Source organism: Mus caroli, unplaced genomic scaffold (assembly GCF_978045245.1).
Source record: "Mus caroli unplaced genomic scaffold, Mus_caroli_1 scaffold_10, whole genome shotgun sequence".
Lineage (NCBI taxonomy): Eukaryota > Metazoa > Chordata > Mammalia > Rodentia > Muridae > Mus > Mus caroli.
Window position 1 is genome coordinate 125,939,171 of NW_028227265.1, and position 69,865 is coordinate 126,009,035.

The 69,865-nt window shown below is 47.5% G+C and overlaps 3 protein-coding genes and 1 pseudogene across 16 annotated transcripts; all 4 read right to left on the minus strand.

The window, feature by feature from the left end:
• Positions 1-3,488: 3,488 nt before the first annotated feature.
• On the minus strand, positions 3,489-3,802 carry LOC110300785 (ATP synthase F(0) complex subunit g, mitochondrial pseudogene; annotated as a pseudogene).
• Positions 3,803-16,166: 12,364 nt separating this feature from the next.
• Pnpla6 (patatin like domain 6, lysophospholipase) lies at positions 16,167-45,002 on the minus strand. Of its 13 annotated transcripts, none has more exons than XM_085844241.1 (35): positions 44,850-45,002; positions 43,834-43,896; positions 43,654-43,722; positions 43,236-43,323; positions 43,005-43,087; positions 42,755-42,852; positions 39,407-39,547; positions 39,155-39,314; positions 38,641-38,721; positions 38,417-38,545; positions 38,153-38,233; positions 37,896-38,061; positions 37,472-37,555; positions 36,933-37,042; positions 36,635-36,790; positions 36,472-36,549; positions 29,234-29,439; positions 28,840-28,971; positions 28,639-28,762; positions 28,302-28,415; positions 27,993-28,068; positions 25,977-26,117; positions 25,737-25,800; positions 25,018-25,186; positions 24,653-24,835; positions 23,996-24,114; positions 23,623-23,779; positions 23,277-23,393; positions 23,122-23,191; positions 22,761-22,877; positions 18,857-19,158; positions 18,029-18,145; positions 17,462-17,558; positions 17,220-17,329; positions 16,167-16,468 (listed from the first exon to the last, which is right to left on the minus strand). In XM_085844241.1, the coding sequence occupies exons 2-35, from the start codon at positions 43,855-43,857 to the stop codon at positions 16,394-16,396; spliced, it is 4,038 nt and encodes a 1,345-aa protein (XP_085700367.1). In that variant the 5' UTR covers positions 43,858-43,896; positions 44,850-45,002; the 3' UTR covers positions 16,167-16,393. The 13 variants fall into 13 exon arrangements, 12 of the variants coding, with proteins under 12 accessions (XP_085700367.1, XP_085700366.1, XP_021025252.1 ...); XM_085844240.1 differs by having other exon boundaries at positions 36,635-36,802; XM_021169593.3 differs by lacking the exon at positions 22,761-22,877 and adding an exon at positions 22,559-22,675 and having other exon boundaries at positions 44,850-45,001.
• A 171-nt stretch (positions 45,003-45,173) lies between these two features.
• Positions 45,174-59,871, minus strand: Mcoln1 (mucolipin TRP cation channel 1). The gene is made up of 14 exons (XM_021169601.1): positions 59,720-59,871; positions 54,484-54,689; positions 53,084-53,251; positions 52,834-52,999; positions 51,971-52,079; positions 51,618-51,714; positions 51,230-51,329; positions 50,078-50,184; positions 49,815-49,964; positions 49,589-49,690; positions 48,697-48,819; positions 47,618-47,833; positions 45,493-45,623; positions 45,174-45,392 (listed from the first exon to the last, which is right to left on the minus strand). The coding sequence occupies exons 1-14, from the start codon at positions 59,748-59,750 to the stop codon at positions 45,356-45,358; spliced, it is 1,743 nt and encodes a 580-aa protein (XP_021025260.1). The 5' UTR covers positions 59,751-59,871; the 3' UTR covers positions 45,174-45,355.
• Positions 59,872-63,204: 3,333 nt separating this feature from the next.
• Znf358 (zinc finger protein 358) lies at positions 63,205-67,342 on the minus strand. 2 transcript variants are annotated; one of them, XM_021170441.3, is made up of 2 exons: positions 67,117-67,342; positions 63,205-65,046 (listed from the first exon to the last, which is right to left on the minus strand). In XM_021170441.3, exons 1-2 carry the CDS (start codon positions 67,340-67,342, stop codon positions 63,278-63,280), a joined length of 1,995 nt encoding a protein of 664 aa, XP_021026100.2. In that variant the 3' UTR covers positions 63,205-63,277. The 2 variants fall into 2 exon arrangements, with proteins under 2 accessions (XP_021026100.2, XP_085700369.1); XM_085844243.1 differs by lacking the exon at positions 67,117-67,342 and adding an exon at positions 65,711-66,918.
• Between the last annotated feature and the right edge of the window lie 2,523 nt (positions 67,343-69,865).

Here is a 69,865-nt window from a genome sequence, read left to right on the forward strand (position 1 = left end):
ACACATGCCTGCTTCTACATACATTCCCATATATATATATATATATATATATATATATATATATATATATATATATGTACCTACATATACCTACATGTACACACACACACACGTATGCACACACAGAGAGATTTTAAAATAATTGTCATTTTCTGGCTCGATAGCTTTTTTAAAACCCAATTCTTAGTAAGGTCGGGCATGGTGATATTTTTAGCCTTTTCCCAAATGAACGAATAAGAATAAGATGTGTGAGAGCTGCTGAGGTGGGACACTCAGCTGTCTGGGAACTGCTTTTAAGACTGTAGAAGTGGGGCTCATCCAAAGCAGTATTATTCAGTGTTAAAAGTCAGAGGTTTGTCGGCAAGTGCTGAGGAGCACTCCTGCCACCCCAGCACCCAAGGGAAGAGGAAGGAAGAGGGGAGGGCAAGGCCTTAAGTTGAAGGCCAGCCTGGACTACACACATCCCCCTCTTAAGAAAGAGGAGTTGGGCCGGGCGTGGTGGCACACGCCTTTATTAGATATTGCTCTGTCTTTACAGTTGAAAACACTGCAGGCACTCTGTGTATTTATTAAGTACAATCTTAAAACACACCACCAAGCCGGCAGTGGTGGCACACGCCTTTAATCCCAGCACTCGGGAGGCAGAGGCAGGCGGATTTCTGAGTTCGAGGCCAGCCTGGTCTACAGAGTGAGTTCCAGGACAGCCAGGGCTACACAGAGAAACCCTGTCTCAAAAAACCAAAAAAAAAAAAAAAAAAAAAAAAAAAAAGAAAGAGGAGTTGGGGTGGGGGAGGGGAGTTGTGAAGATGGAGAGATGGCTCAGTAGTTAAGAGCACTGACTGCTCTTCCAGAGGTCCTGAGTTCAATTCCCAGCAAACACATGGTGGCTCACGGCCATCTGTAATGGGATCCCTCTTCTGGTGTGTTTGAAGACAGCGACATACACAAAATAAATAAATAAAACTTAAAGAAAGAAAGAAAGGAAGGAAGGAAGGAAGAGAGAAAGAAAGAAAGAGGAATAGGTCTGTGGCACAGATGTCAGAGTGTTAGACCAGCATCTATGAAGGCCTGCTTTTCATTCCTTAACACTGTATAAACTAGTGTGCAGAGAGAATCTCTTGTGTACTGTATGGATATATCACTTGCTAATCAAAAACAAAAAACAAAACAAATCAACAAACAAAACAACCTATGGTCATATAGGGAAAGGGTCGAACAGAATGTGGGTCATCCAGTAGGATTCTGGGAGAGAGTCAAGCACAAGAATTTGCCCCAGGACTTGAAAGAGGACAATGCATGAAAGCTGAGCAGAGGTAACCAGCCCCATGGCAGAATTTAAGTCAGAATTAATGGGATGTTATGTTAGTTATGAACTAGTCGGAGAACAAGCCAAAGCTTATTCTGGAAACAAGGATGTAGCTCCAGTAAACACCCCACAACACTGGTGTGGAAGCACGGAAGATGTGGAGATAGGAGGACCTGAGTTGGATGCACAGCACCCACGTGGAAAGTCAGTTGTGTTTTCCTACATCTGATATCCCCGTGCTGGCCAGGCAGAGGTAAGGAGGATTCCCTGGGAATCACTGGCTTAGCTTAATGGGGTCCCTTCATGAGATCCTGTCTCAAAAACTCAGGTAGGCCGGATGTGTTGAAGCACATTTTTAGTCCCAGGACTGTGAAGGCAGAGGCAGGAGGACCTCTGTGAGTTAGATACTTATAGAGTGAGCTATAGAACAGCCAGAACTATATAGAGACTCTGTATCAAAAAAAAAAAAAAGAAAAAAAAAAAAAAAAGGATAAGGAAATATCCAGGTGGAGAGTAGCACCTGAGATTGACCTCTGACCTCCGTACACACAGGTGAGTCTGCAAACATGAAAGGGGTTGGAGCGGGCAGAGGGAAAAGGAAACAATGTAATTATATTTTAATTTTAAAAGAGAAATACTTAGTCAGATATGGTGGTACATACCTTGATCCTCTGTGAGTTCGAGGCCAGCCTGATCTAGAAAGTGGGTTTCAGGATGGCTAGGGCTACACAGAGAAGCCCCTGTCTTGAAAAATCAAAGCCAACAAAAACAAAAACAAACAAACAAATAAAAAAATAAGAGAGAGAGAAAGAAAGAAAGTAAGTAAGAAAGAGAAAGAAAGAAAGAAAGAGAGAAAGAAAGAAAAAAGAAAAAAGAAAAAAGCTGGGTAGTGCCTTTAATCCCAGCGCACGCCTTTAATCTCAGCACTTGGGAGGCAGAGGCAGGTGGATTTCTGAGTTCCAGGCCAGCCTGGTCTACAGAGAGAGTTCCAGGATAGCCAGAGCTACACAAAGAAACCTTGTCTCAAAAAAACAAAAAAAGAAAAAAAAAGGAAAGAAGGAAGGAAGGAAGGAAGAAGGAAAGAAAGAAAGAAAGAGAGAGAGAGAGAGAGAGAGAGAGAGAGAGAGAGAGAGAGAGAGAGAAAGAAAAGGAAAGAAAGAAAGGCTCAGCGGTTAAGAGCTGATTGCTCTTCTAGAGGTCCTGAGTTCAATTTTCGGCAACTACATTGTGGCTCACAACCATCTATAGTGGGATAATGGGATCTCATGCCCTCTTTGGTGTGTCTGAAAATAGCTACAGTGCATTCATCCTATATATAAGACAAATAAATAAAATCTTTTTTTAAAAGATTTATTTATTTTATGTATATGAGTACACACATTAGTTGTACAGATAGTTGTGAGCCTTCATGTGATTGTTGGGAATTGAATTTAAGACCTCTGCTTGCTCTGGTCAACCCCACTTGCTCCAGCCAAAGATTTATTTATTAATATAAGTTCACTGTCACTGTCTTCAAACGCACCAGAAGAGGGTATCAGATCTCATTATGGGTGGTTGTGAGCCACCATATGGTTGCTGGGATTTGAACTCAGTACCTTTGGAACAGCAGTCGGTGCTTTTACCCACTGAACCATCTCACCAGCCCAAATAAATAAAATCTTAAAAAGAAAGGAAGGAAGGAAGGAAGGAAGGAAGGAAGGAAGGAAGGAAGAAGACTTTAAAATATGTAATGTTTCCAACTAACGTGTGACTCTGGGTAAGTCATTCAAGCCTCCAGACATACCTATTTCTATCTGTTAGACAGAGAACTGAGAACAACATGAACCACATAGGATGAAGACTGAGATATAGAACCATCTAAGTGCCAAACCTAAAGACAGAGCCCAAGGCCCAACTAAGAGGTACAGTCAGTCTTTGCCTGCTGTATGTAAGGTGAGGTGATTGTTCCAACACACAAAGAAATTACAATGTTTCTAAACAGGAAGACAAAGCTAAAATGATACAATGTCTTCTGACAAGTTGTGGCTTTTCTTTGTCTTTTTTTTCTCTGGTATTTTTGTTTGTTTGTTTGTTGTTTGTTTTTTGTTTTCAACACCTAGTATTTTATTCAGACAGCAGTCCCGTTACACATGGTCCAGGAACATCCAAATAAGAACTCAAATCGGAAGTGAAAGACTGGTCTTCAAACCTCATAGCCAACAATGCCACGTTTGCCTATGACCTCTCCGATATAAAACCACATCCACACCTCAGTGGCCACCAAACCAGTCAGCACAGCTTCCTTAACTGTAAGGTGTTTGAAGCTACCAGTTTTAGCACTTTGAATGATTTTTTTCAAACTCTGAATAGCTGTAGGGATTTCACCAGGGGTTGGGGGAACCAGCTCAACCTTGGCGTAGTGCCAAAATGTGGCCAATCGAGGCTTCGAGTAAGTCACGGCAGCGGCTACCATTGACGGTGCCTTCTCTGCGAAGTTACGGATGATCTTGGCCATGGTCTAAGGTCTCTGGTATGTTTTATAATCTTCCAACCAGTCTTTCCTTCCATAGGCTTGAGTTTCAGTCAAAGCAAAATCAGGATATTTAAATCAAGGGTCTGACCTCCAAATGCAAGTCATTGTATATTCATGCCCACACATCCGATACATATATATTTTTGAGATAAGGTCTCTCTATGTATCCCTTGCTGTCCTGGAACAATCTGTGTAGACCAGGATGGTCTTAAATTCACAGAGATCCACTTGCCTCTGTCTCCTGAGTGTTGGGATTAAAGGTGCCACCACCAATAAATGAGGTGGTTTTTTTGTTTGTTTGTTTGTTTGTTTGAGACAGGGTTTCTCTGTATAGCCCTGGTTGTCCTGGAACTCACTTTGTAGACCAGGCTGGTCTCAAACTCAGAAATCCATCTGCCTCTGCCTCCCGAGTGCTGGGATTAAAGGAGTGGGTCACCACACCTGCCATGAGTTTTTTTTTTTTTTAATGTGAAAAAAGAATGTTTAAATTGAAGACAGAGCAAGAGGATGATTATTTGAAAAGAGAAAAACTGTTAGCAGAACTCAAGCCCCAATCCCGACACTATGAATGATACTCTGTTGAGGTGGCAGATGGGAAATCTAACATAACTTCTGAGAGAGACTCTACCCAGCCCCTGGAACAGATGTAGAGACCTACAAGCAAACATTGGACAGAGCTCAGGGAGTCTTATGGAAGAGTTGGGGGAAGGATTGGGGGTTCTGGAGTGGTTAGGAACTTTACAGGAAGACCAATAGAGTCAACTAACCTGGAACACCATTCAAAGAGTATACACTAGCTGGATATAGGCCTTACACACAAAAGTAACAGATGTGCAGTTTAGTCTTCATGTGGGTTCCCCAACAACTGGAGCCAAGGCTGTCTCTAAAGCCCGTCTGTGGATCTCTAACTGGACTGTCTTGTCTGGCCTCAGTGGGAGAGGATGCACCTAACCCTGCAGAGACTTGATGTACCAGGGTGGGGGGAGACCCAGGGGATCCTCCACCCTCTCAGAAAAGGGGGGATGGGAAAGAGACTGTATAAGGGAGGACCAGAAAGGGGCGGCAGGGATGGCATGTAAAGTGAATAAATAAATTAATGAAGGGAAGAAAAGAAGAAAGAAAAGGACTTAGGCCAGGCAGTGAGTGGTGTGCATGCCTTTGATCCCAGCACTGGGGTGGTAGACGCAAGGAGATCTCTGAGTTTGAGGCCAGCCTGGTCTACAGAACAAGTTTTGGGACAGCAGGGCTACACAGAGGACCCTGTCTCAGAATAAAAGAGAGAGAGGATCTTACATAGCTCAAGCTGGTCTTAAACTCCCAACACAGCTGAGGATGACCTTGAACTTCTGACCTTTCTGTCCTTGCCTCCAGGTGGTGGGGCGACATTTGTGCACAGCTATGGCTAATTTCTGCGGTGCTGGGAATAGAATCCTGGATTCTACGCTAGCACTCCACCAACTGAGCCTTATCTTCAGCTTTTTGTCTATCTTTCTTTTCCTCTTGAGGCAAGGTCTTATGCTATAACTCATGATGACCCCAAACTCTCTTTTTCTTTTCTTCCTTTTTCTTCCTTTTTCTTTCTCTTTTTTCTTCTTTTTCTTTTTCTTTTTCTTTCTCTCTCTCTCTTTCTTCTTCTTCTTCTTCTTCTTCTTCTTCTTCTTCTTCTTCTTCTTCTTCTTCTTCTTCTTTTTTGACAGAGTTTTGCTGTGTAGCCCTGGATGGTCTTAAACTCACAAGAGATCCTACTGCTTCTGCCTCCTGCATGCTGAATTAGCCTCAAATCTTCAATCACTTTTCCTCAGTGTCTTAGGTGCCACCACCTGTCCTTGTATCTCCAGATGACCACCCACAGCTACTGGCTTTGTAAGCTTATTTTAATTACACAGTAGTTTTATAGTAGTTCTCCCTTTTCCTGCCTCTAACAAAATAAGTAAAAGGCAAGGAGACACCCAGTTCTTTCTTACTAATACAGTTTTCCTTTTCAGAGCTCCCAAAGGAAAGCAGCATTCTTCCCACCAGATTCCTGGATACTGCAATGGGAGCCCCCTAGTGGCAGAAGGTAAAATAAGACCTTGATTAACTTAGTCCAGATGTGAAGCCTTGGCTTCTCAACAATGATCAGCAAGGCAACAAATCTCAAAAGGTGCAATAGTGACACTTCATTTTTAAAAAAGATTTATTTATTTTATATGAGTATACTGTAGCTATCTTCAGACACACCAGAAGAGGGCATTGGATCCCATTACAGATGGTTGTGAGCCACCATGTAGTGGCTAGGAACGGAACTCAGGACTTCTGTAAGAGCAGTCAGTGTTCTTAACTGCTGAGCCATCTCTCCAGCCCCTTAAAACTTTATTTTTTTTAAAAATTCTCTGTGTAACCACCTTGGTTGTCTTAGAACTTGCTCTGTGGAGCAGGCTAGCCTCGAACTAACAAAAGTCCATCTGCCTTGGCCTCCCAAGTCCTGAGATCACAGGCATGAGCTACAATGCCAGTGACACTCATTCTTCTTGGTAAACAACAATTGTCTAATTGAACTCAAGGCCCTCTCAGTAAGAGCCAAATCACGCCTTGTACTGGTATCATACATACATAGCCAGCTTCCCAGGGTTAGTGAGGTCATGGATCTTACAGGAGAATTTATAACTGCCATTTTCCTAAACCAGCACAATTCTTAACTGCATTCTAAACACTAATCCTTACATCTACAGATAAGTGTAGCTCTCACCATTCATCAAAGAAACTTCTCTTCCCAGCAGATGGAGACTACTCTAGAAAGCCACAACTAGTCAAACACAGAGTCAACTAATCACAGGTGCCCTGCTCCACTCTACACCTACATTACAACTCCTGCTCCCAGATGGAGACTACTCTAGAAAGCCACAACTAGTCAAACACAGAAACAACTAATCACAGGTGCCCTGCTCCACAGCTACACCTACATTACAACTCCTGCTCCCAGATGGAGACTACTCTAGAAAGCCACAACTAGTCAAACACAGAAACAACTAATCACAGGTGCCCTGCTCCACAGCTACACCTACATTACAACTCCTGCTCCCAGATGGAGACTACTCTAGAAAGCCACAACTAGTCAAACACAGAGACAACTAATCACAGGTGCCCTGCTCCACTCTACACCTACATTACAATTCCTGCTCCCAGGGCTCAGGGAACATTGTGGGAAAGAGAGCAGAAAGACCGGAAGAGCCAGAGGACCAGGACGTGCACTGTGAGACGGTGTCTCCTAGCAATGGCAGGAAGTTTCACTTATAATACCCCAACAATATGGCTGTCAACACAGGAGATGAGGAACTAGAACACCAGTACACAATGCCAATATGGAGTGGGGATATCTCACCACAGGGCCACAACCCCAGACAACTGCAAGCAACTAAGGAATGCTGAGAGCAGGAGAAACAGTCTATCTAAGGGAAGAGTCCCCAGTTGGTTACCCACTGCCAAGGGATCCACCCTGAAATCACATGCATACAAGTAGCAATAAAGAACTGGGAAAGCTATGTTTGTATAGTTATGTGCATGTGCATTTCCTATTGCTTAAGTCTGTTTTGTTTTGTTTTGTTTGAGACAGGGTTTCTCTGTATAGCCATGGCTGTCCTGGAACTCACTCTGTAGACCAGGCTGGCCTCAAACTCAGAAATCTGCCTGCCTCTGCCTCCCAATTGCTGGGATTAAAGGCGTGTGCCACCATTACCCGGCAAGTCTTTTTTTTTTTTTTAATGTAACTTTTTTTAAGGTTTAATTATTTACTTTTATATATGAGTACACGGTCACTGTCCTCATACACACCAGAGGAGGGCATCTGATTTCATTACAGATGGTTGTGAGCCACGATGGGAATTGAACTCAGGACCTCTGGAAGAGCACTCAGTGCTCTTAACCGCTGAGCCATCTCTCCAACCTCTGCTGCTTAAGTCTTAAAGCAACTTCTTTTTTTTTTTTTTTTTTCTCTCTCTCTCTCTTTCAGTGTTAGAGAATCAAAACCCAGCATGGAGGCTGGAGACATAGCTCAGTGATTAAGAACACGTGCTGTTCTTGCAGGGCTTTGCAATTACACACATGGCAGTTCACAGCAGCCTGTGACTCTAGCTCCAGGGGATCTGCTGTCCCTTCTGGCCACAGGGCTCCTGCACTCACAAGTGTACACACAAACACACCCACACACGGAAAATCTGGTGGGTTTTAGTGTATTTATAGAATTGTGATACAGTGTGATGATCAACCTCAAGAATGTTTCCTAAGTGGGTGTACTGGCTAGTTTTGTGGCAACTTGACACAGCTGGAGTTATCACAGAGAAAGGAGCTTCAGTTGAGGAAATGCCTCCACGAGATCCAGCTGTGGGGCATTTTCTCAATTAGTGATCAAGGGGAAAGGGCCCCTTGTGGGTGGGACCATCTCTGGGCTGGTAGTCTTGGGTTCTATAAGAGAGCAGGCTGAGCAAGCCAGGGGAAGCAAGCCAGTAAAGAACATCTCTCCATGGTGTCTGCATCAGCCCCTGCTTTCTGACCTGCTTGAGTTCCAGCCCTGACTTCCTTAGTGATGAACAGCAGTATGGAAGTGTAAGCTGAATAAACCCTTTCCTCCCCAACTGATTCTTGGTCATGATGTTTGTGCAGGAATAGAAACCCTGACTAAGACAGTGGGGATGTTTGACTCAGTTGGTTATCCCATCACTTGGGAGGCAGAGGCAGAAGGGTCAGGAAGTCGAGGCCAGTCTCAGCTACATAAGGCCCTGACTGAAAACAAACAAATAATCAACAATAGAAGCCCAATAATTTAACGCAAAGCCTTGGATTTCATCACGACACAGCATAGTCCAGGTGTGGTGGTACACACCTGTCATTTACACACTCAGGAGATAGAGGCAGGAAGATCAGAAATGTAAGGTCATCCTTGGCTACACAGATCTGTCTTGTTACAATAAAATAAAGTGGCTGGTGGGATGGTTTAGTGGGTAAACCTCCACTTTCCCCACACCTGACACCCTGAGTTCATGCCACATGGTGAGAAGAACCAATTCTGAAGAATCTTCCTTTGACCTCTACACCTGTGTGCTCAAGTGTTTGCATGTGCATACACTCACATAAACACACACCAAACCACACACACACACACACTCACACATACTCACACACACACACACACACACTCACACACACACACACACTCAAATTTTGAGTCAAAACCAGAGGGAGTGGAGAGATTACTCAGTGGTTAGGGTACTTGGTGTTCTTCCAGAGGAACTGAGCGTTTTTCCTGGTGCTCACGTGGCAACTCCCAACCGAAACCTCAGTTCCGGGGAATCTGCTGCCACCTTCCGGTTTCTTCGGGCACTAGGCATGCATGTTGTGCATAGAGACATGTAGACAATACACCCATAAACATAAATTTAAAACACATAAAATAAAGTTTAAAAAAAAAAGAAGCTAGCCGGGCGTGGTGGCGCACGCCTTTAATCCCAGCACTCGGGAGGCAGAGGCAGGCGGATTTCTGAGTTCGAGGCCAGCCTGGTCTACAAAGTGAGTGCCAGGACAGCCAGAGCTACACAGAGAAACCCTGTCTCGAAAATCCAAAAAAAAAAAAAAAAAAAAAAGAAGCTGATGGGATTAGAATGATAAGAGAAAGAAGACAGTTATGATGGAGGCATTGACATGTGGTAGAACTTGGACTGAGTTTTCATTAAAAAAAAAAAATTTATATGTACCAGTATTTTACCATGTGTGTGTCTACCATGCCAGAGGAGTCAGCAGAGGCCAGAAGAGACATCTAATCTCCTGAGGCTTACAGAGAGTTATAGTTCGAGTCCTATGTGCGGAGAATTGAACCCAGATTCTCTGCAACAGCAAGGAATCTCTTAAGCATGGAGCCAGCTCTCTACCCCCCAACCCCACATTTGCATTTTAATCTGCTCCTTTGTCCCTGAAACGCAGTGATTCTGAGGGTTTAGGCTCCTTGGGGGCTCAGAGGCAACAGCAGAGGGGAATCTCCGTAGCAGTTCAGGAAGGACTCTTGCTGTCCCTAGCACAGATGTTTTAGGACTCCATAAGTTGGCCAGTCTGAAAGATTGTGTTGCTGTGTTTGGAGGAAATAGTTCAACACATAAGAGTCACCAGACACGGGGCTGGTGAGATGGCTCAGTGGGTAAGAGCACTGACTGCTCTTCCGAAGGTCAGGAGTTCAAATCCCAGCAACCACATGGTGGCTCACAACCATCTGTAACGAGATCTGGCGCCCTCTTCTGGAGTGTCTGAAGACAGCTACAGTGTACTTACATATAATAAATAAATAAATCTTAAAAAAAAAAAAAAAAAAAAAAAAGAGTCACCAGACACCTTTGTTCATGGTTTAAAACAAACAAAAAGTGGAAGTCACCCAAGAACCTCCAGTGGATAATGGATAAATAAGATGTCGCCCATTCACACAATGAAACATCACTCAGCTCTAAGAAGGAAGGAAAAGTGAGCCACGGAGTGAAAATGTGATGCTTGGTGAAATCAGCCAGACTCAAAAATACACACTCAGGAGGATTCTATGCACAGTAGATCCTCAGAGTTGTCAGACCCATAGACAGGAAATACAGTAGTGGGTACTGGGGTCTAGGGTGGGTGGGGAATTGGTTCTAATGCTTTGAATTAATCCAGCCCCCAAAACCAGGAATCTGCGTGTCCAAATGCTGAAGATCCTTGCCCCCAGTTGGTTTTTCATCGATCAATAAAGAGCCAACAGCAATAGTTGGCAGAAAGACTGAGGTGGGACCTTTTAGATTTGTGCTGGCCAGGGACCAGGAGAGAGGAAGGAGGAGAATTGCCATGATTTAGAGGGAGACGGACCAGATTTAGAGCTGCAGAAGGAAAATCATCTGAAATAGGTGAGAAGGAATGCGGCCCCTGGAAGGGCTGCCCAGAAGCGTCTTGGACAGCATAGACTACAGGACTGCCCAGTAGGAGCCAGGGCAACAAACACAAAATATAGAATTAGAGGGCCTTAAGCCAGGAGTACCTGAGGGAAGTGTGTGCTAACTGTGGGGAGGATTAGAACTGCCCAGCCTTTGAGCTAGTCACGGCATGTCAAAAATTAACTGAGCTGGGCGTGGTGGCGCATGCCTTTAATCCCAGCACTCAGGAGGCAGAGGCAGGTGGATTTCTGAGTTCGAGGCCAGCCTGGTCTACAGAGTGAGTTCCAGGACAGCCAGGACTACACAGAGAAACCCTTTCTTGAAAGATGGCTCAGCAGGTAAGAGCACCCGACTGCTCTTCCAGAGGTGCTTAGTTCAAATCCCAGCAACCACATGGTGGCTCACAACCATCCGTAACAAGTGACTCCCTCTTCTGGTGTGTCTGAAGACAGCTACAGTGTACTTATATGTAATAAATAAATAAATCTTAAAAAAAGCAAAAACCAAAAAAAAAAAAAAAATTAACTGACCTCTGTGTGTGTATCATTTGCTGATCTGAAGATCTCCTGGGCAGGTACAGTGAGTGCGCGTGACCCACCGGGAGCAAAGCAGTTAGCTAAAATTACCGCTGCAGGGGGACATAGGAAGTTAGTGATTAATGGAAACAGATTCAGCTTGGGAAGATGGAAAGGTTCTGGAGAGGGACAGGGGAGATGGCTGCACAACTCAAATGTTAACAAACACTGAGAAACTTTACATTTCAACAATGGTTAAGAGGCTGGAGAGGTGGCTCCGCAGCTAAAAGCCATCCTGCTTATGCTGGGTAGTTTTTGTCAACTTGACACAAACCTAGATACACCTGGGAAGAGAGAATCACAGTTGAAGAGTTCGAACTGCCTTCACTGAGTGGGCTTGTGGGCATTTTCTTGACTGTTAATGATGTAGGAGGGCCCAGCCCTGTGGTGCCTCACCTAGGCAGGTGGGCCTGGTTTGTATGAAAGCAATTCATACAATCTGAGCAATTCAGTGGCCTTTGCTTCTGTGTCTCTCTGCAGGTTCCTACCCCTGCTTCCCTAGTGATCGAGTATGACCTAAGCATTGTATGATGAAACCGCCCCTTTCTGTCTTCCCATGGCCTTTGGCCATGGTGTTTATAACAGTAAGAGAAACCCAACTAGAACATTGGTTTTTCAGGAGATCTGAGTCAGTTCCCAGTGACCATATGGTTCAGCTCACAACTGCCTGTAACTCCAGCTCAAGGGGGGATCTGACCTCTGTGGGCACTTAAATGTGCATGCACATATTCCCATGCAGACATATACACATAAGTAAACACATATATAAATCTCTTTTTCAAAGATTAAGGTAGGGGCCAGCAAAATGTCTCAGGAAGTAAAGGTGCCTGTAACCAAACCTGATGGCCTGAGTTTGAGCCCCAGGTCCCACAGGTGAAAGGAGAGAGCCAATACTTGCAAGCACTTCCACTCAACAAATCATAGCTTGTATGCACCCCTGCCACAATAAATAAAAATGCAATATATTTAAAAAAAATGATTAAGATGCTACATCTTAGGAGAGATGGCTCGCAGGTTAAGAGTGCTGTTGCGTTAGCTTATGACTTGAATTCAAATTTCCTCAAACCAAGAAAGACAGGAATGGGCAACAGAACACTTGTAACAGTGCTATGGGAAATGGAGACAGGAGGATTTCTGGGGCTTACTGCCACCAGCCTAGTTCTATGTTCCATGAAAGACTCAGTCTTATAGAAGTAAGGCAGAAAGTAATAGAGTAAGACATTGTATATCCTCCTCTGGCCTCTGTGTGTGCTCAAGTGCACATGTGCACGCACATACACATGCCAGTTCATTTGATTCAGTATGTATTTTTCCAAGGTCTCTTTCACCAGGCCCTAAAGAAATTCCTCGAACTTTCCACTGCTCCATCTGGTCCAGCCTGTGGCCAAGGCCTTGATTGGAGTCTTAAGGAACCCAGGCCCAGGCTGTAGTCCCATACAATGATATCTGATGAGGCATGTGTCATAACCAACTTACTGACCCAGAAACTTATGTGGTTTCAATGTGAAATGTCCACCTAGGCCCACATGTTTCAATACTTGTTCTCCAGCTGGTGGTGCTGTGTGCCCTTCTCCCAGCCTTGAGTTGGCTAAACAAACCTCCTCAGATACTGGAGCCAGGCATCTGGCCTTGCTACATTTACATCTTCTTGCCAGAGAACTGAGACCTGACCATCCATGTTTAGATGCTGAAGAGTCTACTTTGCAACTCAATCCAGCTGAAACAAAGAGAACCCAGCTGAAACAAAGGGATGGGTCCTTGAGTTTTCCCATATATATATTCAGTGCCATTCATTAAAATCTGAGGCTTGATCAGGAACCCAGTAACCCGTGGCTGCTGGTAGCTACAGGTGGTGCCCGAACAACTGGCTTGAATATGGAAAGAACAACTGAGGGACACTGTCTTGGTGGGGCCCCACAGAAAACAGAAGTAGATGGTATCCTGCACAGTAAGCATTAATGTTAGTGCTATAGATTTCATCTTTTGAAGGCTGTTGAGTGAAAGGGTGCAAAAGGATAGAGGCTAGACTGTCAGCATTGGCTCAACGCTGATATCAGCTAGTGGTTGACAGTGGAAAAATGGGAGTGAAAAATTCTAAACAGGCATTTGACCACAGTCAAGTACTGCATCAGGCGAGAGGAGTAGGACATAAAATAAAATAAAATAAAATAAAATAAGTAAAAAATAAAAAAAACAACTGATGCTGGGCATGGTGGCGTACGCCTTTAATCCCAGCACTCAGGAGGCAGAGGCAGGCAGATTTCTGAGTTTGAGGCCAGCCTGGTCTACAGAGTGAGTTCCAGGACAGTCAGGGCTATACAGAGAAACCTTGTCTCGAAAAACCAAAAAATAAAAAAAAAATAATAATAAATAAATAAATAATAAAAAAAAACTAATAAAGGGAGATGCTAGATATACAAGTGACATGAAAGAGAGAGATCAAGAGAGAAGGAAAATGGATTTTGGAGCTCTCCCAGGGACAGAAGGAAATCAGGAGACACCCTGCTTTCTCTCTGGCCCCTACAGGAGACATCCTTAGTTCTGGTTATATCAAGTTCTCTACCCTCTCTGTATTGTCTGTGTTTGGCGCACCAATCTGTCCACATGTCAATGTGTGTCTGTTTTTGTTTCATTGTTTGAATGACTATTGTTCTATGTTTTATGTTGAAAAGAAAAAAATGGTTAAAACTTTATCTGCTGGCTATCCATCTCTTGATTCAGTCTCAGTTTGCACAGTGGAGGCTGATTTAAGTTGTCCCATACCCTTAGCCAGGAGTCAAGCACAGCAGAAGCCCTGCTGAAAAGCTCCTTTTAAAAGAGGCCAATAGCTGCTTAGTTCTAAGACAAATAAGCTGATAGTTGTTTTTTTCCCTAGAAAAATCTCTGCAGCTGTGATTACTGGGTTTAGCAAATGACAAAGTGCTTTTTCTCTTGAAATTATAGCTAGAAAAGGTAAAATTTCTTTGATTGGTCTAAATTTATAAGATTCGTCTAGCCGCTTATTTTACTTATTGTTACTCAGTGTGCCCACAGCAATTCTTTGGCAAAGGGAGCACTAATGTGGATTCATCTTTCCTCACCTCCAGGTGAAGTTTTAACATCCTGTTATGATGCTCTTGTGGTGTTAATAAATTGTAGGATAGAATCATGAAGGTGCTTTTGGAAAGAATGTCTTAAAAACCTGACGTCTATTCCTAGTTTCAAACAGCAATTAAATTGATTATTGCAGAATATTGATATTTAGCCTATTGCATAGTAAACTTTTTAGGCAAAATTGATAATCATTATCCAAAAGACAAGTTGTTAAAATTGCTCCTATGCATGCTTTTGTATTTTCTGTAAATGTATGCATGTATACACCTATAAACAATACATCTACTATATTTAAAAACAGTCCTTCTATGGGAGAGAAGTATATGTGATTGGATCACATGTTATTCTTTTGAGATTTCTCCTGCTTCAGCACAGATAATTGAATTGCGTGCCGTAGTCAGTGTTTTGAAATGTTGAAAAATGAAGCTTTAATTTGTATACTGATATGTATATGTATATGTGTGTGTATATATATATATATATATATATATATATATATCCGGGCTTACAATTGCTTGAAATTGTTCCTTTTTTAGACACTGCTAATTCTCAAATTTTGCAATTTTTTATGCATATACAACTCAAGTTACAAGAAAATACTGTTCCTTTAAAGGACTGTCTTTGGACATTTAAAAACTCATCCTGGACTGCCTCGACAAGACCCCTTAAGGCAATGCCACCCCAGATTTATATCCCAGGCAGATTACAGGCCTTACACAAAAGCAATTGGTTATATGATCTCATTCTTTACATCATCAAAATAGTAATGGCTTGAGATAATAATTTGGTATTCTCAGAGATTCTGCATGTCAAATTGTAAAGACTTGTTCTCAGTGTCCTCAGTTTCTACCTGTACCACATAATGGTGTTAATTCTTGAGGAATTATACTTAATCAATTATTGCACAAGGATACTCATTTCTGATTTTAGAAAAATAAAATATGTACATGTGACTATTGACACCTTTTCATGCTTTCTAGTTGCAACTGCTTTAATAGGAGAAGCAACAAAAACTGTAATTAGTCATTGCTTGCATTAATTTTTTTTTATATGCTTGGTGTTCCAAATCGGATTAATACAGATAATGGAACTGGCTATTATAGTCAAGCATTTGAGATGTTTTGTCAACACTCAAGGACAAGATATTGTGGAACTTTTAAAACAATATCTTTTGGACTAAAAAGAAAGTTCTAGAAAGTCCCATGGATTCCCATGTCTTGAGCGGAGGTGGTAATCTTTTAGGACTTAGTTTGTAGTATACACTGTCACACATAGCTCCTGCACACAGTAGGACTGGCTGAGGTGCATAGGCTGTAGGAACTTTTTCATTTTGTGTAAGTGTATATGAGAGGTAGTATGCACTCAAAGAGTGTAGGAAGAGTAGGAGGCCAGAAGAGGGCACCAGATCCCCTGGAGCTGGAGTTACAGTCAGTTATGAGCTACTTGGGGTGGGAAGTAGTAGTCCAGCTCTGATCCTCTGCAAATCAGAGCACATTGTGCCCCTTCTGAGCTGTCTCTATAGTCTATGGCTGTGGGGATTTAGTAGGGAGAGTAAAAGGTACCCAAGACATTGTGGGATCACCCAAAAGCCAGGTAAGAAGAGACAAAGCATGCTCAGAGCTTGTCTGGAGCCAGGGTGCAGCGTACCCACATGGGAATTGTTACCTCAGTGGGACAAACTGTAGGCTCCTTCAGACTAAGCCCAATGTGCGAGCACAGACAGTGTGGTGAGGAGCCCCAAGAACCCAAAGACATCACCAGGCTGCTTCAAAAGGGGCAAGAGTTTATTTGGGGGAAGGTCACATAGTTATCAGTGCAGTTCTGCCCTCCCCTTAGGGACAGGGCAAGTCAGTCCAGTGTGTGGTCCTTGGAGCCAAGGGGGAAGGGCCCAGGGAGTGTCGAAGTATAGCAGCAGTGGGAATAATAGTGTGAGCTCCCCCACAAGCTCACCCATAACCCGGTCTAGGAACAGGGTTCCCTGTCAAGATCCTCAGGCATCTGCTACTGAGCTGGGAGTCTCCTGAGGCAGAAAGCGGCGTTGCCGGAGAGTGGACTTCTCTTCTTCCTATAGGGACAGGCAATATATGTGTGTTATCCAGACTGGGTGAATGTCAGCCATGGTATCCACTTTGTGACATCTACATGATAGCCACAAATAGAGCTGCCAAACCCTCACCACTCAAAACTAGTTTCATCTCAAGCCTTGCTTGATAAATGTCACTTTAGAAACAACCAGTTTGTACATTGTGACACACTTCCTGCCCCAGGGCCATTAACACACTGTGATGGTTAATTTTAATTGTCAACCTGACATAATCTGGAATACCCTAGGAGTGGAGTCCCAATGAAGTAGTGCCTAAATCAAGTTGTTCTGGGAGCATGTGGTGGTGGGTGACTTTATGCAGTTAATTGTAGTTGGAAGACCTGCCTATTGTGGGTGGCACCATTCCCTACATGGGGCTGTAGTGTCGATAAAGAGATCTGAGTAGAGGCATACGTGCACCTATTGCTATTTTCTGACTGTAGACCTAATGTCACCAGTTCTCTCAAGCTCCTGTCTCCTTGACTCCCCTGCAAAGATTGAGTGTAACCTTAAAGTATGAAATAAATAAACCCTTTCTCTCCTGAGGTGTTCTGAAGAGTATTTTGTCACAGCAACAGAAGTAAACCAATGTGGGTTTAGTTCATCAGTCCTAAGACGGGGAGACATGAATCTCCCATCTCCAAACTTGTGTTCCCCAAGACTTTATTTAGTTCCTTCCCACTGCACATGTGATCTGCTGGGGCCATGTGATCTTTGGGCTGTCCATTCTTACCACCTCTGAGGCAGTGCTAGGGCTGGCACCCTCAGGGGAGCCCCCTTCATCTCTTGAGCAGTCTGGTCCTGCATCTTCCTCATACTCTGTCAAGCAATCCGACTCCTCCCCTGGGATAGGAAGTATCAAGGTGCAGGTGAGAGACATGGGTCTGGGCTGGTATTTCCAGTCACACATGCCCCCCCACCCCCCATCTCCAGGTCCAGCAGCCGCAACTCTCAAGGGTCCCTTCAGCTTCTCACCATCAGCACAGCCATCAGAGACATAGCTTGTTGGTGGCTCGATCCGGGACACAATCTCAGCCAAGTCAGTGAAGCCAGAACTTGGGAAGGCAAGTATCTGTGGGGTGGGGTGGGGTGGGTGAGACTCTGGGAGTAGGGATGGTCTGAAGGGTTTTAAGAGCTCATAGGGAGCCGGGCGTGGTAGCACACGCCTTTAATCCCAGCACGCAGGAGGCAGAGGCAGGTGGATTTCTGAGTTTGAGGCCAGCCTGGTCTACAGAGTGAGTTCCAGGACAGCCAGGGCTATACAGAGAAACCCTGTCTCGAAAAACCAAACCAAACCAAACCAAACCAAACCAAACCAAACCAAACCAAACCAAACCAAACCAAAACAAACCAAACCAAACCAAAACAAAAAAACAAACAAACAAAAAGAGCTCATAGGGGACTCTGAGTTGGTGCTTGAGACTTGGGGGGCTAAAAAAACCCAGGGATGTATTGGATCATCTGGGGTTTCCAGAATAGAAGGGCTTGGGGTTCTGGAATCTCTGACTAAGTCTGGTCCCAGCAGAAACATCACAGGCTTACATCTGCACGGCGACTCTCATTAAGGTCTGTAGATCTCCGGTCTGTGAGCATTTTCTCAATGACTTCACCACGGGTCCAGCCTCCAAAGACAGCCTTCCCATACTGGTAACCCACATCCTGCAAGAAACAACGAGGCTGGGACTATGCCTGACACCACCACCTGCCCTTGCATTTACACACAGCTTCCTTCAATCTCCCCATTTAAATGCTTGACTTCTGGGAGAGCAGACATCTGAATTAAATCTATTTCCGAGTGATATGTAGCATAACTGCCCACAGATTTCCAGTTGTTGTCCCTGCCAGACATTACAAATCAATCTCTTCAAATCTCTTTCCCACTCAGTCCCATGAGGTATTTCAAGAACCAACTAACATAAGATGGTAATGTGCAAAATTATTTTTAAGGCCTGAAACTATGTATTATATTTGTGAATAGTGTCATGACCCATGTCTACAGTAGACATTAGTCTATTATGATACATCTTTCCGTTAATCAAAGAGGGACATCAGACATTTTAACTTGGAGCCTCTGGGCAGCAACTACTGATCAATTTCAGTTGATGTGGGCTATGACATGTTTTTCAGGGTCAGTGGCATACAACATATTGCTACATCCCGCTCCAGACCTGTGGCAGACATTACTAGTTGATCACTGCTTTCACTCTCCACTTATTAGACATGACGTTAGAAACCACTACACAGGGCTTCAGGCAATGCACACAACAAATGTAGTGCAAATGTAGAATATATACAGCCATATCCATATTGTATCTACTGCAAACATTACTGTTTGATCACCGATCTACTTCCCACAGCCTGCCTACTCACATAGATCTGGTCAAACTTTCCAAAGTCCATGGTCTTGAAGCAGTCAATGGATGGACGAAGGTACTCGCAATAGGAGCTGGACTTGACGACTTCTAGCTGCCGCACACAAGACACGTACGCCAAGCGGGACTGAATTTCAGCCATGTCTGGAACCTTTACCTTGTCTGCCCAGGGGTTTAGCCGTTTCCACAGCAACCACCAGCCAGACAGGCTGTCCCCATAGGTGCTGAGGTCTGTCTCATCCTGGCTTCCAACGTCGATGGCAATGACTGTTTTGGCTCCCATGCTTCTGGCGATATCCGCTGTGGAGCCAGGAGGTCAGCAGCCCCTCCCAGCAGGGCAGGGATGTACAACCAGTCCCACAGATACCACAATGCAAATGGGGACATGAGGGTTGGGGGGTGGGGAGCATGCAAACACCAAATGACAAGCATGCAAATGACATGGAAATTTATGCAAACAAGCCAAGATAAGATGGTCCAGTGAGAATGGCAGTTAGGTTTGTAGCTGTCTACCTGTATGTCTGTGTACTACAGAGCCAACCCCAGCCCAAGGAAATAAATACCTGACTGCCTATTCAACTTTGTGTAGTTATCCTTGAGTTTATGTTGCTGGGTATGTATGTTACCTGCACATGCCTGTGATTGTCTGTTTACATCCCTCTTCTCTGAGACCCCATGGGAAGCACTATGTCTTCTTGTGACTGCATCTCTCTCCATCAGTCAGTCTAAACGCATGCCAGGAAATATCCACCCGTATGTGTGTGTGTATGCGTGTATTTGTGTGTGTATTGTGTGCAGGCTGGAGGTTAACACTGAGTGTCTTCCTCTACCACCTGACACCTTAAAAATAAAAATAATAAAAATAAAAATTAAGTGATGTACACTTTTAATCCTAGCACTCAGGAAGCAGAGGCAGGTGGATTTCTGAGTTCAAGGCCAGCCTGGTCTACAGAATGAATTCCAGGACCTTGAGGACTACACACAGAGAAATCCTGTGCCTGCATGTGCTTATGTGCACAATGCCTGCAGTTACAGGTAGTTGTGAAGATGTAGGTGCTGAGAACAGAATTTAGGTCCTCTTCAAGAGCAGTGCACATTCTTAACTGCCTGCAGCCTGACTGCACTGTCTTTTTTTTTTTTTTTTTTTAGAAAAGGTATCCCACTGAACCTGGAGTTCATCCATTCCACTAGACTGGCTGGCCAGTGAGCCCTGGGGATCCTAAAGTCTACTCTCCCCACCCTGCCCCCCCATCCAAAGTGCTGGGCTATGGATGTCCACCGCTGTGACCATCTTTACATGGGTACTGGGATGAAGCTCAGGTTACATTTGTGACATCCATAGAGCCACTGTATGTGTCTGCATAACCAAGTATGGCGTCTATCTGTAGGTCTGTGAACACTTATGTGAATGCCATGTGAGGGATTGTGGCAGTGTTTACATGTATAGTACATTTCCAGTGCTTGCAGGACCATTAGAAAATGCTTTTAGTTCTGCTCTGAGTTTTTACCCTTGTTGTTGTTCTGCAACAGAGACAGTAGATGAGAGGTGGGTTATGGGCATGGCTATCCCAGTGAATCCTTCTTTCTTTCTTTCTTTTTTTTTTTTTTTAATATTTATTTATTTGTTTACACACTGTTAACTATAGCTGTCTTCAGACACTCCAGAAAACGGCATCAGATTTCATTACGGATGGTTGTGAGCCACCATGTGGTTGCTGGGATTTGAACTCAGGACCTTTGGAAGAGTAGTTGGCACTCTTAACCACTGAACCAGCCCCCGAATCCTTATTTCTAAGCCAGGCTCATGCCTAGAATCCCAACACTTGGGAAGTGGACAGAGGAGGACTATAAATTCAAGACCAATCTCAGCTATGTAGGAAGCTGGAGGTCAGTTCGGGTTAACAACTAACTAACTAACTAAACATGGTCATTTAGGTGACTCAGGAGGTGGAGCACTTACCAAACCATTATAACCAGAGTTCAACTGGTTATTTTAGAATGAGAAAAATAACTCCTATTATGTCCTTCAACCTCCATGTGTTGTGGTCACAAATATATATGTAAATATAAAAAAATTCTTTATTCATAAAGTCAAGCACAGGCCCAGATGCACACAGTGTGCTATAGCTGGCCAGATCCTGGTCTATGAGATCAAGCATGTGTGTCTGTAACTAACTTATGTTTCTGGAGCATACACTTCTGAGACCGAGTTCTTTTTGTTTGTTGGTTGTTTTTTGTTTTGTTTTTTTGAAACAGGGTTTCTATGTGTAGCCCTGGCTGTTCTGAAGCTCACTACGTAGACCAGGCTGGCCTCAAACTCAGAGATCTCTGGAGTGCTGACATTAAAGGTGTGGGCCGCCACAAAGAGAATGAGGTTTTCTCAGAGCTGCACTTGCATCGACCTCCCACCTATGCGTGTGACGTCAGCAGCATGCTGGGAATGTAGCAGTTAGTAGAGTGTCTGTGCAGCACAAGAGCCCTGGATTCCATCCCTAGCACCATGCAAATGGGGCATGGTGGAGCACATTTGTCATCCCAGCAGCCCAGATGTGGAGGCAGGAGGATCAGAAATTCAAGATCATCTCTGATTACCTATCAAGTTTGAGGCTACCATGAACTACACGAGATCCTGTCTAAAAAACAAACAAAAAAGAACCTTTAAGTTGGTGGGTGTGAAAAAATGCTTATCTTGGTCACATAGGCACCTTATTCAATCTTCAGGTCTATACAGGCATATTCCATAGACTGTGCAGGGAAGGTGTGGTCAGTGTGGTTAATTCCATCTCAAGTATGTGTCTATTAACACATGTTCATGTGTTCTGCCTATGTAAGCACCGGAGAGAACAGGTGTGTATAGGGAGCTGGTGTGCACATGTAGAAGTGTGATCTCTATGTATGTGCACGTGTAACTAGGCACCAGCTCTTGTCCCTCATATGTCAGTCTCTCTGTGTCCACTGTGACACATGAGAATGGAAAGGCACTCATTTGTTATTTATTTACAGACAGGGTTTCCTGTAGCTCAGGCTTGTCTGGAACTTGCTCTGTAGCTTAAAATGGCCTTGGATTCCCAATCCTCCTGCTTCAATCTGAATCCTGGGATAATGGGTGTGCAGCATCATGCCTGGCTTTGTGTGAGCAGGGGATAGAGAATGTAGACCTCTGTTCATACTAGGCAAATTCTCTACCAAATGAGCATATCTTACTTTTAATTAAAAATAATATATATTTTGAGATAGGGTCTCATGCAGCCCAGGATGGCCTCAAATTCATCATGTAGCTAAAGAAAGCCTTGAACTTTTTTTCTTTTTGTTTGTTTGTTTGTTTTCCAGACAGGGTTTCTCTGTTTAGCCCCTGGGTGTTCTGGAACTCACTCTGTAGACCAAGCTGGCCTTGAACTCAATAATCCACCTGCCTCTGCCTCCCAAGAGCTGTGATCACAGTGTGTGCTACCGTGTCTGATGTTTTTACTTTTCAAATGTTCATGTTACTGTCCACATATACTCATATATCTGTATGCATGAACATATGCATGCATGCATGCGTGTGTGTCAGTCTATATCCCTGTGCAAAGCTGTCTGTGTCCTCTTGAGCTTCTCCATTCATATAGACCTGTCCCTTCCAGTCGGCATGTGCAGAAGTCAGTGTGGGCATGTGTCTGGTGACAAGTGTCCATGCAGATGTGAGTGGGCAGCCACTTGCCTGGCAGGTTGTTGATGTAGCCACCATCCATGAGCAGGTGCCCATCCTTCGGGTCGCACAGCGGGGGTAGGTAGCCCGAGAGCGTCATGCTGGCACGCACATACCGCCACAGGGAGCCTGCCCGGTGGGATACACAGACACAGACACGCACAGACACGCTCAGACACACTCGGAGGCCCGGCCAGCCTGTGGGCTCGCTGACCTGGAACGTTGTTAACGTAACACCCGTCCACCAGCAGGTGCCCGTCCTTGGGGTCGCAGAGTGGGGGCAGGTAGGGACAGTAGGAGGCACTGGCCCGGACGTAACGCCACACGCAGCCTGTGGGGGATGGCGGGAGGGGGTGAGGTGTCCGACAAGCCTCCCGGCTCCCTACCCCCGAGAGCAGACATACCTGGGGCCTTCGGGACATTAGTGGGTGATGGTTAGTGATCGGTGGACGGGCCCAGGTGGACGGTCACTTGTGTTAACAACGTCCCAGATGCTCAGCTGCCCCTCCCCCACAACCCATCCCCACACAGCTGGCCAACAGGGTCGTAACAGGGCTTGGCAGGATGGCACCCACCATCTTTATGGACACGCATGGCGGAGGCAGTGATGTCTGTGGTCACATTGAAGTAAGGCAGCCACAGGTCCTGGGAAGGGGTGAAAACTAAAGTAAAAGAGGGTGGAAAACCCAGGGGAAGAGGCAGCAGGGCCAGGTATAGGGGATGGACATACCTCAATCTGCTTATCCTGGAAGACACGGTGTATACTTCTGTTAAAGGCTGAGCCAGTAAACATGGAGGTGACAGGATATGTGAGGTCCAATACAGGCTCCAGTACAGAAGTCATGCTCTAGGAATCAAATGGTCAAAAGCAGTTGCTTAGTCACAGAGAGATCGTGGCTCCAGGAATATCCACATACACACAGGGCTGGAGAGTGTCAGTCAATACAATGATTGCTCTAGTCCAAGGTCCCAGTGCCCTACCCACACTACCGGATCAGGCTACGGCATCTTCACACATTCCCCTGCGTTTCTAGGGCCCTGCAACCCCATCTCCTCACACCCTCCACAAAACATACCTTGGCCCACTCCCGGGCTCGTTGTTTAGTTCGGCTGGCGCTGCGTTCCTCGGCATACAAGGCCCCAATGAAGGAACCTATGGATGTGCCTCCCACAAGGTCGACTGGGACCCCTGCCTCCTCTAATGCCTTCAGCACCCCAATATGTGAGCAGCCTCTGTAGAATAGAGGGGAGCCAGTGACAAGCTGGGGATCTGCAGGGACCTACCCCCAGGAATTCTCTTCTTCTCACTTTCCCTCCTGAAAAAAAAAACAACACTAACCAGGCTGTGGGGGTGTCTCCCGGGTAATAAGCTCCACCCCTTACACATCCTGGTCCTACCCCTTAGGACACAGTAAGGAAGCTGTGTCTTCCACTAAGCCTGTCCCTTACCTGGCTCCGCCCCCACCCAGCACCAGAGCAATAGTGTTTCCCGTGAGTACTCGTGCCAAGCGGGAGAAGTCGCTGTGACGGTCTGCACGCCTGGAGAAAACCTTCTCATACAGCTCATGCTGGGATCCAGGAGAGAATAAAGATGCGTTAGACTGAGGTAACAGAGAACAAGTCTAGGGGACCACTCAGGCACATACTCATCTTTGCTACCTACCCCCCACCCCAACCCCCGCAATTGGTTCAGGCTCTGTCTCAGCTCTCTGGTCCTGCCCAAGCCCTGGTCCTGCCTGACTGTGGGGCATGCTGTACCCCTAAACTACAACCTTTGGCAGATGTACCAAATGCCACTCAAGGTGGAAGAGGGCGTGACATCAAGCCACGCCAACAGGCAAAGGGGTGTGTCCCCAGACTGGAACAGGAAGCAGCAGAGGCATGCCACTCAGGGCCTTTCTTCAAGCCATGCCCAAGCCTCAGTCCCAGATGGAAGAACAGTTATTCTCTGTCCCCAACCCCCACTGGAGGAGAAGTATCCCTCAAACTATACACCTAAGCATTAGGTGTGTTTCCTAAGGCTCTTCATGTTACACCCAAACCCGACCCCTGAAGTAGAAGACGGATTGTTCCCCTGGGTTCCTTTTTTAGGTTCCCACCCCTTACAAGTTTCGCTGGGCTGCGCCGTGAGAAGAGGCGGCGAGGACAACGCAGGTGCAGGTGCCCTGAGCACCAGCTGCGCATGTTGAGCCACTCTACAGTGCGCGTGGGGCCAGGGCCTTCCTCCCGGTGCAGCAAAACCAGTTGCTTCAAGGCACGGACGGCAGTGTTCTCTAACATTTGCTCCAGCTATGGAAGACAGAGACAGGTGGAGGTCATTGATACCTTCTCTACCCACACCCGGCAAAGCTCAGCTCCCTTCCAGAACTGCAGCATGAGTGTACATGGCCTTACACAGGCACGGAAGGACAAGGGATGAGATCCTGAGGGTAAGACTGAGGTGTATATGTGGGTGCATATAGTCTCCAGACCTGGCCAACAGTGGGTTCCTGGTCCCCCAGGCCCACAATGAGGATGCAGTCGGCCTGGCGCAGACAACGGACGGTCCAAGGAGTCAGGGATGTGTCAGTTTGGTAGAGCACAATGCGATGGGCATCTTCCTGCTGGGCCAACCACCCTGACAGCCGGAATTCTTGAATGCTGAGATATAATGAGGGAGGGTCATCCTGGAGCCGGCCTGGAGTCTCACAACCTCTCCCAATATAGAGATAGTGCAATTCTACTGCTGGGAATATTTAGATAATTCCAGGTCCCAACAATTAAAATGTACGCCAAAGCAGGGAGTGGGGTTGAAATGGGGACTCAGGTGTTACAAAGGCATATATATATATTTATTTTCACATATATTTGTTTTGCATTACTTTGCCACATGAAATCAACAATGTTAACGCTCGAGAACCACATAATCAAGTTACAAAGAAAAAAAAACCCAAACAATTTTTTTTAAATCCTCATAATATTTTAAATTTGCTTTGAGCCACAGTATCTCACAACTATAAGAGCTGTATATGGCCCCTGGGTTTCCAGTTTGACACCCCTGCTACCAAAAGGGATTTGCCTCACATCGTCTCCCTATTGATCCCACAGGCAAGACTCCTCGATTCAGAAGCCTAGTTCTCCAACCCAACCTGAAAGAATGTCCAATACAGGCCTTCTGCCCTTCCAGCCCCGCTCCCCAACCCCCACACACCTATCCAGCGCTGAAGCCCCCAGGAGTGCCCGGATGACGTCACTGTTAAGGAGGAGCGTGGGACCTAGTGGGGTTGAGGAATGGAAGTTAGAAACGCCGCTCCTAGACAGAGCGCTTATCACCCATCCCCACAGCTTAGGCTCCATTTCACTCGCACCCACCACCCACTCACCCACCACTTAGTACGGATGACTGGAGTATAGACGCATGGTTCCACTGAACAGATTCCCTATCGCTCACCAATAGCTTGCAGAGCATGCTGCAGTTCCAGAGTAAAGGCCACCATGGGCACCTCAGTGCACACAGGAAGGATAGCTACAGTAGACAGATTGCTGGCTGGGTTGGTCAGCTCCGAGTGCTGTGGAACACTGAGCCCGGAGCCTGTTGAGACACCAATAACAGATCGGCTGAGCAACCTCTGTGTTTGGAGAGGTATCTTCCTTCTCCCCACCACCTCCTCTTCTACCTATCTCCCTTTCCCCCTCTTCTTCTTCCCCCACTTCTCCTCACCCCCCCCCCCCGACTTCCTTTTCATTCCCCTCTATCCCTGCCTTCTGTCGTTCCTCCCCCACCCCCCATCCTCACTGTTCTAAGCTATGATAACACCATACAGAGGCCATGGGTGTAGTGCCCCACATACAATTCCATCCTTGGGTGTTTCTTGTTAAGACATGGCCAGCACCTGGGCCTTAATCTCAGTGAGACCCATTACACAATTTTGTTGTTGCAGTTCTTTTCTGATACGTGGTCTCACATGGCTGAGAATGAAATCCTGCCTCCTGCATCCAACCTCTAAGGGCTGAGATAACAGACGTGTGCTACTATACCCAGCTACCCACCATGCAATGTTAGAACCATTCAAATCCTACTGTGCCTACGCAGAGCACATCCCATCCTGACTCAGGCTACTATGTCCCAACACCGACTAAGACAAGAATATACTTGTGACTTTTCAGTTTCTCAGCTACCAGTCTAGATGGAGTTGTCATTCCCATCTCTTGCCAAGGCCTCACTTCAGACTTCAGACTTTACTTGCTGGTTGGTTCGTCTCTCCCATATTGAGTTCACCCTGCCACTTCCCAAGGCCCTTCTTTCCCTCTCTGGTTACCCCTTGCTGTGGTTAAAAAGTACTAATCCCTGGCCTGGGGCTACAGGTCCAAAGCATGACTTAGCATGCACAAAGCTCTGGGCTCCTCCACCCACAACATAAACCATGCGGTACCATATGCTTGTCGCCTATGCACTCACAAGGTATAAACTCAAGGCCATCCTTGCGTACACAGTGGGTTCAAGGCCAGCCTGGGCAGCGTGAAACAAAGCTCCAAACCACGAAACCTTGTGTGGACCTTCCTACTTCTCTTCCACATCCAGCTTTAGGTAACCCTGGGATGGCTCAGCCCACAGTCCCCAAAGATCTTCCTTCCATCCATCCTTTTCTCCAGCTTTCTGCCTGCAGCCCTGCGTAATTACCTTGCTTCATTTCCCTCCATACTTACCAGCTCCTGACATTGGGGTCTTTATGTGTGTTTTTAAAATTATGTCTTTCCTACTTACATGACTTGGACCTTTATTTCCTGAATGTGAAGGTTATGTGGAGGAAAGGTTAGCAAAAATGTAGAAGTTCAGGTGCGTTGGGTGGCATGGCTTGAACAGACTGTAACACGATATATTCTAGCTCACAGGAAGTACTCTCCAGTATAAATAACCACATTTCCTACCAGGCCAGTTTAACTTCGGAAGCCATTTCCCAATGTGCCCCTAGTGTCGTATGCCACGCACGTGCTCATTTGTAATCGTATTCTGATTCTTTCCCAGAATGCTCATGTGATTCCACGGGGGGAACCAACCTCCCTACTGAAGAATCTACCCCATGGACTTGAGAGATGGCTCAGCAGGTAAGGTGCTGCTGTGAAGCCTGACATCCTGAGTTGATCCCCAAGATCCAAATAGAAGGGAGAAAAGGGATTCCTCTGACCTTCACACATGTGTGTGCAGTTGCACTTGTGTGTGTACTCACGATAAATAAGCCGTAAAAATGTTGCCCTTACTTAAAAAAAAAAAAAATCTGCTAAGACTTTAGACAAATTAACAAACTGCCTAGAAACAAGGACTACATTTTCCAGCAGACACTAAATCCAACTTCCGGTTCCAGTAAGATTTAGGGTTGAACTCGGTTTCCCATCATGCCATTTGATAGCTTGTTCGTGGCTGCCAGACTAAGTCCCTCACTACGCCCTGAGGCTGTCAAACTCTCACCTGGAAAGGGTCCTTGCAACTGCTGCAGATTGCCTAGAATTTTCTGGCTTAGCAGATGAATAAGGCGGGTCACAACCTAAGGCAGAGGGTTGGAGAGGTGGAAGAGAATGGTGTTCAGTGAGACTTTGTTTCCTTCACCTGGGAGGCTAGAAATCCCGTTACTTGGGCTGCACCCTGACTAGAAAAGCCAGGCGCGCACGCACACTCACAAACACACACACACACACACACACACACACACACACACAGGAGTACCTCCCCCCCTCCCCCAAGGCCCCGGCCCCTGCAGTCCCCAGCCAGAAGATGCACCTGTGGGTACCGACGTTTGATGTGGCCTAAGGTGCCCTCGGGAAGCTTGGCCAACTCGGTGTCTCGCACAGCATGCACAGTGGTGGCTCGTGGCTGCCGGGTCAGTGCCTCCACCTGGGATGCAAAATAAGAACTCACCCAAGTGATAATGGGGACCTGAAGAGTCACAGAGGGTGGAGTCCAGGCTTCTCACCCACTTTACTGATTGTTTCTGACTCACAGGAACGAGCCAGGGAAGAGGTCTGGGTTGGGTCTCCAATTCCATCAGATTTCTCCGATGACGTGCACGTGGGTGAAGGGCCAAGTATGCTTAGAGAGATATGGGGGCTGCCCTTACCACGCCAATGAGATCCCCTCGACCATACTCCCCAACTAGCTCCTTCTTGCCACTGCCTCGTTGGATGACACTACGGAGACGTCCATTGAGTACAATGTAGGTGCAGTCGGAGCGGTCTCCCTGCCTGGGATGGGTGAAAAGTGGAGAGTCAGACAGAATTGTAGCTAGGGTTTGAGCAGTGAGGCAGGACAAGGGTGGCACCTGTAGAGCGCACGACCAGCTTCCACAGCGGTCCAGTCAATGGCAAAGTCCATCTGGCGCACGAAGGGGGACATCCTAGCAGCCACCGTGTGAGCTGCACTCAGCACCACACTGGGCTGTGCACGCATGATCCTGAAAGCAAAACGGGATGTGTGTGTGTGACCAGGCCTTCTTGGAGTACATTGAAAGGAATGAAGAAAATGGGTGTTGGTTTGGGAGTGAAACAGAAAGAACTCACATCTGCCCTAGAAGGTGTTGGGGAGGTCCGATTTGGGGGCTACATCCTATCTTCTAGAATGGGGCGGGGGAGTATGTTTTGGTTTTTTGCCCTTGGAAAAAACTAACTGGGCTTTGGTCATCTAGGTACCATACCTACCCCATATCCAAGCCTTACTCATAGAAGTGGGATTTGGAGATCCTCAGGAAGGTGCAGTCTCTCTGGGCACGTAGTGTGAAGATGAGGGGCTCCCCAGTGAGCACCGCCAGTTGCCCCACCAGCTCCCCTGGCTGTGCCACAAATAGGCACACTTCCTCAGCCTTGTCAATCATGCGCTGGTACACGTGCAGGCAGCCCCAGAGCACAAAGTGCAGGCTCACATCCTGTGGGAGACAGAGGTTGGGAAATGAGATGAGCCAGCCACATCATTTCTCCCCTAGATTCAGGCTAGTGCACCCCACAAGAAAGCTTTTAAAAGGGTTAAGAAGAAAAGGCTATGAATATAGCTCCTATGGTAAAGAGCTGGCCTAGGGTTCAAGAAGCCCTAGCTTGCTTGCTTGGCTTTCAAGATTTATTCATTCATTCATTTATTTATTTTTAAAGATTCATTTATTTTATGTGAGTATACTGTCATTGTCTTCAGACACATCAGAAGAGGAACTCTGAAGAACAGTCAGTGCACTTAACCACTGAGCCATCTCTCCAGCCCAAGCCCTGGCCTTCATCCCCACCACCACATACAGAGACATGGTGTTGCACGCGATAATCCAGATACTTAGCATTCTGAAAGCTGAGGTAGAAATGCATGTGAAAGAAGGTTCAAGGTCACCCTTGACTACTTAGCAAGTTTGAGACCACCCTGAGCTTTTTGAGACCCTGTTTCAACAACATGAGTAAAAGAAAGAGAAATAGTAAAAACCAAGCAAGCAGCCAAGTGTGGTGTCACACCTACAATTCTAGCACTTGTGAGGCTGAGGACACAAGTGAGTTTGAAGCCAGCCAGATCCACATAGTAAGACCTTGTCTCAGAAATAAGACGGAGTAAAACAAAAGAGTAGCACAGTTGATGGAGTGCTTTCTTGGCATGTCAGAGGCCCCAGATTCAATTCCTACCACCATTTAATCAGGTGATTCATGACTCCAGTCCCAAAAACTCAAGGTCATCCTCAGCTACAAACCCAGTTCAAGATCAGCCTGGGATATGTGAAACCCTGCCATAATTTATAATGTAGCTCATTAGAGTGATTTCATAACAATGAAGCCTAGAGTTCCATCCCAGCATCAAATATGCAGGTGCCTTGGTGCATATCAGTAATCCCCATGACCAGAGAATGCAAAAGTGGGAAAAGGGAAAGACCGGATGTTATGAGCAATCACCCTGTGTTTGTTGTCCAACATAATTGTTCCCAGGGACACCTGTTGGGTTCCAAAATTCTCAAAGCTCAATTCACCTGGACAAAATGGTGCCAGATTTGTATAGAACCTGTTTACATCACACAGGAGACTCCTGCAGTCTCCTGTGGACTTTAAACTCTTTCTGGGCAAAGATTTATACTTTAATACCATGTAAAAATTGCTACACTGTATTGCTTAGAAAATGTTGGAAGTGCTATGTAGACCTAGTTGGCCTTGAACTCTAGAAATCCACCTATCTCTGCCCCTAGAGTGCTGAGATTAAAGTCATGTGCTACCATGCCCAGCCTTTTTTTTTTTTTTAAGATGTATTTTTGTTTTATGTGTAAGAGTGTTTGCTTGTGTGCATATATGCACACCATGTGTCTGCCTGGTGCCTTCACAGTCCAGAAGAGAGAGGGCAATGGATCCCTTAGATCCAGAATTACAAGAAGGTGTAAGTTATATGGGAGCTGGGAGTTGAATCTGTGTCCTTTGGAAGAGCAGCAAGTGCTCCTGAGTCATCTTTCCAGCCACACTAAATCATTTTCAGTCCTTGTTGGTTGAAGTCTGCAGACAGGATAATCCCATCTATGTACTGACACCAGAATCCGAACCTAGGACAGATAGATTGATGGGGATCACTGAACTCTTAGCCTATGAATTCTTTTGAAAAGAAACCCAACTGGAGGCTGCAAAAGCATACACAGAGCCAGTCCTGGGGCAGATGCCTGTATTCCCAGCACTTTAGAGGCAGAGAAAGGAGGATGAGAAAGGCCACTGTTAGCCACATAGAGAGTTCAATGCTACACTCAGTCACATGAAAGAGCTCAAGGCCAGGCTTACAATGTGAGATCCCATCTCGCAAAAATAAAACAGATGCATTTATGGAGACAGACAGATTAGTGATTGCCTGGCCTGTGGTGAGAGGTTGGTAGCTAAAGGAATGAGATCTTTTCAAGGTGATCAAATGTTTTGAAACTGATCCCACAACTCATTGAATGTACAAGAACTCAGAAGAGTGTACACTTTAAATAGGCAAACTATATGAGTTATGAAGTACTATTCAATAATGGAATCCCCTTTGAAAAGATCCTCTTTGGGGCTTCTGCCATGACTCAGAGTAAAGGCCCTTGCTTGTTGCCAAGCTTGACAGCCAAATTCAATCCCAACACAGTGGAAGGAGAGAACTGACTTTCAAAGGTTGTCTTCTGATCAGCACATATATGGTGTGGCATATATGTCCACATATATAATCACATACCAAAAAAAGGAATAAAAATCCTTAAAGCAATAAGTTTCTGTTGCTCTTGTGTAAGTATTCCATTTGATCCCTTCTGTTTTCTACATGGAGCATATTTCTTTCCATCCCAAGATACTTTAAAATATTTTTCTTCTTTCACCTCCCCTCCCACCCACTGCCTGAGCTACTTGGGGCCTCAGCAGGGATGGGCAAGATGGCTCATGTGGTAAAGGTACTTGCTGCCAAGCCTGACAACTTGATTTCAGTCCCAGATCTCACATGGTGAAAGGAAAGAATAGGTTCCCCCAAGTTGTCCTCTGTCTTACACACATACACACACACTAAATATGTGGAAAGATTAAAAGATTCCTGGACATTCAAAAGCTAGGCAGTGTCACCCCAGAACCTTTGCACAATTTGCTTTCTACCTAGACTGAACTTTGCTCCATGTATACATAACTAATTTCCTCACCCTATCTCCACTGTCAGTCACATCCTTAGAGGCACTTCCCTGCTTAATCCAGTCTTCGTGGTGCCAAGAATGTGCTTCTTGAAGCTCCAAGTCCTCTGAGTTTACAAGGATTTATATGCACCTTTGAGTGATGTCCATCAGAACTGCTGACTAATTGTATACCAAAGACATACAAGTTTTTCTTGACTCTGTCTAGCAAGTAGGACAGGATCTTCGACATGGCATCTGCTCAGTAAATGTGTCTCTCTTTTGTGGCTAGCCTGGCCATCAAGACGCACCCTAGCCCCACCCCTTTATAAATGAGAAAGCTCTTTCTCTGTCAACCACACCAACCTGTCTGATGCCAAAGAACCAACAGTGCCGAGGGAGCAAAGCGAAATATACATACATGCATATGCATACACACACACATGCATATAACTTTCTAAGACAATTTCCAGGCAGTGTGTGGATGACATGAGCATTACTCATACCAGTAGTAATACTCGTTACTAAATTGGGAGCATGTGTGTGCACAGGTGTATGTGTGCATATGAAAGCCAACGGAATAGCCTTAGGTGTTATTCCTCAGGTGCTGTTCATCTTTTTGTTGTTTTTCTGTTTAAGACAGGGTCTCATTATCTGTTCTTGGCTATTCTAGAACTCACTGTGAAGGCCAGGTTGTCCTCAAACTCACAGAGATCTATTGCCTTTGCCTCCAGAATGCTGGGATTAAAGGCATGTGCTTCTGCACCTGGCTCACTTTGTCTTTTGGTTTTTGAGATAAGGTTTAACGCTGGGACCCAGTGCTTGCTTAGGTTAGGCAAATGACTAGCAAGTCTCATGTCTGCTGCTCTCTCAGGTTACTTACAAACATTACCCTGGTTTTTCATGTGGGTGCTAGGGATTCGAACTCCAGTCCTTGGGATTATATATCAAGTGCTTTACCAATGAGCTGCCATTGATTGCCAGCCCTAGATTAGTAACATTTCAGTGCAGAACTTCTTGGGGGACTTGAACAAGTTAATGAATTCACTCAGAATGTCCAAGAAAGGATAAAACAGCCTTTTTCAAAACTTGTTTCACCAGATTGCTTGTTATAATACAGCCAAGTGCTTGGGACTAGAAGTGTTTTGTATTTTGAATTTTTCCCCTGGATTTTGGAATATTCGCAGAAGAAAAATGAGGTATCTTGGTGACAGGATACAGGTCTAAACAGGTGTTATTTTTGTCTCATATACACCTTATATGCATAACCTTAGGATAAATCTTTTTTTTTTTTTATTTTATTTTCGAGACAGGGTTTCTCTGTGTAGCCCTGGCTGTCCTGGAACTCACTTTGTAGACCATGCTGGCCTCAAACTCAGAAATCCGCCTGCCTCTGCCTCCCAAGTGCTGGGATTAAAGGCATGTGCCACCACGCCCAGCTAGGATAATTCTTTTTAGCTTACTTTTTAGAGACATTGTCTTTTATAGCCCAAGCTGGCCTCACTCTTGCTACATAGTTGAATAGGACCTTGAGCTCTCCCAATCCTCCTGCCTCTACCTTCCTAGAGCTGGGATTATAGGCAAATACTATAGCAGGCCTTGCATTTTAATGTGGGAATGTGGTTCTAGGTATCAAACGAATACCCCTGTGCTTACAAAGCACACACCTTACCAACTAAGCCATCCTCCCATCCCCCTTAAATATCATTTCTTTTCTTTTTTTTTTTATTTTTTATTTATTTATTTATTTATTTATTTATTTTTTTCCGAGACAGGGTTTCTCTGTGTAGCCCTGGCTGTCCTGGCACTCACTTTGTAGACCAGGCTGGCCTAGAACTCAGAAATCCGCCTGCCTCTGCCTCCCGAGTGCTGGGATTAAAGGCGTGCGCCACCACGCCCGGCTTCTTTTTTTTTTTTAAAGATTTATTTATTTTATGTATGAGTACACTGAGCTGTACTCAGACACACCATAAAAGGGCATCAGATCCCATTACAGATGGTTGTGAGCCACCATGTGGTTGCTGGGAATTGAACTCAGGACCTCTGGAAGAGCAGCCAGTGCTCTTAACTGCTGAGCCATCTCTCCAGCTCCAGGTAATTTCATACACTATGGTTACTGCTTCTGTTTGACTATAGTCAAACAGGTCAGGTGTGGACTGTCGATGTTATGTCGGCACAAGGTTTTAGATCTGGGAGCACTGTGGATTTGAAATTTTCCATTACGGATGCTGAGCCTTAGAGATGGTACAGAAACCTCAGTTGGGAAGATTCTTGTGTGCACACTGTACTGCCTCATTTTGTGTCATGATCACACAAGCTAAAGTCATCAGGGAAAAAAGAGCCTCCCTTGAAGAAATGCCTCCATGAGATCCAGCTGTAAGGCATTTTTTCAATTAGTGATCAGTGGCGGAGGGCTTGGTTCATTGTGGGTGGAGCCATCCTTGGGCTGGTGATCCAGGGTTCTATAAGAAAGGGTGAGCTGGGTGTGGTGGCACACGCCTTTAATCCCAGCACTCGGGAGGCAGAGGCAGGCAGATTTCTGAGTTTGAGGCCAGCCTGGTCTACGAAGTGAGTTCCAGGACAGCCAGGGATACACAGAGAAACCCTGTCTCGAAAAAAACCAAAACCAAAAAAAAAAAAAAAAAAGAAGACAGGGTGAGCAAAATCGAGCCAGTAAGCAGCACCCTTTCATGGCCTCTACATTAGCTCCTGCCTTCAGAATCCTGCCCTGTTTGAGTTCCTGTCCTGACTTCCTTCAGTGATGAACAGCAAATAGGTTAGTGTAAGCCAAAAAGTGTAAGTGTTTTATATATATATACACACACACACACACATACACACACACACACACACACACACTTTATACACACACATATACGTATATATATGAAAAAAAAAATGTAGATTTCAAGTCTCACCCATTTACCTGATTTCCCTCTTCCACATCTGAAAGTGAGATCCTAGCCTCACAGTTTCTTCCCTTACTGGGCCTCAGATTCCTCATAAAGAGAATGGAGGGATGGGGGACACACTGCCACACCCCAGATGCTATCAGGAGGCTCCAAAATGGTGCCTCAGGACTACACAGAACCATCCTACAAGTATGCGAATGGATGCAGACAACAGAAACAATACAAATGGAGTTGGAGTATAGTTCAGTGGCAAAGCACTTGCCTAGCATGTGTGAAGTGCTGGGTTCCATCCCAGTGCCAAAATTACTAGAAGTAGCAATCCTAATTATAAAGATGAAAGACCAACCTAACTCCATGCCAAGTGCCACAAGCAAGGCAGACACAATTAATTGATGACTACTGTACCCTTCCTCTGTTTTCTTAACACAGGTGAGAATTTATAGTTTCTGGGTCAACTTTACACACACACACTCACACACACACACACACAATCTCTAATTTTTTTTTAAAGATTTATTTATTTTATGTATATGAGTACACTATAGCTCTCTTCAGACACACCAGAAGAGGGCATCTGATCCCATTACAGATGGTTGTGAACCACCATGTGGTTGCTGGGAATTGAACCTTTAGAGGAGCAGTCAGTGCTCTTAACCACTGAGCCATCTCTCCAGTCCTTGATCTCTATTTTTATATAAAAATATATAAGCAGATTTTTCCTTGGGTCATGGAGCTCAGACTGAGTATGGTGAACTTATTAGACAGCTGAGGACGACTGAATCAGGATCCTCCTGCTTCTACCTCCCAAGTGCTAGGATGACAAGCATGCACCATGACACTTAGCTTATGTTGTGCTGGGGGTGAGACCCAAAGTTTCATGCATGCTAGGAGATCACTCTTCCAGTTGGACCCTAGTCCTAGCCCTATTCCTACCTATTTCATGCATACATATCCAAGCACACAGGCACCAAGGTCAGAACATGGAGGTACACCACAGGATCATGGAAGCCACAGGAGAGAGTTAGAGGTTGGGAATGTAAAGAGAGAAAATTCATGGTTGAGTGGTGAAGGCTTAGTAGCCCAATAGCACTTGAGGTAAAGGTAGATGGTAAAGATAATAGAACCCTGTATGGATAGACCATACATAGTGGTGCACACTTTCAATCCTAGCAGTCAGGGCCAGAGGCAGGTAGATCTCTGTGAGTCCAAGGCTAGCTTGGCCTATAGAGTGAGTTCCAGGCAAGCCAAGGATACCCAGTGAGACCCTGTTTCAAAACAACACATCATAACCTCCCAGGGTAAGAGGCTAAAAACTATGTGGATGATAAGTTGATCACTGGTGAAGAAAAGCAGCAATCACTACATAAAGGTCAGGGATCAGAGGTCAGAGGATAAGATCTGGGTACCACAGTTCAAGGGTCAGCCTTACCTGGTCCCCTTGGCGGGCTATGATGGTGCCAGCTTTGGCATGATGTAGCAAGACTCTGCTGTTCAGTAGAGAGGGGTCCTGGGGAGAGAGAGGAGCTGAGATGGGCCCAGCCAGGCCTTCCACTGTCTCCCTTATACCCTGCATCCCTCCACAGTCTGCTCACCTCAATCCGCATTAGCTTGGCTAGCTCTCTCTTCGCAGCCTCAAAGATGCTGCTTGTCTGGCGGCCCTGGTAGGGCCCAAAGGGACATCCGCCTGTGGCTGACTCATCCTCACAGTAGCTATATTCACAGGCACCCGCTGGCTGCTCCCGGAGCTCCTGAGTGGGGGTCTGGGTAAGGCAGGACTAGTGATTTCCCATGTGCCCTCCCAACTGACCTTTTCAAGTGACTTGACACCTGGCCAAGGCCAGAGTTCTGAAAGGGGGGCTGTGGTAAGACTGGAGAAGAGAGAAGGCTCACCCTAGGGGATGCTGTCTGAGGTCCCCCAGATGCCTCTTCTTGAAGAGAAACAGATATCCGTCCACGCTCATAGGCCATATCAAAATCAGAACGAGGGCCACCTTGCAAGCCTATGCGTGGAGGAGAGGCAATAAAGACGTGGCTGGGGTGGAGATCAACGATGAAGTCTTTGGCTAGAACATGTCCTGGGCTCTACCCCCAGCTCCAAAGTAAATAAGTAAAAAAGATAGGATAGTAACCACAGCTATACCAATATTAACTCCATGTTAATGCTGCGACCATGACAGACATGACTAGCCAATGACTGCACTTTACCTCTGCATCTTTCTTAACACAGTTGGGAGGAGAACAATTGCAGAGCATATCCACAAAAAAAAAAAAAAAACCAAGAACCAAGGAAGTAGGATCTATACACTCATTTTGTAGGTAAGGATACAAAATCAGGACTGAAAACAGCACGTCCCAGATTCAAATCTAGACCCTTGATCGTCCTTCCCGTACTATCCACCCTTTCCTTCCCGCCCACCAGGGCTCCAAACCTGAGATGTCTACTGGCATGGAGATGCAGCGGCTCAGTAACGGGGCTGGGGGGGCTTCTAAGGATGTGGGCTTCACGGGATCCCCTGGGGAGAGACGAATGCTCAGGATCCTGCCCACAAATTCCTAGGCCTCAAGCTAGGACTAGGAGAGTGAGGAACAGAAGGAATCTGGGGATCTAGGATCAACTTAAGTCTGCAAAACTAGACTCGGCGAGTAAACATGCTGACCGAGTTCTAGCTCTGAGACCCCCAGGGTAGGGACAGAAAACTTCAAGTTGCCATCTGACCCTCACTGCTTTCTACGGCCGTGAAATAAATAAATGTTAGGAAAAATGCACCAAACTGAGGAACTAGAGAGCACAGAGGCCAAGACTGGGCTAAGCGGGCTGCAAGTTCCTGGCAGAGTGGCAGTCACCTCACATACCTGCAGGTCCAGGCAGAGGAGCTCCAATGGAGTCCAGGGGCCGGCCAGAGGTCTCCTTTGAGGTGTCCTCGGTACCTGAGGTGCTGACTACCCGTTTAGAGCCACGGACAGGGCTGGTTCGGGTCGGGAGGCCAGGGCTGGGGAAAAGGCGTAGGGGCTGGATCTCCTGCGGTGGAGTGGAGGCAGAGAGTCCTTTATAGCATATCTAAATGCCCCTCATTGAGTCTCCACATTCTCTATGTTTGTGTCCAACTCACATGACTGAAGAGTTCATTGGTCAGACCCAGGTAATTGTGAAGCGCCAGGAAGGTGACTCTCTGCAGCCTCACCATGATGATCTGCAGGAGCAAGGGCAGGACCAGGAGAGAGGTGTGGTCAGGCGAGTGAGCAGTCACTGCCAGCAGCCTCCACAGAGGTCTGGCTGCTCAGAGGTGATAAGCAATAAGAACTGCCTGGACCACCACTGCGCTGATACCAGGGATAAGCTTTGCCACCATGGTGAAGGTGAAAGGCCAGCTGACCTGTACCACTCGCACCAAACTCTCAGGGTACTTGGTGAAGACAGCGGAGAAGGCTTCTACTGGGAGTCTCAGCACTGTGGAGTCCCGTGCAGCCCTGGCTGACACAGTCCGCTGGGGATGCTGGTGACCCTGGGAGACGTACGTTCAGGAGGAAGAGATGAGTTCAAGTGACAAGAACAGCATCAGGGCCCTGCCCTTCTACCCAGCTTAAAACTGTCACTCACGGTGATGACATCAAGGATGCTCAGAAGGCTGTTGACGCTGTCTCCGGGAACCACCTCCTTCACCACACACTCCTTCCCATCCTGAGACAAGGGGCCACAGACCAATGCCAGCCTCCTCTGGGTGGCTGCCACTGGACCTCACCTCCGACTCATACCAGTAATAACCGAATTCACAAACCTCCTAACCAGTTGCTGTTTCCTGCACACCGCTCTCTGCCCATCTGTTGGATCTTCCCAAATGGCCACTCAGTCCTCTGATATTTCTATAGTATTAGAATTAGAACCCAGAGCCCTACACATAACAGGGAAGTACTCGACAGTAAGCACTTTGATGGGGGATTCTAGACAGAGGCCCTACCACTGAGCCCCACCTGCTGTCCCTCACTAGGCAAAGGCTCTACCACTAGGCTCCACATTAAGCCATCATTAACCAGACTTCTGAGTACACATACCTAAAAGCAGTATCTAACTCCAGTGCCCAGCCTCCCACAGTGGCCCTGCAAGGTCCACTCACAGGCCCTGGTAGGCAGAGCTCCAGCAGCCCATCTTGAACCACGTAGATGCTGGCATCTGGTTGACCGGGCCGAAAAACGTAGTCCCCCTGCCCAAGACGCTGGAAGACCATGTGCCGGCAGAGCTCAAGGAAGAGCGGCTTCTCAAAGTGACCCAGCACCCTAGAAGATGGGCAGTGGGAAAGGGACAGAGGAGGTCAAAGCAGTCCCAGGCTCTGAAGGAATCCTGAAAACACCCAGTCCCCGACACTTACCGAACATTCTTAAGCATGTAGAGTACCTCAGAAGGTAGGTGGGAATTGGCCAGGTCTCCCTCTGTGAGGTCAGCCTCCAGCACTGAAGGTGGGGGCTCCTTCCGTTGTAGGGTCGGAGTCTCCTTTTGGATACGCAAGATCCTGACGGGAGGAGGTTAGAACAGTGGTTCTCAACCTTCCTAATGGTGCGACCCTTTCATACATACAGTTTCTCATGCTATGGTGACCCCTAACCACAAAATTATCTCCATTGCTACTTCACAACTGTCATTTTGCTACTGTTATAAACTGTAATGCAAGTATCTGACATGCAGATGGCCTTAGGTGACCTCTTTAAAAGGGGTGTTCGGCCCCCAAGAGGTCATAACTCACAGGCTGAGAACTGCTGGGTAACAGAAGGCTCACGCAGAACTAAGACACCAATTTAATCCTTCCCTTTGGTTTAAAATCCTTCCCTTTGGTCATTTCAGCCAATCTAGCTAAAACCATCACCTGCAAGTTCAGTGAGAGACTCTGCCTCAAGGGAATAAGGCTGAGAGCAAAAGAACAGTACATCTGATGCAATCCTCTGTGCACCCACACACACGGGCACATACATCACATATACCTATACACTAAATTAATTAACAACAACAAAAAAAGAAGGCAAGAAAGGGAAACATAGGGAAGAAAAGAAAAAGTTAAAGCAAAGAGAGAGAGAAACAAAAGATCCATGAGATAGCTTCCTCTCAGGTCTCAGTGAACCCCACTGTAACTTTTCTGATCTGGACAGATAACCTGAGCTACCCCTCTTCTAATGTGGAGAATTTAGGTACAGCTGTTCAGCTAAGAACTCAGGGAAAACTCCTTCCTGTGGGTCAAAGTGGCTGTGGGGCAGGCCCCTTCACTAGCACAAGAGTCCTGAGATAGACCCTCTCATATGAATTAAATTCAGTGATATGGAGAAACCTAGATAGAACTCTTCCATTTTGTTCTTATTGTTTTGTTGGTATTTTTAGGCAGTGTTTCTTGTAACCCAAGCTGGCTTAAAACTTGAGTAAGTATCCCATGATGACCTTGAACTCCTGATGTTCCTGCTTCTACTTCTTGAGTCTAGAGATGGCAGGTGTGTGCTTGGAAGAATTCTACTATTGAGGAGATCTTAACCAAGCAAGCCTTTTCCTGGCTCACTGTTCTGAGATAATCATCCTGATCTCAAAAAGACTTCAGGGTAGCTTCTTAACATCATGTGATTACCACAGCTAATTCATGGTTCAGAAAAGCTAGAGATGCACTTGTGTGTGTGTTATGTGGTGTGTATCTGTGTGTACGTATATTTGTGTTTATGTGTGATGTGTATGTGTATGGTGTATGTAGTGTGTGATGTGTGTGTCTGTATGTGTGTGAGTGCTCAGATGCTGTCTACCTTATCTGGTTGAGACAGGGTCTCTCCATGGTGTGGAACTCACTGCTGGCCAGTCAGCGAGACCCAGGGATCTGCCTGTGTCCAGCTCCCCAGGGCTGAGATGGCAAGTGAGCTATCATACCCAGATATTTTCCTTAATATGGTTCTCAAGATTAGCCCCAGATACTGATATTTGCAAAGCAAATAGTTTACCAAGTCTTTCTACCAAAATCATAAAAAGGTCTGTGATAAATACACTCTTGAAAAAGACCTTCAGGTAGACCTCATGATACAAGAAGATCCCAGAACCATCTCTTAACTTACAGAGATCCCTGGAAGAGCCTTCTCAAAGACACTGATAAACATCTGAGATAACCTTCCTAAGTTTCTAATGCAAAGGAATTATTTTCTTTAAAATTCAAATTTATATCTGTTTATCTAGTGTGTGTGTATGTGTGTGTGTGTTGTGCAGGTCAGAGGACAACTTGAAGAGTAAGTTTTCTCCTTTCCCCATATGGGTCTTAAAGATGGAGCTCATATCTCCAGGCTTGATAGCAAGTGGCTTTAGCCACTGTGCCACCTTACTGGCACACAAAGGAATTCTTAAACAGGGAAGCATGATGGGCATAGGCTGTCATTCCAGTTACCCAGGAAGCTGAGAAAGAAGAATTGCGCGTTCAAAGCCTGCCTGGGCTATAGAGAAAGTTCAAGGCCAACCTGGATCACTAAGCAAGACCTTGTCTCAAAAAAAGAATATAGGGCTTAAGTTTAGCTCACTGGCAAAAATGCCTGCCTACCATGGTCAGTCTGAGTTTGACACTGTATATTGCAAAGTAAGTTAAATAAATTGGAAAAACAAAACAGTAGAGCCAGCAAAATGGCTTGTGGGTAAAGGTCCTTCTTCCAAGCATGACAAACTGAGTTCAATCTGACATCCACACAGTGGAAGGAGAGAGCCAAGAGAGTACATGCTAAGAGATGTACATGCCTTTAATCCCAGCCCTCAGGAGGCAGAGGCAGGTGGATTTCTGAGTTTGAGGCCAGCCTGGTCTACAAAGTGAGTTCCAGGACAGCCAGGGCTATACAGAGAAACCTTGTCTCGAAAAACAAAACAAAAAAACAAAACAAAACAAAACAACAACAACAAAAAGAGTACATGCCCACATACAAACACATACACAGTAAATACATTCTAAGTAATAAAAAATTCAAGTAAAGTAGGGGTTAGTGATAGTTCAGTGTCAGAATGCTTTCTGCAAAAAATGAGTGAATGAATGAATAGGGATGGGGCTCAGTTAGCAGCATGATTGCCTGGCATGCAAAAAGCCTTGAATTTAATCCTCAGGACCATATAAACTAGGCATACTGACACATACCTATAATCCCAACATAAAGGAGGACTGGAAGCCCAAAATCAAAACAAACCCAAGCAAATAACAACAACGACGACGATGACAACAACACGCAACAACAACACACATACACACACACTATGTGAGCTAGCCCCCCCCCCCCCCCCCCCCCCGGGCAAAGAACTATACAGGGTGAACAACACAGACAACTCCAAGAGAGATGCTTTCCTGTATGGATAGAATGATTTCCCTGGAGAACAGAATTTCGAAACAGCCCCTCCACCTAGTCATGCAAATATCTGAGATAACTGCAACATGTCACGTTGAATAAACTCTCCAGTAGGTGTAGATTCCTAAATATACGGCAGATAGCCTCCAGAAACTGGGAAACATTACGAGACAAGCCTTAAGCAACAAGCACGCCCACACTGGAAGTGTCATGTCTGAGACGGCAGAACCCTGAGATAGCCCCTGCCAACTGAGGGCCTTGAGATGTCCCTCTACTATGGGAATATTTCCCAGACAGTTCGTATGTTTCAAGAACTCAGAAATGCAAAAACTCCGGTGTGAGCTGACCCGTCTCGTACCCAATACACTCAGTGTCAGCCTTACTTCTTGGCAATGTTAAGCATCTTCAGTTTTTTCTTCATGCGGGGCCGGGAAGTGGTGGAGACTGATGTGTCCACCAGGGAAGAAGTGGACTGTGACACCTGGGAGAATTTAGAATACTGAGTCAATTGGAGGGAGAGGAAGGGCAGCTCTAAGGAGACTTAAGAAGGCAGAGAGGGTCACTAATATGTGTAAATAGGAAAGGGTTGGGCTGCTGTGGTCAGCCAGACCAGCAGTAGGTCTTGGAACTCACCTTCCGCATAATCTTCCGGCCATAGAAAAGCACTTTGTCCCGCTTCCGGAACCGATACCGGGGACCCTCCGGGGCTGGAGTTTCTGGGGATTGGGGACGGGGGAGGGAAGACGGTGCTTTGAGCACGCATGCTTCAACAAATCCCCACCCCAGCCGCTTGGTTTCTCCAGGTTTTGCAGCTTCCCCTCCATCCCTATAGTATTCCCCCAGAGGTCCCCTCCGAATCCTCACTCTGCACCCGCAGCCTTCGCACCACCAAGAGGATGAGCACGGCGGTGACCAGCACCGCCACTCCGGCCCCGATCATCACGCCCAGCACCTGCGGAACGAACGGCACAGGCTGGGCAACGCATAATCGTCTCCCCAAGCCCTCCTCCAGGGTCTTTCGAATCACCTCTGCCCCGGAGGAGGTTGTATTCAGCTCGTGACTCGGTGTCCCCATCTGCAGAATGGGTCAAGTGCCGGTTTCCTTCCCATCCCCCTACGTGGGGGGGAGCAACTAAGCCTTCCCTGAGACTAGGTCTCCCGCTATGCATGCCGGGAAACGTAGTTTCACCTGCACATGCCTGGTTTTCGGAGAGAGAATAGCGTGGTGCTCGGCAAGACCGCCGGGAGTTGTAGTCCGGTACAAAAATTCCCCAACTCTTACCATTCCGGTTTGCAGTGGGGCCTCCATTGATTGTTTCGGACTAGGTAGCAGGTCTTGTAGCCTGCAGTCCTGGAAATCGAGGAGCAAAAGGGACCAGAACAAGATGTCAATCAAGCCTACCCAGCAGCGACTACAGGCTCTTCCCCCTAGCTCGTTTCACAAGCCACGCCCCCTAGATACCTTTGGCTGGAGTGACTCCTCCATTCGCCCGGGTTGTGGTGAGAGCGTCTAGAGGGAGTACTGCTAGACAGAAGGATAGGGGCAAGTTGACCTCCCCGCCCAGATCAAGGGATGAGACCAGTCCCCAGCTCTTTGTTCTACTTCACTAATGCATAAGGCGGACCAGACTCCCTAACGTTTTCATCTGCACCCTGTGGTCAAAAGGTAGCAGTCCTGGCACCCACAGTCAGCAGCTCGCTTGCAGGTGCCCTTAAGCCATGATCTCTACTGGCAGTGGCTCCTTCCTTAGCCTGGCCTTCCGTACGTCTGACTACTCTTGATTAACCAACCCTTAGGCGAGACCCCTTCCTACACCCTGTAAAGACGTGATGTCTCACTCCATAAGAAACCAGGACCTGTAAGCTAGGAGGCTGAGGGACAATTGGACTTTGGGCTCCTGACCCAAGCCTGGGCCCATCAAGGAAGCTGGGAGCTGGGCCGTGCACTGGGAGCACTGCTGTGCAATCTATTGAAAAGGGGGCTCTAGGGCCATCGGAATAAGATGAGCTCCCAAAGTGTTATAGGCTCGGGCTTGGAGATTTAACTGTAACGTAAAAGGAAAGTTACCGGGTCTCGCGGTGCGGAGCATCCCTGGGATTAGTGGAATGATGCAGGATGTGTAACCAGGGACGCCGGAATTGGGGGAGGGTAGGAGGAACGACGCACTGGAAAGTTACTGAGATCCGGAGATACACATAACTACTTAGGAGTCTAGGAGCTTCCAGGAAGATACCGGGGAAGGTAGGAACGCTACCGGGACTCTTCTTGGACGCTGGAGATCTTTCTGATGCCTTTAGACTATTCATGGGAATTTAGAGGGATCGCAGGGCCCTGAGGTGTTACCTGGAAAATTGTTAGATTGACTACTTCCATTCCGTACTCCAGGTCGCATCTGGCTACCGATGCGGAAACACCGGGACAAGGAACTTAGGAATGGGGGTGGGGTGGTATTGGAGCATCAAAAAGTCGGGACCTACCCGGAATCAGGACAAATCAATCCAGGACAAAGCTGAAGCTCTCTAACAGTCCTCGAAGGGACACCTTTGCTCGGTCGATGGAAACTCGGACCACTCAGGAGCTGCAACCAGGTCCACCCAGCTTCGGCCAACACCCCTAGTTTTCTCCCCGCTGCCTCAGACGCGGCACCTTTAAATTATTCCGCTGCAGGACACGCCCCATCCCCGCCTCCCGCCATGCTTGGAAGGTCGCACTGCGCCAGCCATGCCTAGTGTGGCGGCCTCTTAAAGGAGCTGACGATTTATGAAAGGGCTGCCTCACCTGTTACAAATTAGACCACCGCATTTACATTCCCTTTTATTTAACAGCCGCCCTACATGCCCTCCCTTTCCCCAGTGTCCGATTCGATCAGCCCAAGCCCTCACAAGGCCTGTCAGATGCAGATCTTTTAAAGCAAATTCTAAAAATAAATAAGCTGGGGTCCCAGCAGTACATGGGGATAAAGTCTAGTAGCAATCATCTTGGATCAGTTCACCAGCAGCGAATGGTCCTCCGGGGAGTCCCTGGAAGAGAGAAATGGAAAAAAGAGGCATCCAGTCTCTCTGGCACACACTTCTTTCCCCAGCCTCTTATCAATCCACAACCCAGATCTGGGGCTCCAACCTTCCACAGCAGCAGAGAAGGCTACAAGCTGAGCCACTGCCACGACGGAACTTGCCAGATGTGGGGCTATCCTGGCACTGCTCGATGTAGGCCTGGAGCTCACTCTTCTCTGTGCCAGTACCTCCTGGGTGCTGGAAAGATAGGATTCCCCGAACTCAGCATGAAAGATGGTCCCTGACCTCTAATGCTCTTTAGGTCCGGCCAACTGGACGTCCTGCTGTTGCTCTGATGTGACCACTCTGGGTCTCATTTCTGGACCTTTGCTTTGTGGCTTGCTTCACTGTAGAAATCTTCCCTATGCCCGGATGTGGCCGCAGGTCTCAGGCTCATTGGTTCAGTACCCTCTGCTGCGGGCCAGAAGCCTAGACTGGTATTTAGTAACCCAGCGTCTCAGCTGGAACAGTGTGGGCATAAAGCCTGAACTCCTGCATCCAAGGGTCCTGTGTGTATGTGATATCCAAGTGTTGCAGCAAGACTCAGTGTGGCTGCTTGGGGTCTGGGTGACTGTAATGTACCTGTGGTACAGCTTCCATCCATGTGGGAAAGAGTGCATACATCCACTGCCAGTGACTTAGAATGAGGCAGATTCCCCGTAAATTCTCCCTGTGACTTCCTGGCACCATCGCTATTTCTTCAAGTCCTTTCTGCCTCCTAGTCTTTGGATGTTCCTTTCTACAAGTATGCTCTTCCTCGGGCTCCCATCTCTTCAATCTAGAATTCTCAAGAGATGAAGGGAATGTCCCAAGCAGCCACCTAGCTGCACTGATTTTTGGATAGTTATGTATATTTTTGCCTTGTGTGTGTGTGCATGTGTGTGTATGTGTGTGGTGTAAAACTCCCCTATCTTATAGGGTACAAAGAAGTAGCTTTCCTGCAGGCTGTAGTTTCCTAGATGAGAACACAAGAGGAGAATTAACCCAGCAAACATCTTGTAAGGAGTCTGGGGTGCTGGGTATCAAGGAGAATCAAGTGGTCATTGTCTATCTAGTGATAGTGAGGAATATGAATGGTCTGTGTATGGACAGCCACTAGCAATAGGTATAGAGGAAACATGGAGGGTTGTACAGGGGGACCCTGTTGTCCCTGCTGTAGTTGGGTATTAGGGTGGTCCTGAAAAAGCCCCTAAGCTGAATGTGTGTTTCAGCTGGTAGAGTGACTGCATAGCATGCAGGAAGTCCTGAGTGCTACCCCCAGCACCACATACAATGGAGGTGATAGTATGCATCTATCTATAAGCCCAGCTCTCAGGTGGTGGACACTGGGCAGATGTTCAAGCTCACTCTCAAAGGAAAGATCTTAACAGACCTGTGAGAAGGTTCAGAGGGGAAATAAAAGTTTTGCCATCAAACCTGATGACTCCACATGGTGGACAGAGAGAGCTGATTTCCACAAGTCATCTCTAATTTCCAAACACACTGTTCAGTGCACAACCTCCTCTCACCCCTAAATAAGTAAATGGTTTTTAAAAAAAGATGGTATGAGAGAGGGAGGAAGCCAGTGAGATGGTGTAGCAGGTAAAGGCACTTTCTGCAAAGCTGGTAACTTGTGTTCAGGTCTATGATCCATACAGTGAAGGGGGAGAACCAATTCCTGTGGTTTGTCCTCTGATACATGTAACATGCATGCATGCATGCACGTACACACACACACAGAGAGAGAGAGAGAGAGAGAGAGAGCACATACACAGAGAGAAAGAGAGGGAGGGAGAGAGAGAGAGTGCACATACACAGAGAGAAAGAGAGGGAGGGAGAGAGAGAGAGAGAGAGCGAGCACATACACAGAGAGAGAAAGAGAGAAAGAGAGAGAGAAAATACTGGCACATTTTTGTACCCATGAGGGACCATGGGAGCCCATCCCTTCCTGCCCATCCAACTGAGTCCAGCTATAGTACATCCTAGGCTATGCTTCCAGGATGACTCAAACAACCCCAACTACCCCAAACCCAGTTCCTGGCCACTCTTCCTTTGGACTTTATATAGCTTCTGAGTCTTACCTGTTCCAACTATTGTGAAGCCAGGACAACTTTGTGAAGCCAGGCGACTCTTGGAACTCAGGGCTGAAAATGTTCAGGGGAGGGGAAGGGGAAGCCAGGACTCCCAGGGAGGAGATGGTAGAGATGGCTGACCTTGATGGTGTCATAGGCACCGGTGATGAGTGCAATGAAGAGGCTCAGCACCATGTAGATGAAGAGGCTGATGAAGGAGTAAAGGTACAGCTGGGAGAAGAGCCACACCAGGCTGCTGTGACCCTGCTGGGCCTGCATGGCCGCGAACGTCACAAACATGTCGTCTCCGTTGATGAGTGAGAACAGACACTCAGAAACCATGGACAGCGAGCGGAACTGTAGGCAGTGAGGTAGGGTGAGAAGATATATGAGGGGGGGGCGGCTGTTGGGCTCACTAGGGGTCAGTGGGCAGGAAGATGGCAACTGGGCCCATCTGAGGGTCATCATATCAATACAAGGTCATGGGGTCAACAGAAAGGTCACAGGGTCAAGGGCTGGTTCCTCAGGACTCAGAGGGGCTGACAGGTGGAGTAACACAAACAAGACAGTCATCAGTGACCACAAGAATGACCAAGTTGTAGAGTCAATGTCAGGAGCATTGAGGGTCTGAAGGGACAGAACACAAAACTGCTACAGGGTGCATAGGAGGTGGCTCAGCTGGTAAAGCTGACTAGAAAGCATGAGGTTTCAAGTTTGATCCCCAGCACCTACATAAAAAACTGGGTGTAAAAGGGTGCTTGTAATCCCAGCACTGGGGAGGTGGAGACAGGAGGATCCCTTGGAGCTCACAGGCCAGCTAATTTATCCTAATCATGAGCTACAGGCCAATTAGACTTTCTGTGGACATTTTGCCACCTGATTTTAATCCCAACACTCTGGAGGCAGACACATGCATGTCTGTGAATTTGAGGCTAGCCTGACTTGTACAGTGAATTCCAGGATAGTCAAGGCTACACTGTGAGACCTTGTCTAGAAACAAAACAAACCTATTAGGTGAATGAATTTTTAGAATGATAGTAAAGGCTGACCTGTGGCTTCCACATACATGTGTATACAGAGTACATACACGTACACATACACATACACACACACACACACACACACACACACACACAAGCACATTTACTTATACAAATGAAAAAATACAAAGCCCCTTGATGATAATTCAACAAACACCTACAGCCCCCAGTATCCCATACCTTCACATGGTAGGGCCCTAGAACGATCCAGCCACAGAAGCAATAGCCCAGGTAGATGACAGCCACACAGCAGCAGAAACGCATGACACTGGGCAGTGCCACTCGCAACGTGGCAATCAAGATCTGCAGAAGGGCAAGGGGACCACAATGAAAGCAATGGTCACAACCCAACTAGCTCTCAGACGGTAGGGAAGGCCTCACCAATGTGGTCAGAAGGGCTGCTCAGAGTTTAGACAGGGCAGGACCCAGTTGGGAGGAGTCTAGAACATACCACAGCTGGACTCAGCTGGATGGGACAGGCTCCGTGGTCCTGCCCAGGTACAAAGACTCGTGTGTCTGTGGTAGGTGGGTATAAGAAAGAGATCTGTGGTTTGGTGATATAGCTCAATTGTAGAGTGCGTAGTATGCACAGGGACTTGAGTTCAATCCCTGGCACTACATAATGAAACACAGCTGTCATTCCAGCACTTGGGAGGTGAAAGACAGGAAGGTCTGGAGTTCAAGGTCATCCTTAACTAGATAGGAAGGCAAAGCAGGGCTACAAAACATTTTGTCTTAAAAACCAAAACTAAAACCAAAACAAAACAAAAAAGCTAGGCACATGCCTTTAGGGCCAGCACTTGAGAGACAGAGGGAGCCAGATCTTTGAATTCGAACCCAACCAGATTTACAGAACGAGTTCCAATACTACTGTAGCAAGGGCTACACAGAGGAACCCTGTCTCAAAAAATGTTTTTTTAATTAATAAAGAAAAAAGCAAGCAAGCAAGCAAAGAAAGTGTTGTGAGGAGTCACTGATTGGCAGGAACTAGTTACTGCTTTGTGTGTTTGGGTTTATTTGGGAGGTGTGGGGCAGATACTGCCCAGGTGGGGCTCAGGCACAGGACACTCACGTTGTACTTGTGGAAAAATGTCAGGTAGCGAATGACACCGACCCAGACTAGCAGAGTGGAGGTTCCCAAGAGAATACTGCAGACGTCATAGCTGGCTAGGTTCTGTGGGCATAAGCAAGGAGTCGACCCGTGGGCTGTACTCTCTACCTGGAGGGGAGGTGGCCCCCAAGCAGGCCTGGAGACAGAGACACTGGGCCCTGAGAACATGCACTGACAGGACTCACACCTTTGCCTCGATGCCAATCTTCATGACAGTCCCTGAGATGGTGAGCACGTCACTGGTGACCAGCAGGATGTACCAGCCATTGACAAACTCCAGCCGTTCCCAGAGGCTGATTTCCCGACCCCGCCGCCTCCACATGAATACAACAAACTCCTATGGGAGAAGCCCAGGTGAGGGTCTGTCTAGAAACCACTAGGTCATAACCCCTACCATGGCCCCAGGGCTGGGCAAGGTGGGCACCAGCGCTCGTGACAACAGGGCCTCACGTTCTGCAGCAGGAAGCCACGGAGCAGTGAGCGGGCACACAGCAGGAAGGACAGGGAACAGGTGAGGATAACCACCACATCAAACAGAAGCCGGAAGCTGTTGTCTCCTACAGGAAACAGGAGACAGTGATCAAAAGCCATGCAGGGCCAGAGGAGGTTGGAACTAGGAGTTGGCTGGGCCAGGAAAGAAGCCGTGGAGGAGAAGGATGTGTGTGTGTGTGTGTGTGTGTGTGTAGCATGGAGTGTCAAAAATCCCCGATGAACACTGGTATGGAGCAATGTGGTGTTAGGCCAAGTGCTCGACCACTAAAATACAACTCCAACTTGTTTAGTTGTTTGTCTCAAAGGCAGGATCTCATACATCCTAGGCTAACCTCAAACTGACTATGTAGCCAAGGCTGGTCTTGAATTCATACTGGGATTACAGGAAAACTAATTTTTAAAAATGTTTTCAAAGCACTGAGAATTGAACATAGGGACTCCTATTAGCCAGAATTTCTCTCCAGCCCATTTTGTTTTGCTTTATTTTGGGACAAGGTAACCTGGGATTCACCACACACAGACAAGGATGACAGGCTTGGTTCCTTATGATGAACTTGACCAGGCCCATTGTGGTTTGAATATGCTTGGCCCATGGGAAATGGCATTATTGAGGTGTGTGGCATTGTTGGAGGAGCCCAGGTGAGAGTTCTCCAATGCACCCCCAGGTGGGAGTGTGTGACTTTGTTGGAGGGAGTGTGTCACTGTATAAGTGGGCTTTGAGGGTTCCTAGTGCTTAAACTCCACTCAGTGCAGAAGAGACCCTCCTCCTAGCTGCCTTTGGATCAAGACGTAGAACTCTCCTTCTAGTACCAAGTCTTCATGCTTCCCGCCATGGACTGAACCTCTGAAACTATAAACCAGCCCCAATTAAATGTTTTCTTTTATAAGAGTTACCTTAGTCATGGTGTCTCTTCACAGCAATGGAAACCCTAACTAAGATACCCAGGACTCCTACACAGTCAAGATGCCTGATCAACACTGGCCTGGGGTCACAGACAAATCATGAATTGTAAGGGCCCCTGGACAGTACTATCTGAGGCCCAAGAAATGTCTGGGAGAGACAGGACTAATCTGAGGGTAATAGGGGGGTCTGAGGATGGGAGAGTTTACCATGTCTGGAGACACTGGGGTGTTTGCACTCCTGGATGTGGGTCTTGGTCTCCAGGTGGATGGGGATTCGCCCACTGTGCGCTTTATTGTCAAATGTGATCTGAAGGGTAGAGTAAGCTGGAGCAGCCCCAAACACCAATCCCAGCTCTCATGACAGCCAGTCTGTCCTAGCCTCTATCCCATCACTCTCATACCAACCCCCATGACAGCTACTCCGTTGTCCCAGCCTCTACCCATCACTCTCATACCAACCCCCAACCCCCCTGACAGCTGGTCCATGTCCCAGCCTCTACCCATCACTCTCCTTTCGTCTTGAGTGAATATTCCTCTGAAGTCCCTCAACCATGCAGGAGAGCTTGGGGGTCAAGAGGATCACCCAGTTGCTCACCAGGATACTGAAGGTGTAACAGTCAGGGATCTCATTGTTGATGAGGCTCTGCAGGTTAATTGTCTTCAGCTGGAAGTGGATGGTGACGTTGATCAGCCTATTGGGGGAGGCTTGGGTGAGGGGCAGGGGCCCAGTGTCAGTCACTCCTATCCCATGCTGACTCTGCAGCTAGCAGAGGAAACTGCTTACTCAGTGACACGCTAGGTCACTGGGTGAGGGCCCTGCCCCCTATCGACTCCATGAAAGTGGCCTCAGCTCCAATGTTTGGACTCTGGCCACTCCACTCTCCCCACCCTCAGCTGGACCTTTGAGCCCCTCAAAGACCCAGCCCCCTCAAGAGAAAAGGGTAGTACTTGTGGAATTTCAGTGTGAGGTTCTTGTAACTGGTGCTGCCATCCATGAAGTCCAACTCCTCACTAGGGATGTCAGGGGGTCTGTCAGGAGGATCCACCTGGATACAGTCTGCGGACAGGCAGTCATACAAAAGGACTCAGGGAACAGGGAGGCCCAGGCTGGTCTCCTACAGTCCTGTTGGGCCTTCTTCACTGTTTTAACTCCCAGTTTATGCTTTATTGTTTCTTCTAGCACTAGGGATCAAGTCTAGAATCTGTGTGCTAGGCCAGAGTCCACTGGAGCTACATTTTCAGTCCATCCCTTCACATTTAACCTTCTGCCTTATGCTCTATAAAGACCACAGCGGTCCACAGGCCCTCCAGATGCTCAGTGAGTAGATGTGTCACGCACTCCACTAAGCACACTGTATATTCCTGGTTGTTTTGTTTTTGTTTTTCCAGACAGGGTTTCTCTGTGTAGCTCTGGCTGTCCTGGAACTCACTCTGTAGACCAGGCTGGCCTCGAACTCAGAAATCCACCTGCCTCTGCCTCCCAAGTGCTGAGATTAAAGGCATGCACCACCACTTCCCAGCCAAATTATTCTTGATTATACAATCTGATCACACAGATGTGCAAGTGACAAGGTTAAAATTTTAGATCTTTTTTTTCTTTTTCTCTACTTTTTCCCCCCATAGCCTCACCTTTTGCCCCTCACTATGGGATTCTAGGCAAGACATCTACCTCTGAGCCATACCCCAGGGCCTCACTGGGGGATTCTAGGTAGGCTATCTAATTTTGAGAAAAATCTCTGAACCCTAGATGTCAGGATTTTAATCCCAGAAGCCTACACACCTGATAGTTAGGCCCTGCCCTGGCTACTTACCAGTGACTACCCTTGGATCAATGTCAAAGGTATCATTGGCTGGGTCCACATGGCCACGGTGGTAGTACCGCTGGCAGAGAGCCAGAGCTGATCCATTGGCCCAAGGCCCGCCCCCACCACGGACATAGGCATACCGGCCCAGGGATATCTCAGGTAGTATCAGGTACTATGGGTAGAGAAGGAGAGGATCTGTCAGCCCGACTTGTTCAGTACAGTATTCCCTCAACCCCCTAACGCCTGCTCACCATACCTGGTCCACAGCATAGAAGATGGCTTGGTAGAGCTGCTCCTGTGTGTAGGCTGCAAAGGTGTCATCAGACCCATCAGAGTAACCCAGCAGGAAGAGATGTCGGAAGGCAATGGTGTTCTCTTCCCGGAATGTCACCACCAGCTGGTTGCTGAGCCCAAAGAGAATGAGCTGCCAAGAAAAAGCCAGAGGTTGGCCTTGATAGTACAACTCAGCAAGGCACAGGGAGAGGAAGAAGAAAAAGAGAGCCCAAGAGATGTACACTGAGGTGAGACAAGGCCCTACTGGCACTGCACAGGATAGCCTGTAACTCACTATGTAGTCAAAGATACTTTTGAACTCCTCATCTTCCTGCCTCCATCTCCCACATGGTGGGATGACAGGTGTACACCAAAATGAGTTTATGAAATACTGGGGATGGAACACAAGGCTTCATGCATGCCCGGAAAGCACTCCACCAGCTGAACCATATCCCCAGCTGTCTTAGAGTTACTACTGTGATAGAACACCATAACCAAAGGCAGCCTGGGGAGGAAGAAGTTTATTTGTTTATACTTTCACATCACACTTCATCATGGAAGAAAGTCAGGACAAGAACTCAAATAGGGCTGGAGCCTAGAGGCAGGAGCTGATGCAGAGGCCATGGAGGGGTGCTGCTTACTGGCTTGTTCTTCATGGCTTACACAGCCTGCTTTCTTATAGAACCCAGACCACCATCCCAGGAACAGCCTCACCAACAATGAGCTTGGCTCTCCCCAGCCAATCATGAATTAAGAAAATGCCCAACAGGCTTTTCTATAGCCGGATCTTAGGCTGAAGGCATTTTCTCAGTTGAAGTTCCCTCCTGTCTGATGACTCTAGATTATATCAAGTTGACATAAAAACCAGCCAGCAAACCACCTCCTTGTACTTTTTCTTTTTTGCCTCTTTAAGTTCCATGCTATATTGATCAAAGCATCCCCAGTGCACAGCACAAGGTGGGTACTAGTATACCACACAGGAGTGGTGAATGAATGGTCAGTGTATGTTTACTGATTGATAGGGTGTGTGCTAAACCCATGCCTCCATGATAGGTAACATTAGTGGTCTACTTTTGCTGAGGGGAGATCAGAAAGGATAACATCAGATTGACTGAATTCAATTCCCATCTATCCTGTACTCAGCCACTGGGTAACTTTACACAATAATTGTGTGAGCCTCGGGGGCATTTTGGGTATACGACGGAAGTGAGAGAGTAGCCAGTGCTTCTGGGAGCTAAAAAGAATTATTGACCATAAATCTCAGATTTCCTCCTGACTGGTAATACCACTGTCATCATTATTACATGGCAGCAAGGGGCCACTCTAAGATGCAAACTGTGACTATGGAAGCATTTGGCCAAGGTCCTGCCTGGCTGGTCTCACCTGCACAGTGACCACCAAGATCTTGACCACCTGCAGCATCAGCTTGCAGGGCTTGCGGCCTTTGGCCCGGAACTTGTCACATGGGCTCATAAAGAAGTACTTGAGGCGGCGGCGGAGGTCTTCCTCTTCTGTGGGGGTGGCTGGGGCTGGTGAGGTCCCCACCTGGGTCCCATATCCAGGATTGGGGGTCAGTAGCCTCTCAGTCTCTAAAAGGATGGGAAAGGAGAGTAGATCAGGGATGGACGATGCCCTCTGCTTCCTTCACCAGCAAGCCTCCACCAATTTTACAGGAAAGGAGGAATGTATTGGAAAAACTATAAGATGACTCAGTAGGTAACGTATTTGCCGCCAAGCCTGACAACCTGAGCTTGATCCTCTGAACCCACATGATAGAGGGAGAGAACTTCATGTGCACATGCAATGAGTAAATGTAATAAAAAGTATTTTGAAAAAAACAAAAAACAAAAAACAAAACAGGGCCAGGATGTAGCTCAGTTGGTAGAGTGCTTGCCTAGAATGTACAAAGTCCTGAGTCTAATCCCAGCATGTAAAACATGGAGCATGGTGGTGCACAATTGAAACTCCAGCTTTTGGGAGCCAGAAGCAGGAGGATCATGAAATCAAGTCCATCTTTCGCTATACCTCAAGTTTAAGGTCAGCTTGAGATACATGAGATCCTGGCAAGACCAGGAAGACAAGTGGGAAGGAGGTGGGTAGATCAGGGAGAAGGTACAGACTTGTAATCCCAAAACTGGAAGGTTGAGGCAGAATTACAAGTTCTAGGCCAGCATGGGCCATATAGTGAGAGAAAGAAGGAAAGAGCCTGGCATGACACATGCTTATAATCCTAGCACTCGTGAGGCAGAGACAGCAGAGACAGGAGGATCAGAAGTTCAAGATCACCCTCAGCTACATCCTAGGCCAGTCTAGGATTCTGTCTTGGGGAGAAAGGAGGAAGTGAGGGTAAGTGAATGAAAAAAAAAAAAAAAAAGAAATAGAGCGTGACTGTCCCTAGGTATGGTGGAGGAGAACATTTATTATAGATATGTGGGAGAGCATAGCCAAAGGCAGGGACGTCTGGGAGAGTACAGAGTGGACAGCCATGTCAGGAGAGGTAGAGGGGGAGGGGGAAAGGAGGAGGCAGTGAAGGGAACCAGGTGCAGTAGCCAGAAGGCCTAAAAAAGTAGATGAAGGGTCCAGATAACCGAAATGGTTCATTATATAGGGAAGGGCAGCCCGGACCATGATGGAGAGTTAGAGGGCAGGGTGGGGTCTGCCAGCGAGGAAAGTCCTGTAACAGGTAGGAAGTGAGAGATGAACCTGGAAGCCAATATCTACTTAGATATGTCAAATAGGCACTTCAGCCATTTGTCCAAAGTTTGAAAGTTAACAGTTGGCAGTAAGATGGCTCAGAGAGTAGAGATGTTTGCTACCAAGCCTGACAATCTAAGTTTAGTCTCCTCACTGAGCCTCAACCTCATCTTCCAAATGAAGCACCCATCATCCTCCACAAGCTAAGAACTCAATATTCAGAAACAGAAAGCCTGTATCACAGAGTCTGGATTGAGGCTAGCCAAAAAAGAAAAATCCACCAGTCCTCTTGTAGGCTGGCTGGCTGGCTTCCTGGAGGGCTTGGCAAAGCCCTCACACTTAGCCAAACTCCCGTCTACAGGTAATTTACACAGAGCAGGGCCCAAATTCCAGTGTTCTCAGGACAAATCCCCCAAGAATAACCTTTGAACTCATTAGAAACTGACAATAATAATAAAGGCTGATATAATGACTCATGTCTGTAAACCCAGCACTCACGAGCTACGTAGAAGTTCAAGGCTTGCCTGAACTACATAGCAAAACACAGGCCACATAATTAGAATAACCCCTGATCCAGAATAACCCCAAAACGGGCTGGCAAGGTGGATCAGTAAAGGTAAAGGTGCCTGTTGCCAAACCTGACACCCTGAGTTCAATCCCTGGGACCCATATGGTAGAAGGAAAGGACAAACCCCCCACAGGTTGTCCTCTGCAGTAAACCCTGCAGGGAGTCAAGTTCTGGGAATCCCACAGCCAAAAGCCAAATTCCCGACTCAGTCCATGTCTTAGTCAGGGTTTCTATTCCTGCACAAACATCATGACCAAGAAGCAAGCCAGTAAGGAACATTCCTCCATGGCCTCTGCATCAGCTCCTGCTTCCTGACCTGCTTGAGTTCCAGTCCCGACTTCCTTTGGTGATGAACAGCAGTATGCAAGTGTAAGCCGAATAAACCCTTTCCTCCCCAACTTGCTTCTTAGTCATGATGTTTGTGCAGGAATAGAAACCCGAACTAAGACAGAAGTCAAAGGACAGTCTTTGTTGTTCACTACTGTCACTGTCCTCATACACACCTGAAGAGGGCATCTGATCCCATTACAAATGGTTGTGAGCCACGATGTGTTTGCTGGGAATTAAACTCAGGACCTCTGGAAGAGCAGTCAGTACTCTTAACCGCTAAGTCATCTCTTAAAGCAACTTTTTTTTTCTCTCTCTTTCAGTGTTAGAGAATCAAAACCCAGGATGGAGGCTGGAGACATAGCTCAGTGATTAAGAACACGTGCTGTTCTTGCAGGGCTTTGCAATTACACACATGGCAGTTCACAGCAGCCTGTGACTCTAGCTCCAGGGGATCTGCTGTCCCTTCTGGCCACAGGGCTCCTGCACTCACAAGTGTACACACAAACACACCCACACACGGAAAATCTGGTGGGTTTTAGTGTATTTATAGAATTGTGATACAGTGTGATGATCAACCTCAAGAATGTTTCCTAAGTGGGTGTACTGGCTAGTTTTGTGGCAACTTGACACAGGCTGGAGTTATCACAGAGAAAGGAGCTTCAGTTGAGAAAATGCCTCCACGAGATCCAGCTGTGGGGCATTTTCTCAATTAGTGATCAAGGGGAAGAGGCCCCTTGTGGGTGGGACCATCTCTGGGCTGGTAGTCTTGGGTTCTGTAAGAGAGCAGGCTGAGCAAGCCAGGGGAAGCAAGCCAGTAAGTAACATCCCTCCATGGCCTCTGCATCAGCCCCTGCTTCCTGACCTGCTTGAGTTCCAGTCCTGACTTCCTTTGGTGATGAACAGCAGCAATGTGGAGTGTAACCTGAATAAACCCTTTCCTCCCCAACTTGTTTCTTGGTCATGATGTTTGTGCAGGAATAGAAACCCTGACTAAGACAGTCCACCTCCCTCAATTCGTCTAAAAAGTGGAAATTAAAACCATCTACCTCTAAGGCTGAGATCCAGAAACTACTTTGAGAATCCTGCCAGACCAACCAGAGAATGACCCATGCCTCAGTGCATAGCTAGGTTTGAGGGGCATGCTACAGAAGCATTCTATCTGTGAGCCACTCTTCCAGGCCCAAAGCTGCCAGGAAAGGCTGGGCCAAGTCACTACCCGTGGTTCCTACCTGGCTCCTCCCTTTTCGGTCTAGACGAGCATGTTTACAAGCTAGTAAGGAGGAAAACCAAAGGCAGGCTGTAACCCATCCCAGGCATTACCAGCCAGGACTCCCACATGAATGTCTGCAGGCAGCACACAGTGAGAGATCAACACAAGATGCCATCCCCAGATTTCTCAGTGATGAGCCAGGAAGCTGGGAGCACACAATCTCATTTTAGGAAGGCATGAGTTTGAGGAACTGTAGTTTAGTCCCCTAATTTGTGGAGAACATCCCTCTAGCTCTCTTCCTGCCTATATGATCAGGGAGGCTGAGCATTTGGGCATTGGATTCCAGAAGGGAAGCCTTGGGTCTCATGTGCCGGTTGCTGTCTGAGTTATGGCAAACTGAGGAACTAGAACTTTGGCTATAGCTTGGGACATAGCTGAGTGGTAGTGTGGTACATGGCCCTAGGTTCAATCCAGAAGGAGGAGAGAAAGAGGAGGAGGAAGACTCGACTAGGCCTGTAATCACAGTGCTCAGAGGCTGAGAAAGGAGTATCACAGGTTCAAGTCTGGCAGAATTCTGGAAGCAAAGAGGGCAGATACCAGAATTCCAGAACTCTGTCTCAAAACAGACAAAAACAAAAGTAAAAGAAGTTCAGGGTCTATAGAATAAGAACCTGATCCAAACAAAACCAAACTACCACTAACAAAAGCTCGGGCTTCAAATACTGTCCTAATGAAAGAAGCTAGCTAGCTAGCTAGCTGGCTGGCTGGCTGGCTGGCTGGCTGGCACCTGTTTACAAACTGAGAAGAGACTAGGTTGGGGAAGGCAATACTCTCACAGGTCACAAACAACCCTGGAAAGAAATGTTTCGTAATAACAATAATACAGCCATCCATGGTGACACATGCTTAGAATCCCAGTACAAGGGAGGTGAAGGCTGGGATTATCAGGAGTCCTGCCCTCTTAAACTGGAGAATCTTAAGCCCACCCACTGTCCAAGTTCTTTGGACGCTCTGTCTCTCTCTCTCATAAGGCAACTAAGTTTGTACTGGCCTTCAGGATTGTCATCAACAACAATAAGCTCTCTGCAGAGGTTTTAAAGGCTGGGGCCCACCCACTGGTTCTGAGAACCAACTGCCCATCTCTCCTCCATAAGTCTGCACCACACTTTAAAGGGAAAAATGGAGAGCTTGGAGCAAGAGGCTGGGGAAGATGGTGTCCACCCACCACCCAGTTCTAGGAACTGTAGACTCTCAGTGCTTGAGGCCAAGAGTTGCTGGTACCTCTACTACCTGAGTTCTGGGTTCTATGCAAGCTGTTCACCTGAGGTTAGAGATGTTGTTGGTACCCACCCACCACCCAGGTTCTAGGATGCGACTGTCTATCTCTCTCATATGAGGACTTGAAAAACTTGAGAACTGGAAGCCCAGGTTCTGGGAGCCATCTACCCATCTCTCCCCTATGGAGCATCTGAGAAGTCCGCACTGGAATTGACGAACGGGAAGTTGGGCGCTTGACGTTCAAGGTCGGAGATGTCGCTGCGCACCCACTGCCCAGATTCTAGGAGGTATCATTTGTCAATCTCTCATAGGAACACTGAGAAGTCCGCCCTGAACGTCAGAACACTAAGCTGGACGCTCGATGCCCACCCGCCGCCCAGGTAGAAGCTCTCCGCCTGAGGTAGGAGATTCTGGCCCGCCCGCCGCCCAGGTTCTAGACGCCGAAAGCCCATCTTCCAGAATTGGACTGCAGCGGAAGGCTGGGCGCTCGTCACCCGAGGTCGCGCAGCCGGGCGCGCCCTCCCGCCGCCCGCGCTCACCTGAGCCGCGCCGGCCCGCCGGGGTGGCCATGGCCGCAGGGTGAGCGCGAGACGCGGGCGGGTCCCGGCGCGCGCCGCGGTCACTGCAGCCTCGCTCCCTCCCGGCGCCGCTTCAAACCCTCTCGCATCAGCTGACATGCGCCGCGGTCACGTGATCGGGACGCCTGAACTGAACACGTGACAAGCGCGACCCTTTCTAAGGGGGCGGGGCAGAGCCTCCCAGCAGTGCGCATGCGCCCCTCGCTGGCCGCTTGTGGACTGAAAATAGTCGCGCGGTCCTAGTGCGGATAGCAACTCTAACAAAAGGTCTGAGGGACCCGCTGGCTTCTAGGTGTGGCGGGAACTGGATCCGATCTGGCTTGGCGACAGCCTTGTAACTTCGGTGTCCAGAGCTTCACCTGTTACCCTCAGTGGTGTCCGGCGATGATCCGACGTCCTAAGCCGAAAATATCCGCCCCTCTATTCCCAGAAACCTTTTCTGTCTCCCATCTGAGCTACAAGCAAACCGTTTCCTAAACCAAATAGAACCATATTTTAACAATCCAAAGACTTTCTGCGCTACTGCAATAGCCTCAGTCCTATCCTTTACAGCCAGTCTCCTACGGAGAGTCCAGGACCTCCAGAGAATTTCCACCTTCTAGAACCTCCTGGTGACTTCCCAAGGCTTTGCAACGACCAGAAAACTTCCCACATAAACTGACCGCTGGTCTGCCATTCACCTCTTTATGGCAGTCTTGCTTGGAACTTGATAGTTAAAAACGCAGCTCTGCGAGGAAGACAATTTGAGTGTAAATCTAACCATCACTTCAAAACTTTCCACCGTGCCTTAAATTGTGAGCTAGTTTCTATTTATTTATTTATTTATTTATTTTGTTTTTTCGAGACAGGGTTTCTCTGTAATAGTTCTAGCTGTCCTGGAACTCACTCTGTAGACCAGGCTGGCCTCGAACTCAGAAATCTGCCTGCCTCTGCCTCCCAAGTGCTGGGATTAAAGGCATGCACCACCACTGCCTGGCCCTTTTATTATTAATAATAATCAATTGAAATTTTCTTGTTCTTTGCAAAACGGGATTCACCCAGGATTACCTGCCTCCCAGAGCTGTACAAAGGATTCAATGAAATAATTCAAGACCATCTTACAGTACTGGGGATGTAGCTCAGTTGATAGGGTGCTTGCTCAGCAGGCACAAACTGGGATCAGTCCCCAGCGATGTGGAAACATGGCATGATGGCCCTTGCAGTCCAATAACATTGGTAAGTATTATAATACTTTCTCAAAAGCCAGGCATTGAGGCTAGGAAGATGGCTCGTGCAATAGTCAAGGAGGTGGTTCACTGGCTCAGGTGCTTGCCATGAAAGCATGAAGATCTGAATTCAGATCCCTAGAATTCATGTAAAAACTAAGGCCTGGTACCTGTAATCCCAGCATTGTGGAAGCAGAGATGAGAGGATCCCTGGGGCCTGGGGCCAACCAGTTTAACCAGTCTGTGAGCCCCAGGATAAAAGTGAGGGGCTGAAGAGAACTGGTTCTGGTAGAGGACTGAGTTCAGTTCCCAGCACCCACATGGCAGCTGACAACTGTCTATAATTCCAGTTCCACTAGATACAATGTCCTCTTCTGACCTCCAAAGTCAACAGTCATGGGGCACAGACTTACCTGAAAGCAAAATACTTATAAATATATAATAAAAATTAAATTTAAAAAAAGTAAAGACTTGAGGAAGATGCCAACCTGAATCCCTCGCCTCTATGTGTGCATACACACAGGCACTGTCATCTACACTTACAAGTACATATGCTACCAACACACACACTCACACACACACTCTCACACACACACACACACCACACACACATACCACATACACACACTACACACACACACACACTCACACACACACTCATACACCACACACACTCTCACACACACACCACACACATACCACATACACACACTACACACACACTCACACACACAGAGGGGGGCTAAGCGTGTTGGGCTGTTTAGAAGATGGATATTGAGGTCAGCTAGGTCTGTGTAGTGATATCCTACCCTCCAAATAAAGCAAAAATGTTCCTCAGGAAAGGTGATCCTTCCATCTGAGTCTGAAATCTTGCTACGGTTTTAGAATGTTCCACCCTCTGTCCTTGGTTTTGAGATATTTTTAAACTAGAATTGTCCAAACTGTGCTGGTCTTGTTTTCTTCTGGGACCTCAGTATTATATGTTTATTAGGGCATGATGGCTAACACCTGTAATGCTAGCACTCAGGGAATTGAGGCAAGCCTGGACTATATAGTACATTCTAGGCCAGCCTGGGTTACAAAATGAGACCCTATCTCAATAAACAAATAAACCAACACATAAGGTGAAGAGATGGTTTCAATGACTAAACTTGGGTCAGTACATAGGACCCACATGGTAGTTCACAGCTGCCCATTGCTCCAGTTTCAGGGGATCCAGCATCATCTTTTGGCTTCCCAGAGAGGCATCAGGCTTGCACATGATGCACTTACATGCGGGCAAAACACTCATACACACAAGATAAAAATCTAAATAAAATAAAGCAAGCTGATAGATGACTTATTAGGTAAAGGCACTTGCTGTCAAACCTGATGACTTGAGTTCAATACCCAAAACCTTTATGGTAGGAAAACCAACCCCTGAAAGTTAGCTGACCTCCACACACGGATGCTATGACACACACATATACACGCAGACACGCGTACAAAATGTATTTTTCAAATATATAAGAGATGGCTGAATGGTTAAGAGTACTTACTGATCTTACAGAAGGCCTGGGTTCAATTCCTTTCACCCAGATCATGGTTTATAACTATCTGTAACTCATAAATATATAATAAGGGTTCCAATGTCCTCTTTTGCTCTGTGTGGGCACTCCATGCACACGGCACACAGATATACATACAGGCAAAGCATTTATACATATCAAATAAAATAATTTAATATAAATCACCAAATGACAGTCTAGCTTTTCGTGACAGGCTTACTACATAGTCTAATCTCCCTGCTGCTACCTCCAGAGTGCTTAGGTGACAGGCCCACACTGCTACACATGCTAACAGATGTTCGTTAAGCACATAAAATGTGTAACAGGAGTATGAAACCTGTACTCTTCCGGTGGCTTTTCAAGGGCAAGGAGGTTAGCCCAAGGATCCAGTGGGCTTGTCTCTGGTGTCCTTTAGTAGCCCCTATGGTCATCCCACTGGAATATCATCATGCCAGAAATTCCAGCACTGGAGCAAATAGCTAACGAAAATGCCCACACAGGTTGTGTGACCTGACTAGTGTCCAGACCAAGGAGAGCAGAGACATAACAGGTTGAAAAGACTCTCTGTGGGGCCCTGTATGGTAAGCTAGGAAGCCCAGAGCCTGTGCCTTCACAGATCTGCCTGGCCTGGACCACACCCTCTATCCTCACCAGCAGCAAGAGAAACTGAAACAGGCAAGTAACAACACAGAGCCAGGAGGCAGGAGGATTTTACTGTGAATATAACACATACCTTCCTCACATCACCATAGATGCCAGTGCCCCCTTTATCCATCAGGCCCCAGCAATGCCCCTTCCTCCTTTACCCACTTGGGACTTTCTCCAGTTAGAAGGGCTGGGCTGGAACTGTTGTGAGTCGGATAGCAGGGGTCAGTTTGGGACTTGGCTTTGGGGTCAGGACTGGGGACAAGATCGGGGTTAGGGCTGGGATCAGATTCTTGGTCAGGACTGGGTACCACATCAGGATCAGCAACATGGCCTGGCTTAGGGTCAGAAGACAAAACAAGATCGGGACTAGAGATAGATCCTGAGTGGGTCTGAAGGATGGGATTTTGGAGTGAACCCAGTACAGAAGTAGGGGCAGAACTTCGGGCAGAGCTGGCTCCAGAACTGAGGCCCAGGCCAGATTCCAGCACAGAAACAGCATCAGGACCCAGGAAAGAGATCTGCCCTGGCCTCATCATAGATACTGGGCTCAAACCAGACCTGAGGCCCAGCCCAGCGGCGGCGGCGGCGGCGGCAGCAGCAGCAGCAGCAGCAGCGGCGGCGGCGGCGGCGGCGGCTGCTGCAGCTCCCTCATGCACACGCTTATGTTTGGTGAGGCTGGAGGCTTGGCCGAAGGCTTTGCCACAGAGCTGACAACGGTAGGGGCGCTCGCCAGAATGCACGTGGAGGTGTTGTAGGAGTGCTGAACTCTGCCCAAAGGCCTTGGAGCAGTGTGGGCAGGCATAAGGTCGCTCACCAGTGTGGATTCGGAGGTGGTGCTGCAAGTTGGAGCTCTGCCCAAAGGCTTTGCCACAGTGGGGACAGCGGTAGGGACGCTCAGCAGTGTGGGTGCGCTGATGCTGGAGCAACGCTGAGCTCTGCCCAAAGGCCTTGCCGCACTGCGGGCATGGGTAGGGACGCTCGCCTGTGTGGGTGCGCAGGTGTTTAAGTAGCGCAGAGCCCTGCCCAAAGCCTTTGGCACACACTGGGCACTTGTGGGGACGAGGGCCGCCGTGCGTGCGCAGGTGTTGGGCCAGCAACGAGCCATGACCGAAGGCCTTGCCACACACGGGACAATGGTGTGGCTTCTCCCCACTGTGGCTGCTTCGATGCTTGAGCAGTGTGGACCGCCAGCCGAAGGCCTTGCCGCAGGCAGCACACTGGTAGGGCCGTGCACCAGTGTGGATGCCACGATGCTGGGCCAGTGTGGCGCCATGGCTGAATGACTTGCCACAGTCGGGGCAGCGGTAAGGCTTCTCTCCACTGTGTGTGCGTCGGTGCTGGCTCAGCCCAGAGCTGCGACGGAAGGCTCGCCCACAATCAGGACAAGAAAACGGACGAGGTGGACTGGCAGGGGCAGGAAGCACCGCTGGACTGGTGGCCAAGATTTCGGGGGTGGCAGTGAGGCCAGAAGGAAGGGAATCCACATCTGGAGCAGCAGGGCTAGGGGTGTCATTACTTGGGTCGAGAACTAGTGGCACCGGGCCAATCACGTCAGGATCAGGATCGAGGTCGAAACTCGAAGACATGGGATCCAGATCTTGGGAATCCAAGTCTGGCTTCCCCAAGACAGATCGTGGAGTTTCGTCTGCTTCAGGGTCCAGATCTTCTAAGCTGGCGTCCCCATCTTCTGAGACAGTGTTGAGGTCTTCCGGCTCTGGCTCAGGGCTTTCAGAAATAGGATCTGGATCTTTGGGACTGGGGTCCAGGTCTTCTGGGTCTGAATGAAGGTCTCCATAAAGGGGCCTAAGGTTCTTATGGCCCGGATTCCTAACCAGGACTGAGCGCCTCATCCTGGAAGTAGAACTGCTTGCAGCCTCTGGAACAGGACCTGCAGTATGAGGACAGGAGGTGGGTGGAGGGAGGTTCTCGGGGAGAGGGGACTGGCCATGCCACACCAAAGTCCCTGGTGAACGTATACAGTTCCTGTTCTTGACTTTAACCACAGGAAGAGTCCTAACTGGTGTCCCAGCTAGAATTTGGAAGAGAAGGATCCTAGTGCGACATGCTGGGACCCTCACTTTTCACCTCAAACCTGGATGGGGGCCATCTTGGGATCTTGTTCTTTTTTTTTTTTGAACATAGTTCCATCTGTCTCTCAACTCGTAATCAGGGAGGACCTTAAACTACTTATCCTCCTGCCTCAACCTCCTGTGTGGAAATACAGGGTGTGCACAAGCATATTCAGCTTATGTGGTACTGGTTTCCTGCATGGTAGATGAGCACTCCACCCTCTGCGCGGCATCCCAGCCCCCCATCCCGAGCTCTATGTAGTATGGGGACTTGGGTGTTATGGAAGGTGGTTCTCAGATCTGACACCCTAAATCTGGGGGAAAGGGTGTTGTGGTTCTTCTTTCCTCATGAGGTCATGGTCTGAATTCTTGCCCCACACTGCAAAGTGGTAGATCTGGAGGTCCCTGGTAAAGAGGGGACTGTGCGTGACTTATCTTACCGAAGTAGAATGGGCAGTGATAAGGATGGGAAGTTAAGGATACCTAGTAGTCCTTCTCCGTCGCGGTGAAAACTGCAGGGATCCTTGTTTGCTTCCAGGAAAGAATTCTAGACCTCTCAGCTTGAGTGAGATATGTCCTCTCTTAAACCAGAGGACAGGGGGTGGAAACCTGAGCTAGCAGTGGTGGCACACATCTGTTATCCCAGCATCTTTTGAGGATGAGGCTGGCAGATCTGATCAGCCTGGGCTACAAAATAATAACATTTTCAAAACTAAGGAGGGGTGCATACATGGTCCCCTTCTGGGGAAAGGGGTGGAAGGATCTCTAAGAACTCCACAGCCAGAGGGTGGAGAGAGCGGTTAATATAGCAATTTTCCAATTGGCTAGAAGATTGTGGATTTTAACCCCTTGGTGAAGAGCCGGTGACAATAGCTGGGGGGCGGCCCTCTGGGGGGTTACAGAGAGAACTGGAGGGTGGGGCAGAGAGGGCTGAGGAGGAATGTCTCCAGGGAAGGGAGTTCCTGAACCACACACTCCTTGATTAGGGTATGAAGACTGTTTTAGGGAAAGGGGCAGATGTGGAGAAAGAGTAACACCTCTCTACCTTGGGGCTAAGTGAACTCTTTGTTGGGCTGGGCTCCCGGGGATTAGGGAGACCTACCTGACCCCAGCCTCACAGCCAGGAAGGAGACAGTACACAGAGGGGCGCTGAGTTTCTCCCAGCAGTTTCTCTGCCTAGGCCCTACTGCTGGAGATTAGTGGGCAATACCCCGGGGCCTCCGCCCAGATTTCTGGAGACAAGGTATTTTTAGATTGGCTTCGAAGGAAGCAGCCTCATGAACTCCCATCTTGAATGGAAACTCACATCTATCTCGTAGATGAAACCCCGTGCAGAGGGCAGGTGCACACCGATCATCTCTTGGGAAAATGAGCTTCCAGAGCTCTACATCCTAAGACTGGATGTGGAAGATAACAATAACTGGGATTTTTCTTGGGGTTCTTGAGGTAACATGACACCTCCCTCCTGGGCACACACACTATGGAGTATAAAGTCCCACATAAGAAGAACAATGCCCCAGGCTTCTCTTGGTTTCCAGACAAAAAGAACCCCCTTCTGAAACAAGGAGGTGTTCTGTTCTGTGGGTCCCGAGCTAGCGGGCGCCTCCACCCATCCGGATCTCAGATTCACTGTAGATTAGGGGGTGGTCCCGGCGTTGGCCGGATAAACGTACTAGGCCTGAGCTCCTCGGGACCCCCTTCCCACCGCGTCCGCCACCTTGACCCCCCAATTCGAGCGCTGGCACCATGTACTCTGCAAGGGGTGCGTAGAGATAGCCTGGGGCCAAGCCCTGCACCCTGCTCTTAGTGTTGGGGGTCTCCTCCCAACCACCTCCCCCTTTTGTCCAGCCTTCCCCAATCCAGCCCGATCCGCTTTCGGGGTCACTCACCCGATGCCCCTCGCCCCTGCCCGGCCTGGCTGCACTCGCGCTGGCCAGCCGGTGTCTCCCCGCCCCTGGCTTGCAGGAAACCCCACCGATCGCCAGCCCCGCTGGCGGCCCCCTCGGCCCAGCGGCCCCGCCAGGCACTCCCGGGGAGCGAGAGGGGCCGGCCGAGGGCCGCTGCGGGAGCTGCTGGGACTTGTAGTTCGCTCGAGCCCTCGGCGGCCAGCGCCATCGCTGCCCCCGCGCCGCCCCCCCCCCCCCCCCGGGCCAAGCCTTTGTCCCGACCAGGGCCACCCGAGCTGGCGCGCGTCTAGTCTTTGTTTGCGCCCTACTAACCCGCGCCACCCCAATCCCTCCATGTACCCATGTGACTTTTCGGGCCCCTTCTCCGACCCCGATCTTGACTCTCCATCTGTATCTCTGTCTCCATCTGTCCATCTTTCTTCCATTCTGTCCCTTCCTCTCCATCTCTTTCATTATCTTCTTTAAAAAATGGATTCAGTGCCTATGCATGCCGTGTTGCGCATGGGGAAATCAGTAGATAAGTTCCAGGAGTCCGTTCTCTCCTTATTCCATCCCAGGGATAGAACCAGGGTCTGCTGGCTTGGATGTGCACTTTTACGTGCTGAACTATCTCTCCAGTCTTCCTTTTTTCCCATTCTCCTTCTCTACCGTAATCTATTTTTTCCTCTTTTAATTTCTTTGCCTTTGGCCCAGTCATTTTCTCTGCCTCTGCCTTCTTTTGTCTCTGCCTACCTTTGCCTTGCCTTCTTTCTCTCTTTCTTTCTTTCTTTCTTTCTTTCTTTCTTTCTTTCTTTCTTTCTTTCTTTCTTTCTTTCTTTCTTTCTTTCTTTCTTTCTCTCTCTCTCTCTCTCTCTCTCTCTCTCTCTCTCTTTCTTTCTTTCTTTCTTTCTTTCTTTCTTTTTTTCTTTCTTTCTTATATGCAAGTACACTGTAGCTGTCTTCAGACACTCCAGAAGAGGACATCAGATTTTGTTACAGATGGTTGTGAGCCACCATGTGGTTGCTGGGATTTGAACTCAGGACCTTTGGAAGAGCAATCGGCACTCTTAACCGCTGAGTCATTTCACCAGCCCCCCTTTTATTTATTTATTACCTTCTTTTTCATTTCTCTATCTTGTTTCAAACACCAGCTATCATGATACTCAAATTATATAAGCAAGAGGCCAGGGGAGGGTGTGCTTTGAGAAGGCCTGCAATTTAAATATGCATCTGTCTTTTCTTCATCTAGTATTATCTCAGAAAGTTTACGGCTGTCAAAATGGCTCAGTGGGTGATGGTTTGTGGTAAGACAGGTGGTTAGAGAGGTGACCAAGTCGGTAAACTGCTTGTTGCAGAAGCTGAAGACCTGGCTTGAGATCTCTGTCACCTATGTGGAAAGACAGATTCAGTGGTGGGTATCTAGAATCCTAGCTTTGAAGTAGCTGAGGCAAGAAGATCCAAGGGCTCACTGGCCAGCCAGTCTAGCTGAATCAGTGAGCTCCCAGGGTCATTGTGAGACTGTGTCTCAAAAAGTAAGGTTGGAGGGCCAACCAGGTGGCTTAGTGGGTAAAGGTGCTTGCTGAAAGACCAAGGACCCGAGTCTGATTCTGTAGGACCAACATGGTAGAAGAATCAAACTATTTTCTAACCTCCACATGGAAGATATACACACACCACCACACCACTACATAAATAAATGCAATTTTAAAAAATTAAAATAAGGTGGGACCCATTGAGGAAGACACCTGAAGTCAATCTCTGTAGTCCACATATATGTGTAAGTACAAGTTCTCCCCCTTCCCTGTCTCTATCACACATGTACACACACACACACACACACACACAACACACAGAGTTTTTGTTGATAGTAGAATCTTTCACTATTTTTAGGTAACCTTTTGCCCTCTGATCCTTCCATTTTCTCAGCTTCCTATTCAAATGGCATGTGACGCCAGAGGCAGTCCAGGAAGCTGGACCAAGAGCTGATTTCTGGAAGACCTTAGCCAGGACCGAGGAAGGCTCTAGACCACACTTTAAAGCCCCAGCTCCCTCCACCACAGGGGGAATGAAAACAAGCCCAGGGGGAGCTGGCAGCTGGACTCTGGATGTTGCTGCCTGAGTATAAACAGTGGTCACAAAGAAAAACAAATGGTACAGCAAGGCTACCCTCTGACCAAAGCTGAACTAAGATAGACACAAGAATAGGTTGCAGCCAGAACAATGACCACACATGCCCTCTTTCCCCCATAACACACATGACTGCCCGTTTGCCAGCCACAGCCCACACTACTTTCAACCCACCCACATCGCTGAGATAAAAGTAGCTGGAATCCCAGTCACAGACTGCACTAACCATAACTTTCCCTAAAACTACCCAGCCTGAGTCCATGCCACCCACAGAAGTCTCCCAACACCCCCTGCTAGAGAGCATCCTCTTTTCCCCTTGGGGTCAGTCTCACTGTACACAGGTGTTAGTCTCCTCCTCCCTTCCCTCCTCTTCTCCTCTACAAGATTTCTTGTAGCCCAGGTTGACCTCAGATGTACTATGTAGCTGAGGATGTCCTTAAACTTCTAATACTTTTGCCTCCACCTTAAAAAAAAAAAGATTTATTTATTATATGTAAGTACACTGTAGCAGTTTTCAGACACTCCAGAAGAGGGCATCAGATCCCATTACAGATGGTTGTAAGCCACCATGTGGTTGCTGGAATTTGAACTCAGGACCTCTGGAAGAGCAGTCACTGTGCTTAAA

What these genes read in the sequence shown, in the direction of transcription:
- Znf358 (XM_021170441.3), bottom strand. Translation starts at nt 67,342, where the DNA reads ATGGCGCTGGCCGCCGAGGGCTCGAGCGAACTACAAGTCCCAGCAGCT. An exon ending in GCAGGGGCGAGGGGCATCGG is followed by an intron (nt 65,047 to 67,116) that starts GTGAGTGACCCC and finishes CTCATACTGCAG; the next exon opens with GTCCTGTTCCAGAGGCTGCA.
- Mcoln1 (XM_021169601.1), bottom strand. Translation starts at nt 59,750, where the DNA reads ATGGCCACCCCGGCGGGCCGGCGCGGCTCAG. An exon ending in AGATTGGCATCGAGGCAAAG is followed by an intron (nt 49,691 to 49,814) that starts GTGTGAGTCCTG and finishes TTATGCCCACAG; the next exon opens with AACCTAGCCAGCTATGACGT. An exon ending in GTGCCTATGACACCATCAAG is followed by an intron (nt 45,624 to 47,617) that starts GTCAGCCATCTC and finishes CTATCTTTCCAG; the next exon opens with CACCCAGGAGGTACTGGCAC.
- Pnpla6 (XM_029480405.2), bottom strand. Translation starts at nt 43,446, where the DNA reads ATGGGGACACCGAGTCACGAGCTGAATACAACCTCCTCCGGGGCAGAG. An exon ending in GTTTGGTGCGAGTGGTACAG is followed by an intron (nt 38,234 to 38,416) that starts GTCAGCTGGCCT and finishes TTGCTCCTGCAG; the next exon opens with ATCATCATGGTGAGGCTGCA. An exon ending in CTAGCACTGCCTCAGAGGTG is followed by an intron (nt 16,469 to 17,219) that starts GTAAGAATGGAC and finishes CTGTCCCTATAG; the next exon opens with GAAGAAGAGAAGTCCACTCT.